Raw genomic sequence first — 71809 nt, 5'->3', positions numbered from 1 at the left:
CAGCATGTGAAGAACCCCCTGAGCAAGCAAGATGTTTTTTTCAGACAGGAAGCAGCAGTTGCATCTCAACAAAAAAAAGGCTGGCAGGATTGCACCTGCTATTTAAAGCCTCCACCGTTCCAGTTTTATAATGTGATCACAGAAACTGTGACGTTTAATCCTAGCAGTACAATTCCTCATTGCAGAAGAGCCCTGTTTGAAATTGCAAATGCAACACATACTAGAGGAATGACAAATCTAATGTGCTTATGTAGGTGATTGGAATGACCGGACTTTTTCTCCATTCCCTTGGAAGCAAGGGATACTCCTGATAGGCTGGGAATAGTGTGAAAGAGAACCTACCTTTGCCTAAAGATCTCCAGAATACAACTGCAGAGTATAAACCGATTTAAGAAAAGAATTGTCTTGGGCGAATTTCGCTTTTCATGTTCCTAGTCTTCACACCATATATGTGAGTTTCTGGAGACCAGGGACTTCCAAAAGGAGAATGGCAATCCACAGAAATCCATATTCATCAACAGTATTGATATCCCTAATCACTAGATTTAGCAAACTACCCAAGAGAATAATTATTTTGTGAATGTATGTATTGCCAAAGAGAAAACCCCAATATACAATCATTAAGTAAAAGGAGTTTCTGCTAGGGAAGCAACAAAGCGTCATTGCTGTTTGAGGATGTAAGAGCATAAAGTGAGATCTGTAGGGAAAAGACATCTGATTATCCAACTAGATCATCTGACCTAAAATAAGCAAGTTTGTGTGTTCCTAAGACAGGTTTGTGTGGCCTTTCAAAAAAAAAAAAAAAAAAAGGACAAAAAATTTTAAAAATTTAAAAAAACAAGCAAACAAAAAAAACACACAAAAAAACCCAGAACACAAAAAGCCAACCACACACACACACACAACCCCCAAACAAACACATGAACCCAAAGCAAACAAAACAAAACCTTTTTGTCTAACGCTGTCAGCTGGTCCAATTTAAAACTTCATTTCTGCCTACAAATTATGCATGGGCAAGAAAGAGCAGAAGGTAGGCATAAAGAACAGGCAGGATTCTTCCTAAGCAGGCACAAACAGCAAGCAGTAACACTGCACCGTAACAAGCTGCAGACCTGGTCAACCTCTAGAAAAAGGGACATCTTGCTAACAGTTTTTAGAGCTTGTAACTATGCTATATACAAGTGTGCTTGACACTGTCCATAGTATTTTCCATGTGCACTAGTTCCTTGCTACTGATTAGTTACAATTCAGAGAGGGGAATTTTATCTACAGATTTAAGACACTAAATTCATCTGTAGCAGAAACACCACCACAAACCTGGTTTGGACTTTTCAAGTGCTTGAAAGAGAGCATCTTTCAAGACAAAGCATCTCTTTTCTTTTTTTTTTTTAATAATTTTAGTCTCAAAATTATATTTAGTATTGTGCAGTCTTCTGTTATTATACCTTAACTTGGAAATTATTACTGACATAATGGTCAGTCAACACTTGGGATAGGTGTAGGCATGAACTACGAAATACACTACATAGATCAGTTTTTGTTTGGTATAAAACCCAAGTATTCTTTAACACCCATTTCATTTAGACATAAAGGCTGATGTTTGCAAACACATCAGGCCTACTTATGGCTCCTTTGGAAAAGTTAGAAACATGATCTAGGGAAACGCATCTTCAGGAACAGTAATGACAAAGTAGGTGGACAAAGCCAGGCTGCTTCACTTTAAGGAGCGTAAGTTACCTGTATTACTTTTTAAAGCAAACACTTTGAACCTATTTTTATTGTGCATGTGCTTTAAAGCTTTACAACACTACCTGCACAATGTAATTCAGGATTGCATAATTCTGAAACAAGTAAGAAAGCAGCAAGCTAATATGAAGTCCATAAATGTGCCACTTGGTAACATTATAAATGCTGTATACTTACAGACACTGACTGAAATTATATATGCATGTATAACAAATGGATACATATCTATATATAGAACTACCTCTTTACTTCACTACATAATCAGGAGCTTTGAAGACACTGACAGCATACTATCACATTTTCCATCTTATTTATAACAAATTTTCACTGCTTGTAGGAGGATTCTGATTAAGTATTTAAACTTCAGTGATGATTAAGTTGAACAAACTATTAGTCACTATGGAACGGCCAAACATTTATGTCTGGAAAAAGTTCCATTAAACATTAAGAAATCTTTCTAACCCAAACAGAATGGTGTGCATTACCTCCAGCATGTTAAAAGCTGGAAGAAAACCAACTAAATAAAACCCCAGAACACTGATTTTCGATAGTCTTTTGAAGGGTCAGTTCCTTATGTCATACTTGCTGGTGTACACCTAAAGGCAACTGAACATTTAACTACTAGGATTCATTGTTCCTTTGTTTCCCCTTTGGCAAAACAGGGAAATTCAGTATCAAAAGAACACAGGACAAGTCAGAGGGAAGGAACCTCAGAAGTCCTCTCAAATAGAAGTTTAACCTCCTGCTCAAAGTCATTAGGTCAAAGCTGGTTTCTCATGAGTTTAACCAGTTTTATTTTGAAAACCTTCAAGGACAGAGACTGCACAATACTAAGGTTATGCAAAGCTCACATTCTTCTACTGCACTGGTAAGAAAACAGCTTAAAAACAAAAAACAATCCCAAGCAAACAAAAAAGCAAAGCAAACACCAAAACCAAATGAAAATCAAAAACAAAACTCGAACATCTCCCCCCCCCCCCCCCCCCCATGGCATTTTAAATGTGTTTCCCGCTGAACTAAACAAAAACATTTTCCTTTTTAGCACTTTTAACTTTACTATACTAGTTATATTTCTAATGGCAACATACCTGGAACATCAAATGAGTCTGAACTCAAACTTCTGGGGACTCCCATTAGACTTGAACTTAAGTGGCGAATTACTTACCTGTGAGTACCATTTACACATCAATTTGTGCTATGTATCTCCAAATGTAAAAAAAATAATGAAAATTCTCTGGTCAAAGAAAAATGTTCTACTTTCATCTAAAAATCTCTGCCCCATCCCAGGTCAAGTTTCTCCCACGGAAAGTTGAGGGTGGCTGAGGGGGAATCAGTTCTTCATTGAATTTAAAGAAGGTACTCAGATTTTTCTAAACCTTAAGTGTACTAATTATTTATGAAGCCAGGAAGAACCTAAACCACTGATGAAGAATACTTCTCAAGTAGCATTCAGGCTTGTTTTAAGCAAGGAAGGGTGTTAGTCTTGCAATGCAAATTCTTAATGTCAAGATGGCAAATATTTATCAGAGGCACTCCTTCCTTAAATCTTAGCACTTACAGACAAATAAAGCGGCACAGGATATATCCTGGAGAAGACAGAAAGAAGGCAGCTCTGGAGATAAGTTAAAATGTAAAAGTCTGTATAAATATTTAGACTTTTTTTCCCCCTAATCATATATAATAATAGTAATAATTGGCTGGATCTTGAGCTACATATTTTCATCAAATAATTCAACTTGTTTAAGAGTTAGAATAGCTACAGTTAAGCTACTAATTGTTACAACTCTTTGGAAGTATTTTTAAAGTGATGGAAGGTTAAAAACTAAGGTTTTAAGATAACATTTAGAATATTTTCATGCTACATCATTCTAAATGAAAAGGCAAAGAAAATAAAGCTATTGCACATATGCTAGAATATGCATCTGCCAGCACACACCAGGAAGCTGGGTTTGCTTTTTACTAACTGGTATTATTCTTACCAATTTTAAGCAGTCGAGGGAACACATTCCTCAGCTCTTTTGAATGGAAATTCTAAGTTTACCCTCTGAGATCTTGGGGACTTGGTAGAAGCACCTATTCTAGCCCTGTTACAGTGAACTTTCTGTTTCTCAGGCAAGGCTCGTATCTAAATGGCCATTGTAAGTTCTTCTAAAAGCTTATTCTGATGAGTTAAAAAGTCCACACACATTTTCTATTAATGGTCAAAACCAGCGATAGCTAACTTTGTCTTCAAAGACAATATATGAAAGATATTTGCAATCCTTGCCTTGTCTATACCAGAAAATGATAATGTAGTGTCACAAGCGCATCTTTTTGTGCCTATAGTTATATCTGGAACAGCGCTACCTATGTATCTTATCTGGAGCAAAATCAATTTATACACAATATGACAACTACTGGAATTTTTAAAAAAAGATACATAACTAACCTGTGCTTTAAATTGTTCAGCAAAAGCCAGAACTTTACATACTCTGCAATGTCTCAAACAAATGTTTTGCAGAAACAGAAATACCAGATGCTTCCACTGACATAACAAACAGTAATCCAAACTGTCTGCAATGGAAGAAATATCAAACTTATTAAACTGGGAAATGTTTTTAAGATAAAAATATTTGGAAAAGTCATCCTTTTCTCCTATATACTACCCGTAGTTCTGATGCTTACAGTTGTGCTTCTTTGAAGCCATGACATTTAACAGCCCAATCATTTTTTAATTCTCATATTTTACAGAGGTCAGCATTTTACAAGGTCTTTTTTAATTTATAAAACTTCCAAGATAGTTACTTTACCTACAATGCACACATGTACTTTCAGCAGTAACAATAAAAATGTCTTCCCTTGAAAAGTGTTGTATTCCACAAAAAGCCTTTATCTGTAAGTAGCAAAATTAAATGACAGTTCGTATTTTCACTGTGAAATAAGTATCAGTCACTTGGAAAGTTCTGGCACTGTACTTGGATAACATGTTTGCACGCTTAATATAGTCACCCACTTTTTCCAGAGGCATATAGCATGTTATATTCCTTGATTATACTCTCAACTGAAGCAACCCAGAGTTAGCATTAGGTCTGAAGAGTAACTATCAGTTATTGCTACAGCAACTGAGCTTGCCCTGATTAATCTCCACAATGCTAGGGCATAACTTTGGTTAGATTCCACCACCTAATTCTCATCTCCTTGTTCACGCTGCCAATATCTTTTCTCAATCCTTGTACAAGCTGTTTATTTATTAAGTTGGAGGTTTTTCATACTGACACAGACTCCACACTTTCCATCTCTTTGCTGTCCTTCTTCCAGCTACTTTTCACCCAGGTTTGTTTTTTTTCCACAATTCTTATTTATCCCTTTCTCATGGTTTGCTATACAATCCCATTCAGCAGTTTCAATTTTGACTCAAAGTGTCTTCCTGAAAACACGTGATGAGCAGGACTAGGTTTCTCATTAGAATGTAAGGCCAGGCAGGTATAGAAACATGAAAAAAACTCCCCCTCTATTTTAGGGAAGATATTTGCAAGCTATCTCCTCATCTCCCTGTTCTGGGTTATTTAAGTATGAGAACTGCAATGTTATTCATATGATAAAATGATGCAAAGTGCCTCACTACTAAAACAGGAATATCACTCACAAGCTAAATGTACTATAATAGGAAATAATTGGATCATATGGAATTGAAATTATGCAAAAGAAAATATCAAATGCTTCACAAACTATCCATGCTTACTTCAATCCACAAAAGCTTTTAGTACAGTAACTAGAGGATATGAAGCAAAAAAAGGGAGCAGGGATGGGGGAAGTGGTCCATTTAATCCACACGCAAAAGAAAAATGGAGTCAAACAGCCTGCAAGGTAAGTTTCTAAGGACTGACACGCATTATTTTCACCAGGGAAAAACCTTACTGCAGTAGTTGCAGTCTATTAGGAAATAGTATGTCAGATGAAAGATTCCATAAAACACAATGTCCAATTCTGTCCACGTATGATATTATCAAAGTAGATGAATTACTAACATAACTTGCATAAAGAATAACTCCAGATGATTTTGTTTCTGTTGAGAACTTCTGATATGACAAATACTGGTGAGTAGGATACCAAGAGGTCACCACCCCTAACGCACACAACCTGCATCGTTTTCCAGATTACACTTGTGCCAAGAAAGGAAGACCAGTGCCACCTTATAGTCAGTATTTAAATGCCCCTGCAGCTCAGGATTTCCTTCATCAAGTACCAACCTCATGAAAAAGTGCCTTGCTTTCTCAGTAAGAACGCAGGGTTTGAGAAGAAAGCTCAGTGCTGCATCAGTGGTGCTGTCAGTGAATCCTGACCACTATGTATTGTGCTATATTATGTTTACTTCTATATGTAGTTATAACAGATGACAGTTAAGCTCTCACCACAGAAGTATTTACACTAGTAAGCCATAAAAAAGGTTTCAAAGTTCAGCATGTATACCAGAATGGTATGGTCTGGAAGGGACCTCAAAGCTCATCTAGTTCCACACCTTCCACTAGCTCAGGTTGCTCAAAGCCCCATCTAACCTGGCCTTGAACACTGACAGGGATGGAGCAGCCATACAATTATTCTTTCCTCAAAAGGAAGTAGATGCAAGGAATCCTAATGATGCAGTCATACAACTTCTGAAAGAAGTATCATGTATTTCAGCAGCACTAAGTGCTGGATGCCCTGTGAAACACTAGGGGTTTTTAACATTCCTCCAAGCTTAACAAAATATTTACTACAAATATTAGTCTTTTTAGCATAAATTTGCCCTTGGACTCAAAGTGGGAGATCCGTGATTCAGCTTCAGGACAATTTTCAGGGAAGAAAAGATTTCAGAACTGAATCTAAAATAATCTCACTCTCACACAGTGCCTCTTCATTCCTGTCTCACAAAATGTGTGTAAAGAAGAGTTTGGTATAACTTTCTTATAGCATGGTGTTGTGGTCATCTCTCATGATTTCTTTTACTCATTGAGAATTATGTATCTTCTTACTTATCAACTCTTCAGGATTGTTAAAACACTAGATTCTAGTTGAAAAACAGACCTCAGACTTATTATGCTGTATTTTAATGATATTCAGAACTGAACTTCATTATAAACCTTAAGGCATGGCTTATCAGATGCAATCACCTACTGAAGAAGTCTTCAATACCCTCTAATTCTTGTGGCATTATTTAGAGAGCAGAGCAAAGCTATCATGAAACTAACTCCTAATCACTATATTTAATCGCAGAAATCAAGGAACTCAATTATAGTTGAGCAAAATAAAATTTGTCCTATCTAGAAAACACCACAAATAGGAACCTGATGTAAGTCACCATAGCAGGAAGTTTCTCAACTTTCAGATGGTTTTTACATTTCACACAACTATAGTCAGAGATTTTAAACACAGTCTACCTCTAATAAAGCTTTCTATACAGAGAAAACGAAGATGCTGCAGCCTTGAAAGACAGTCAGAGATAGAACTGAGCTGCAAGTTAACACTTGTACACTTTTTGTAGCCTCAGGCAAGAAAAGATTAGGTTCTTCTCATCTAATGTAGGTTACACCCACCATTCTAACAAGCAGCAGTAAATTCATTTTACGAGCTCAGGAAGTTGTACATGTGTTCACACTTTAAGTCCTTAGTGTTACTTTGGGAAAAGTGTAGCAAAAAATGCTATATTTTGCATTATAACATCCATTTATGAAGCTGGGAATTGCATACAATATTTCTCAGTCTCGTTTCCTAACAAGATGAAGAAGTGAGTAAGACTGTGTAGAGAGGCCCCTATGCAACCCCAAAGAAGCAGCATCAGAGCTGGCACAACACATACAGCATAATTAAAAGGCTCCTGCATCACTGATTGTGCAGCTAATTTGAACTGTTTGTAAAGAAAAAACCTCTCAGTCACTATCAACGTCCCACTAAGTGAGTTCCCTACCATTTCTTGCGCCTAAAACGCATAAAAATCTTGATTCACACCAACTTAAGAGTACAACTGTAGCTCAAAAGACTTGGCTGCAACTTATCGCTCTCCCCCACCCCAAAATTTGTTGTGGCAATGAAGATTCATGAAGATCAGAGACCTGCAAGATAAGCTGGCATACTAAAACCCACCAACAAAGAGGAGATTTAACTGATTCAATACTAGCATCTTGAAACAGCTCATCTTCTTTAAATTCAAAAATTCAAGGACTTTCCTTCTCAAGATTGATATTGTTGGTGCCAATATCAGCGAGGTCTCATCTCACCCTGAGCTTGGTTTTGAGGGAAAAGTCCTAATATTTATTCTTGTAGGGATGCTTCTGTGGACTAAAAGCATATCAGACAGACTTTAAACCCTAACAGCACAAAGTAACAAGGCCCCACAAATAAACCTGAAGGTTTAAACACTAAATCTCGTTACAAGAAACACAGTATCAACACACACGCACACACTCTGTAAACTTGCTGAGTTTACCCTCCCTACTGAGACAAGGAAAACAAAAGAAAAACCTCACATAAAGGTAAGAAAGATGGAAACAGCAACATCAGGACGTTTTTTTCCCTTTTGAATTATCTAATGTAGAGTTCAACTACATCCCAGGAAAAGGTAAATTTTAGAAGCTACCTGATTCAAAGACTAAGAGCTAGCTACTGATTTACACTTAAAAGTGAGGGAACAAAATGAAGATGTAATTTTGGTTAGTTCTGGCTCTCAGATTCCTTTTAACTACTGAACACACCATCTCTAAAATTTAAAGACAGGATTTGCTATTTGACTGAGGAAGTGCATGTCAAAGTCTAAAGACACCCTTCACTTTCAGGCAGGAAGTTCAGAGTATAGAAACCATGCCACAGATTTAAACCACAAAAGACATTTTATGGTATTTTATTTGCTGATGAAGATCCAGAAACAGAAGGGATGAAGGAAAAAAGGAATAAACCAAAAATACTCTAGTTATTTCAGTACGACTAGCTGTGGAGATGCTTCTTCAGAACTTGTAGCAGATGAAAACTAAGTTTACTGTAACTGCTTTGACTTCTACATGTATATACACATACACGTCATTTTGTACGTGATGCAGTTTTGCACTGGTGTTATGCCCAAATGGAAAATTCCAGGCAAAACAATGTTATTAAAGACAGACAAAGCCTTTCCTTAGAGTGAATCACATACCAGTAAGAAATTACATCTTGTTACAAACACCAAATACTAAATCCAGATAGAATGTAAAGGAATGACGCCTGCTTTTTATTATTCAAACGAGGATATGAAAAACCTTTTGCCAAATCTACCATGCTGGCTGGAGGATTATTTAGTGTATACTACATCCAGAAAATAGGAAAAACTGATGTACAAAATATCAGATCTTGGGTTGGCATCTCTTAGAAAGCTGGGTAGTCACCCTCACCAAAAGACAAGGGCAGACAACCTTTGAAATCCTGGGAACATAATGCTCATCTAGACTTCAGACTGAAAACTTTACAATACTCCCAAGCACACTTTTCTACTGGATTTCGTACATGTGACTGTGAAAGGAAGAAGGAAGGAAGGATGGATGGACAAGGGAACCAACAACACTGAAATGTGTTTGTAGCCTCCTAACCCATCATGTCAAGCTGAGAGTAATTAAGAAATGATGTGTTTAATAATGATCTACCCAAAGTGTTCTCAGGGACACATGAGTACAGACTCAGTACCCAGCCACTAGTCAAATCACCATTAATTTCTGAACAGAAAAAAAGGGATGACATCAAGCTTTAACTTGATGTTTTTAGCATTATAAAAAGTTTGATGTTTTTAGCATTATTAAAAGCCATCAGTGTGTATGTTTTTACAGAAACGGGGACTGTTTACGTGAGTCCTGACATTAACTTTAGTGTGCAAATGCAAAACTGAAAACCTGACAGTGTTTTGTTCCAAGTGCCGTTATTGGAAATGCCTTGCAGAGCAACAGATTGACATGAAAACAACATATTGCTATGCTATAGCCTCTTTTCCATGTCTTGTTTTTTAAAAAAAATCATTTTTATTTTAACATCAGTTATTTTCCTACCAGTGTATTTTAGCAAATGCAAACTGTACTTCCTATGATCATCAAGATGGCAACACATCAGACGTTAACACAGGCGAAGAATACCGGTGCAGAATTAAGAGCACAGCACCTTTACTTCAGGAGAAAAAACAGACAGTAATTGGGTTGAGGGGAAGCAAGCAGGTCAGTAACTAGGTCACTCAATGCCATTTCCTTCATCTTCAAGCTCTTTGAAGGTAATTCACTTTAAGATGAATTACTCAAAGACGGTTCCCCAAAAACCTCATGCAAAATCTATTCATGGGTTCAACTACCCCCAAAATTGTGTAGCCTAATATACACATCTGGAAGAACTACAGCAAAACCTTAATAAGTCCCATGTAATTTACAGGTTCCAATTTGATTTTCTAATGCTCTTTGGAAGGTAAGACTAGAATTGATGTTTCAGACCAGTTTTAAGGGGAAAATTTAATCATATAATAAATTGCATTAGTTCATTTCAGTGCAAACAAAAGTACGTGTCACAAGTCTACAGAATTTTGTCCTTTCCATGTATCAGTTTACCCCAGTATCTTTAATACTTTTTATAATTTACTTTAAAAGCATTCCTTAGCATTAAAATCCTCAAACCTGTTTTGGTTTTAAATATTTTTTAAATATATTTTTAAATATATGAAAATATCTGTAGGAATAACTATATACTGACACAGCAACCCTGCATTCTAAACTTATGAATACACGAGTGTAAATTGATAATTACATTTGATTTTTATTATTCTGTGTGATAACCTGAAGAATCCCTTACCATACTAAGTGAAGTTTTGGATCTAAACTACACTGTAAAATGCCTTCCATTTCAAAGCACCAATAATAATCAGGACACCGGAAGCATGATTTGTGAAAGCAGGAAAGAACATTCCTTAACCTGGTATTTGATGCAAACACTTTTTGTACATAATGAAACGTGTTTCTAATGGAGTGCCACCAGAATTTTAATTTGGAGATTATCAACATTGGAACGGCAATGGCATGTGTATTTACATCATCTGAAGGCTGTACTAAGCAAAAGTATTAGAGGTCACACTCCTAAATAAGTAAAAGCAGGATGTATGTGGTGAAGCGAAAAGGTGAGGTCGAGTTTCCTAAAATTCCAAACAACAAACTGAAAGCTAATATCTTCACCAAGAAAGCAAACGAAGCATTACCCTTACAGCTCTTTCAAATAAGTCTTCTGATCCTATTTCCCAGCAGTGCTTAGGGACCAAAACTAGATTAAACTTGCACGCGTTGCAGAGACATCCTCCCAGTCCCAATACTCAGGGGTTTGGTATTATTTTTGTTCTGTTTTGGGGAAGTTTTTTGGTGGGGGTGTTTGGGTTGCTTTGCTTTTCTGATTGTTTTTATTATCTGACAGCAAAAACAAGGAATAATCTGTCCTGTCCAATTTTATCCAGAGACACAAATTTTCAATATTCTATGTAAGTCAGAAATATTTTGAAGTGTATTGTGGGTAAATAAACAGATATGTTCTTTATAGAGCTATTTTGCAAACTAAAAATTATATACTGAGATGTATAAGGTAAGAAATTAAAGCATAATTTTATTTGCGATCTAGTCATAATTGTAATGTTGAAGTAAGCAAGGTAACAGAAAGAAATGTATTACAAGTTCTGTTCTCTATGGCCCAAATTAAACATTTTACTCCCATTTGTGCAGAAGGTCGTAAGAATATAGAAGAATTGGAGGGATTTTCATAATCTTAAAGACTCTGCATGAAGGAAATCTCCGTTTCCTCTACACAGTTTAAATGAATAGTTAGTACAAAGCTGGAGGAGAGTACAGAATGTGTTTAGTGCAGAATGATTTCTCTTTTAAAGCATCAAGCAAAACTGTTTGGGTCCTTCCAGAACAGCAGGTGTAAATGATATAGCCCAGCAACCTGCTTGCCACCTCCTGCAAAGAATACTTCTACTTTCATGCCTATGCACAGATTGTTAGAATATCATCACTGCAAGATCGCTGGAGCTCAGTGTCTTCTCAAAGTAGTGGTGTTTAAAAGTAATGCATTAGTAAAACAAGAGACCTTAAGAGTCAAGAGAAACAGGGAGAGATCTAGTTCATAAAATACATAACGCAGGTCCAAGTTGGAAGCATGATTTAAGAAATAAAAACAAAAAAATCCACCTTAGTTTAGGAAAGCACTTAAAAAGCTCCCCCCTAAAACTGAAATTCCGTGGTTTTACTGTATACCCTCTTTGCCGTGTATCTGCATGTCTACAACCCCCAATCTCATAGCACTCTTTAATATATTCTATTATGTTCCTTTGACATCTTCTGCAAGAAAGGAATGGTTGTCATAAACGGTTTTTATCAGTCAGTAAGATTGTGACAACAGAAGAAGAAAGCTCGAGGCCAGCGGAAAGGCACCAGAAGTTAGCAGACACAGATGCGGGACAAAGAACTACTGAACTGAAGCTAGGATCATCCACATGTGCTATGCATGATGTGACTAAAGTCACTTGTTTTCTCTACCTAACTGCTCTCCTCCTCTTAAGGACTGAGAAATAGTAACTATCTTGCCTCTGAAGAAATTATAATGGAAGGCACTCCCATGAAAAGAATGGAGTCCTCTGCATGAAGATGTGTGTTCTGAACTGAAAGTGGTCAGAAAGATTAAGTTTTGCAGAAAGATAAATGTATTCCTGATGCAGAAACAGCTGTTTCTACTAACATTAGCAATAGGAAAATGTCTTTATATTCACCTCCATTGGTTAGAGCCTAAGTGGACAGTAAACAGAGTAAAGCCATTGTGAACTGCAGCCTATCAAATATTATAAAGCACCTATAGCAGCAGCCAAACAAAATCTTGTTTGGAGGATTCAAGACAAGGATGTAATACAAAACTTGTAGACAAGATGATACTTCTGTATTGTGAACACCTAGTTAAAAAAAGGTTTTACCCCTCTTGAAATACCCCAATCAGTACTTTTAGTACACATACCTCGAAGAATTCTCTCCTCATGGCAACGTAGAAAGTCCCAGATTCTAACAGTGCCGTCGTCAGAGCATGTAGCAAATTTATTATCCGTGGGTGAGAAACTGTTACATGAAGACACACAGCAGGGGAAAGAAGTCAGCATTTAACAGATTATCTATGCTTCTCAGACAGGGCAAAATAATACTTAATGTGTTATACACCGAAGGATGCATTGGAACATAGGGGCTTTAAAGTGAATACAGTGCCTGTCAAATGACACTTCATTACAAGACATGAATTAAGCATAGGATTACTATTGCATTGCAGTCCCGTCAAAAGAGGAAAAATATTCCACAATTTATTCTTAGCACCTTCTTATCTATAACTGCACACTGTAGCACTTGATCTGCAGGATGAGAAGCAACATCAGTATGATTTGGGAACTGACACCCTAGATTTGCATGTTGGGTAATACCATAAGTGACACTGCATAGAAGCACAAGAGAACAGTTCTTAGGGGGAAAAAAAACACCCTCCTCTTCATCCACAGGTGCTTTGCAGCAGAGAAGCAAAAATAAGGGAAAGCTGGTCACAGGAAAATGCTAGCTGGATTAACTGTTGGGAAAAAATGTACATAAAGTAAGTGTACCGCTTATTGCAAAAGTAATTTGGAAAAAATCCTCTCATTACACCCCATCAACACCATGAAAAGAATCCTATAGACACCGAAGCAGCTTCCAGATTGAACAGTCAGTATTGCTTGATGAAAGTCACTGGAAAAGCAAGAGGTTATTTAGCGATGTGATTAGGGCCAGAACATCTCCAGCAACTGAGGCACTCTCTTTCTCGTGCAGTGAAAGACCAGGATGGAGCCCTTGCAAAACCCTGTATCTTTATAATCAGGAAAGGGCTTAAAATAGCAGAGAAATTCAGTGTATGGGCCATGATAGTCAGACTGAATCCAATGTAAGCACTTCTCAAAACCAAACTCTGGCAGAAAATGCTGCACCCTAAAGAAAAATGGTGACTTTAATGGGTTTGTGGCAGTGAACCTTTACAACCAAGGGCCAGCACCTAAACCCGAAGAAACACTGCTTTAACTTCATTTTGGATCTGCAGCTTCTCTTCAGGCTTACTTTAAAAACACTTCCGTATCTTACTAAAGATTATATGCAGGTCTGCTTTAGAAACATCGTTCTTTTACATCTTACTGATAGTATCACTTTAGATTCCATTTTTTTTTATATAGACATTTGCACAACTGAGGCATCAACACTGAACCAAGAGAATACCCTACAGTCTTCTTTTCAATGGCTTGCTTACAGTTTCAAGCTTGAAGAACCCATTCAATATTAACATTAGACTTCTGTATGTGGCAGTCTGCGTGGGTATTTAGTATTACTGGAAGTCTTGGCTTCACCAAGCCAAGCAGTTCTTCACTTTATTTAGTATTTTATTATTTTGTGAGAACTATGCAGGTGTTTTATTTCTGAAGGCTTTATATTTTATTCAGTTAGATTATTAAAGACTGAATTCTTTATTTGGAATGAAATTGTAGTCTTACACAGTGCGTATAAAAAGGAATAACTGATACACATTGTCACCATATTAAAATGAAAAGAATACCAGTGCAAAATGCGGCAGACAAATACATCTCTAACATATTGCAGAGGCGGATACTGGGACAATACTAAGTCAGAAAGGTGCCAGCAAAACGGTGAGAATGTGGAAACAAAAGAAAATATTGTGTTTATGTGGTGCAGGAAGTTTCCCAGAATCTGACAGAACCCATGCATTTCTGCACCCAGAATACACTTAGAGAACAGTCTAATCATGGCAATAGGTACTACAGAAAATGGTATATTGTGTATAAACCTGGCCTCTCTAATCGCCTCCTTATGTGCCTGGAACATCTTGACGTTGTTCATGTTGGACTGCCAGTATTTCACATATCCCCCGTGGTCTGCTGTCAGCATCCACATATCATTGTGTGACCAAGTCATAGCCCTTACAGGGCTGTCATGAGCCTGTAAATTCAGAAAAGAAACTTCTAGCAAACATGTTCAAATACTATCTGACCCACACAAACACAAAAGTTAGTAAAGCTCCCACTTAACAGCTGCAACAAAGAAATGAACACCACGATGATGATCTACTTAGATTCATGCTGTTACTGCAGCAAAAAATATCCCATACTCTCTATACAATGGTCTCTTGAACAATATATGAAGAGTATTTGTATTGTGTTTCCAAAATGGCTCTGTTTTATTTACAAATACTGAGAGTATGCTTTTGAGAACAGTTAGTATAGCATATGAAGATGGAATGAGAAGCATTAAACGAACTGCCTTTAGCCATGGTCTGACATGGAATCAGAGCAGAATACAAACATAAAAGACTTATAAGGCTCCAATTACCACACTTAGACTAGATGAACATGATGAGCAGGGTGAAGATGCTTTCCTAAAACATGCTCCCGAGACCTCAGGGAATACACAGAAATCTTGATAGATGAATTTACCTGCAATATCGTTTCAAAATTGAAAGTCAGTCCATTCCATAAAGTGAACTCTCCACTAGATGCACCAGTGACCAAACGTCTCCCCTCAGGAGTCCACTGCAAAAGAAAAGTATAACTAAACTGTGCAAATACAACATTCAAATATTTCTCCACAATTCTACAAATAAATCATGAGCTTTTTTCAGGGAAACTGCAGAACTGCAATTTTCCTAATGACTTTCTAGACGATGTGAGACAAACAAAAATACAGAACTGTGCCAGAAGGCTTTTGACTTTAATAACAAGAGGACAAAGCCCACTGTAAAAGCAATGAAAAAAAAATGTTGCTGTAAAGAAACAACTTATGGGCACCAGTGCATTTCCAGCACAATATCCATACTAAACAATATTGCTGACATCATGGAAAAGTTAAAAGATGCCATAAGAGTCAAAGAGCAGAGACCAAACTGCCTTTTCTTCTGAGAATCAAGATGTATTAGCCCCTCAAAATGGGGAGAAACAAAACTAAGCAGGAAGAGCACCTCAAACTCAAGTGAGGTATTTATTTTGTACTCAGACCTTCTAACTTTCTAAAACCATCCACAGAAAGACTAGACACAGAAGTAGTCAATATATTCCACATGCTGGTTTTATTTGGAATCGCTATCTTGGAATATCTGGAATATATTGGAATATATTTGGAATTATCTTTTTTCTTGATTCAGTTAAGAATATCACTCTAATGTAAATGAAGACAATACAACTAAGTGAATCCAACACTATACTCACCCTAACAACAAACACTGGGCATTTTACTTTATTAGTAGATGTCCGAACAAATTTTGTTGTTACAGCATTCATAGGGTTGTTCAGCATTCCTATAGGAGGGACCAACTGTGAGAGAACAAACCGAAGATTTAGTAATAACATTTCTAACCAGAAACTGCAAGAAAAGCGTATCTACTGAACACCCATTTTTGGAAAATCAAGTTTTTCATTTGCAGGGATATTATCAAAAGTGTTCAAAAGTCTGCATGATTTACCACCTCAAACATCCAGAACTAGCATCTTTGCAAGCTTAGTGCCTTACAAGTATTCTTTTTTTCCCAAAAATTAAAGCCTAACCAATTTCAGATTCTCTTCTGCCCTAGTTTCAGCTGGGATAGAATTAGTTTTCTTCCCAGTAGCTGGTACAGCGCTGTATTTTGGCTTTAGTCTGAAAACAGTGCTGATAACACACCGATGTTTTAGCTATTGCTCAGTAGCACTTACCCTGATCAAGGACTTCCCAGTCTCTCATACTCTGCCAGTGAGGAGAGACAAGAAGCCAGGAAGAAGCAGTCAGGACATCCAACCCAAACTAGCCAAAGGGATATTCCACACCACAGCACATGATGCTCAGTGTAGAAACAGGGGAGTTACCCAGGAGGCACAGGGGCTTGTTGGGCATCAGTCACCAGGTGGTATTTTTTCGCTTGTTAGTTTCTTGTGTTTTATTTATACTTCCTTCTCCTTTTCATTAAAATTATTATTATGGTTATTACTATATTTTACTTTTTTCCCCAGTTATTAAACTGCTCTTATCTCAATCCACTGTTTTACCTTTTTCTGATTCTCCTCCCTGTACCACAGGGGCAGCCTGGGAGAAGTGAGCAAACAGCTCACTGGCACTTATTTGCCAACCAGGCAACATGTGGGACATGAATACCAACAGAAAAGATAATGCAGAATCAGGATAACCTTCAAGTCTTTAGGGCCTCTTGTGAGCAAGAAAGATAACTTCAGCTGATAGACAGAATCTTTCAAATTTCCTGGAAAAATTTTATGCACAGATAATCATGAAACAGAAACATTTTACTTACATCATTATAATACCCTGCATCAGGCTGTATTGCTCGCATATCTCGCTGGTCTCTCTGCCATACTCTATTCTGGAAGAAGAAAAAAAATCCTAGTTCATACCACCACTACACTTCACTGTTAAACAACAGAAAATAAAGGAACACACTGACAGCTTAATTAGGAAATTCCAAAGCACTCCAAGGATTTTAAATTAACTCAGTTATAAGACTTTGGTCTCAGTACACCTGTAGAATTTGTACAGCATAAACAACAGATTCAAGAATGCTTTAAGTCTTCATTTCATCAGACTAAAGCAGCTCTTCTAAAATTACAGCTTAACAATATGAAAAGAGCAGTCCCATGTAATAAGGCACACAACTGTAACAAAGATGACTGGTTCTTTGCTGCCCAGGCTAATAGGTACTCTAAAAGCTACCAAACTTATTCGAAAACACTTTACATGAACTAAACCTGAAATTATTTCAGCTTTGTGCTGTGCATTTTAACAGTTTGGATCTGTGTACATATTAGAAACAAAAGCTAAAATTCTAGGTAAAACACTTCCAGTAGACACTACTACAGTTTGCTAGAATTTCATAAGCCAAAAGCAAGTTACGTTTTTAATAGTACCACATCAAGTTAACTCAGTCAAATTGAAGCTGGGACCAAACTGGGATTCTGGTGTATCCTAATTTTGTGTAAGGCAAAACACACAGATCTGATTTTTGGTTGTTTTTCCACAAACAGAAGTTTGTGGGTGCTTATTTCTGCCAAAAAAAAAAAAAACACCAAAAAAAATACAAAAAAAAACCACAAAAGGTCCTGAACTACTAATTCTTTGGCGGGGGGGGGGGGCATTTCTAAAACGTAAGAGTATGTTTCAAATGTTTAGTGTCTAAACAGATCTTAGTAGGTATTTTATTATTAAGAAAACCTTCAAACTGTCAACATCTACAAGCTATAATCATGCACATGCCACATAAAATCAATTTCATCATGATCTTGCAATGTTGCCGCTGAGATTCCAACAATCCCTGTATGTATGGATGTGATTCTATTTCTTCTGAGCTAATATCCAGAAAATATTGATCGTATAATTGTACAGTAAATCTTGATCATATTTTTATATTTAAAAAATTAATACTAACCCATCAGGAACATTAAATAAGCATTTTTACAGAAACATTTATTCAACAAAACTTAATTTGAAGTTGTTCTTTAGCTATTAACTGTACAGAAAGGGATCTTCAGAGAACACAGTGCAAGTTACAATGCTATTTAGTAGAATGATGAGAAAACATTTTTATGGTGCCCTGGTTTTGGAGGGGAACGGGGTAACAGTTTATTTCCCATTTTAGGAAATTTCCATGTCAAAAATGGAAATAAGAACAATTACGTTATAGAATGAATTTTTATGTTCACTGAGAAGTCAGAACATCACACAAAACACTCAAGTGCGCTCCAAGTTGAAATTCCAAGACAGAATGTAAAAACTGGTGGATACACACACAACAAATTCAGCTGTGTGCATGTGCAGTTTTATTACCAAGGACCAACCCCTTTTTATTCATACTCTACCAAATTTACAAGCATTTGTCATTTAGTTTGAAACTGCAGCAGTAGATCTTCCAGAATTCTACACTGCTCTTTGGACACTGAAAAGCACAATTACAAATGTCAGGCAAGAAAAGCTTTCCAAACAAAACCAGAAAATTAACTAACCTCCAAATATTTAATTACAGAGGGATTGTAGTCTATGGTCTTCCGGTTCACAGCTTTTCTCATCCGCTTTCCATCAAAAGTAAGCTGTTGCATTGCTTGCTGCTGTGCAAAATCAGGTCTTTTGTAGAACAACTGCCGAGGTGCCTGATGCTGGAACCTCGGCATGTGGAAAAATCGGGGCGGAGAGCCAATTTCTGTGGCCATGGCTGTCTTGTTTCTGGAAGTCTGCAAAAAGTAAAACACTTGTTTACTTAATAACAATGATAAAAACCCCACACTAGTATCCCCACTACATTTACAAGAATGAATGACAACTTCATGAAGAATTGTTTATTGGGAAGAAATATCTGCAGGCTCCTTGAATTATTCTTCCCCTGTGTCACATAACAGTGACAATTAAAGTGGTTAAGCACTTTGCTCTCTAGCAAGAAGAACTCTGTTTTGAAACAGATCACTGTAGTTTGCATCACCACCCCTAAGCTAGAATTGTGTGGGTAAAGAACTCTTCAGTAAAATAAGCATACGTAAATGCAAGAGATGGTAAGAGCATTCAACAGAAGATATTTCACATTCAATACACACCAGGAAAAACCACATTAGTTACAAATCCATTTAAATATTAACAAGGAAAAAAGTTTTAAATGGCTGCCTCAAAACCTTTTTCTAGGACCTGAAAATAAAATTACATTCCCTTTACATAATTCATGGTAAGCACAGCATGGATCACATTCCACCTCCACGTATACTTTCAATTCCTTTACTGCAAAATAAATGGATTATGTATTTATCAAGGTTTGGTGAATTTGTCAAAGTTTGGTAACATCAAACATCACTTTCTCCCAACAAAACCCACTGAGTATGTTCAGATAACATGGGGGGGGGATATTAAACTTTTTCCTGACAGAGGGAATTGAGGCTAAATTAATTTTTCACCCTGTAAAATCCTTTAATGAGATTATAGCAACCTCTTCACAACTGAAAACTATAACATACACTGTCTTTGAAGTACATACTAACTTCATACTAAGCAGTGTTACACTCTGAAGCAATGAAAAGCTCAACCTTGATTTTTGACTTTTACCCCCTATTTTGGAAATAATTTTCAATTAAAACCTGCCATGGTCACTAAGGGAATGCAGAAGTCCAAGCAACCCTCCTTTGTATGAAGGCTAAAGTGTTTATACAAAGTACATTTAATAAAGATTAGAACTAAAACTGGTGGTTTGTTGGTTTGGTTTTTTTTTTAGGTTGAAATGGTCTGTTTCATTCATTACTGGACTTCCCTATTTCCTTCTAGCCTCAATTTGAAAGAGCTGGAAAGCTGGTTCAACTGCCAGTCTTAAATTTGATCTCTTCTTTTTTGACCCAAATAACTAAAAAACATGCCATTTTTTTTAAACAGCAAAATAAAGCCAAGATAAAAGTACTAGACATAAAGGGGTTTTGAAAGTAATGAATGCACAGTTTGATTCTTACTAGGAGGTTCTTTGTAACTACAAGGAGCAGTTTGCATTTTAAATACAGGTCAGATTTCTGGCACAGGGAAGATCACAGGCTTTGCAAACTTGGAAGTCACACACTCCTTTCCACTGGTAACTGAAAGTGTGGCAGGCCAGCTACAAAAGCTATGACACCTGCCTGTTAGCTACACAAACAACTCTGATGTACAAGGGAAAAACCAAACTAATGACATTACAACTGTTCTCCATTCAAGACAAGTCCAAACTAAAACAGCATGTTTCCTTAAATAAGGTAAGGAAATTTAAGACCTTTGGCAGGAGTTTCATCTTTTATTAGACAAATTCTTGCTAACTGGAAAGAGACCAGCTTTCAAACCAACCAATGTTCATCTTGGGGCTGAAAGGCTCACTTGCCTGAAAGCTGCTTAATACCAGGTGGTCTATTAAGACACAACATCTTCCTCCCAGTACCACCACATCCGTAATAGCACTGTAACTCCACAATTACTACAATATTAAGCTCATCTGAAACAAGAAAAAGACATCAAAACTTTCTCACGCAGGAAGTATGTCAAGCACCCCTAACACTATTATAAGATTCTCTTGCAACTTGTCAGAAGGTAGCTAACTTGTACAGAAAGTTTCAGGTGTTAAATCTCAAAAGGTAAATTCTAAAAGATAGTGCTTTTATATCAGAAGATAAAGCAGCTTCTTCAAATGAGCAAAACAAGCTGGCATCAAACATGGAAGGCCATTAATGGCCTTTTTAATGTAGTTTAAAAGCTATTAATTACTCAGGGTGAAAAAAAAGGGGTGGGGGGATTTCCATTACTACTCTCTCTTAAGTCTAAAGATATACACTCCTACACTAACCAGTCCTTTAAACCAGAGGGAAAAAGATATTTTTTCAAAGCCACACATCTGTACTTTCTTACAGGCAACGCAAATACATTTCAAGAACCCAGGCCAAGAATGCAAAGGTAACTGCTGGAGCCTCCACAACCACTTTGATCAGCAGTATTTGCAAGAAAACAAACAAACAAACAAACAACAAACAAAAATGCCTTTTTAGAGAAATACTTCAAAGCAGTAATTTAATTCATTCTCATTTTTCAGAAAATTAAGTCTGCTGAAGAAAATTTTTCAACTACTAACACAGGTGAATAAAGCATTAGCTATGATAAGGATAAATTTATCACAAGCAGTGTCTATCTTTGATTCCCATAAACAATATTAACTTTACATACAATCAACAGCAGCAAAATCTATTGTTTAAAAGGTGACCAAAGGCATAAATACATTAATTACACCTCTTTATGCCTCCAGCCCCTTCCAAGTTCATGATTATCACAGGACAGTATGTGGCATCAGAGCTTCAACAGCCTGACAAGGGAGACGACACAGGATTAGGAAAATGAAGGGTTTATGTTCCAAACTGTTTCTCCAACTTTTTAGATCACTGCCTCTACCACAAAAAGCTTCCTACTTACAGCTATAAATGCCCAAGTCAATTTGCATACATCATATATATATATACATATGAACAGATACATTAAAAAAAGTATATACACACAGATTGAAGTTTCCAAACAAGTAAGCTTTAGAAATGAAGGTCGGGGGGGAGGGTGGTGGTGGGTTTGTTCAGATTAATTTATCAGATGAACCTGGAACATTTATTTCCAAAGGTCTCTACTCCAGTCAAACAAATATACCCATTTAACACTTTAATTACCAGTATCCTGCTTCACCTTTTGTTGCACTAAATCAATGCCTCAACATGCTCTCCTGATACACCTCATACCAACTTAAAAAAGTACTTGATTCAATGTGTCTACAGCTAAAGCTCCCGTTGTACTGGGAACATGAGTAGAAACATGCAAACAAATACCAGAGGACAATGTATAATCCAGAGTAGTAACATCCAATTTCTTTTTTTTTAAGCAAAGTACCGAAGTTATATTTTATTTGGAGTCCATCAACAAGGTTTCAAATGGAAGACTGTGTTTTCCTTAGCACACAATCAGAAAGAACAGCAAGATTTTTCCAAGACCAGTTACAGGTCAGCTCTGCCACAAATATTGCTTTCAAAGCTGACTAGATTTCATACAGCTGGGGGGTGGGGGGGGGGGGGGGGGGGGATGTGTGTGTGTAAATAAAAGTATTTGGGATATACAGAGAGTATGTAATTAATTCACTGAGCAAAAATAGAGCCATCCAGTAACACTAGAAGTAACTGGGCCTAGTTTTCAGTTCAAATGACAAAAGACAGACTTGTGAAATGCAATCAAATTGTGGAATAAATGAAAGCGTATCTAACGTGAAACTGAAGGCAGGATTAGGACCAGATGGACAAAAAAAGCCCAAAGACAAGTCAGAATAAATTCAGTAGGAGTGGGAGCAATTACAGAAGCAAAAACACAATTACAAAAGCAAAAACACTGAGAAGCAAGATCAGTCAACAAAGAGAGAGTAAATGAGAAACCTGAAAAATAGACACAGGTTAAAAAACATGACAAATAAAAAAGAAATTAGTTGAGAGAGAATACGACAGAAGAAACTACACAACGTATGTCAAGGAGCTTGTGATAGTACCAAAGATGTCCACTGCTGTTCCTTAACCATCAAACACACACATACCCAAGGGCAGCATAGTATCACGGAATAGGTGGATTGGTGGATAGAAAATGAATGGGATAATGCATTTAGTAACACTATTATTTTATCACCTTATTTGGGTATAGCTGTTTCTTTGATATCAAAATGAATACCTTGGAAAGTTATGAAAATTTACAGATTTGGGCTTTGTTGCCTGAAATCATACAACCAAAGCAATTCCCATATAACTTGACTAAATAGAGCAAATTAGGCTACTCAAACCAAAATAAAACCACCAAAGTATCCTGCTACACTGTTTTAATCAGGTAAAGCTTGAAGAATTAGAATGCCATGGCTGCTATTGAATGCATCACTTCTTACAGATAGTTCACTACTAAAGGAAAATACAAAACCTGATTTATTTATAATATTGAAAAACTTTATATGGTTTATCAAAAAAAGTAACAATCACCACTAATGATGTGCACCAATAAGAAACTAAAACACACTTGCCAATTAAACTGAGGTGAAGTGACTTGGGTGCAACACAGTAATAACCTGAATACATCAAAAGAAAAGTATGTTTCCAAATGCTAGAACAGAAGGCTGCTCTCTTGGGGAGTACAAGCAGCCAGTGACTTTGCAAACCCTATATTGCCCTTTAAACAGAACAATCTGCAGCTTAAAAGACATTTCCCTGAAATGGCTACAGCAGCAAAGGAAAACAAACAACACCTGAACAAGTGCTAAAACTATCCTGAATCTGTATACTACTCCTTCAAGTACATATCAGATAGTTAAAGCACACATAGGCTTTAAAGCAAGGACTTTTACAGTGTAAAATTAACAGCAAGTATTTACACTGAATAGCACATAGGAGTCTAAAACATCTCAGATATTCAGTAAAAAACTACAACACAATGAAAACCACGACCTCAGCTTTCTGAGCCAGAAGTATAAGAGAAGAACACCACCACGCAGAGTTAGCATAACAAGTTTACTGCTCAATACATCACTAGAAAACACTTTCTTTGATTAGACAAGCACAGTTACATCTACACGGCATAGATACCACTTCAGTAAATACTAATCTCTGAAAAGCTTCACCTCTGCATTTTTTTAGTTGTAATTAAGAAATCTGTAAGCACATCTGAAAAAACCAAACCAACCAATCAGACCAAACATACTAAATTTCTTCTCTTCCCTCTTTTAGACTATAAACAGTGAGTTCCAGAAAATTCTCCTTTCTTTCTTCCTTGGGAAGAATGTGCATCTCTGCTCTGGAGACCAGCAGTGGATCCTTCCATGGTTTCCCCATCTTGAAACATTCTCAGTATTTTCAAGAAAGCTCTTCCTTGGTCTCATCACCCAGTCTTTTTCCTTACCCGAGACTCTTACCTCTTCCCAGTGCAAGAGAATTACATGAAAGGATATATTCCAGACATAAATGTTGTATTTTTGCCATCTTTGGAAAAAGAACTGAACAACAAAAAAAAACACATGCATGTACACACATTTCTCAATTACACAGGAATAGAGCCACCCATCCTGGTCAAGGGGTGAAGAGAGCGACAGGCCATTAAGCATTTCTTGAAAGCATAAAATCATCAGGTTGAGGGTTACATAGAGAAAGGGTTCTTCATTTCTGCAAACCAAGCAATCTCAAGGAAACAGTCTTCCAAATATTTTAAACTGCCTAAATTAGGTATTTCCAAAATAATCCCTCTCTTAGGAAATTAACCTGAGTGAAAGATTAGCTTTGAAACAGTGTTTCTGCATCTCCTTTGCTTCATTCACTGAAACAAATGTGCTTACAATCCACAAGGATCAGAAACTCACATTACTAACACTGTAAAAAGAGAGTAGCAGCAGCAAGCTTCAACCGCATGGTTCTGAAGATACAGCTGAAATCTGCTGAAACTAATTTGTGTGTATGCCAATGAATTAATCTCTCACAGTAGAAGTGACTTGGTTTCTGTTCTATCCATATGTTATCCTTTTTCTGAAAAGATCAATCATAAGTTTCCTTCAAAGCACATTAGAAGATTCCACTCTGAAAACACAGAAGCATTATGGAAAAGGAAAAACTATGCCAATCGGCAGATCCTGTGAATATATTAATTTGACCAATTCCTCAAATTGCCTTGTGCTTGTTTCCTATTGTATTTGAGAAATATTTAATCATATCACCTAAATTATGAAAATTGCACATCTGTGAGGCACTCAAAAATCTTCACAAGTACTTTTCATAAAGTCTTTTTTTTTGGGGGGTGGGGGTGGTGAGGGGTTGTTGGAGTATTTTTTGAACATAGAACAAACTCAATCCAAAGAGAATGCTATGGACTTTCACTGATTTACAGTTCTGTAACTGCATTCTATCTTAGTTATGAAAGATAATGGCAGTATTAAGCAGGAAAATAAAGGAAATTTTTATTAAAAATCCATTCTCATTTTCAAAGCTACTCTGTGACTAATCTTCACTCACTGAAGATCACTTTCTGTAAAAACAGCATATGCTCCAGCAGGAAGGAAAGTTTCCATCAGGCAACGGGATGCAACAATGAAATGCCAAGATGCCCTATAGTGATGAAATGATCTACTTTTGTCAAAAGCAGGAAAAAAAAAAAAACAACAAAACACCAAAACCAACAAACCCCACAACTTCTAAGAGTAAAAAGAGACTCGATAAGGTTCTTGTCCTTTTAAGTATTTAAAAATCCTATTCCCACTCTTGAATTACAAAGGGCATGGCAACAGCATGTACTTTTCAGCATTTTTGTATGTAGATCTTAAGATTTTCTAGAGGACGTGCAAACACGTAAATTTAAGCCTAAGAAACATAAGACCATTCTCACAATCTGAGAACAGATTCAATTATTCACAGGTGCTGGAGGTCTGTAACAATCCAAATCACAAAACTCAAGACAAAAATACAGAACTGTATTGTACAGGACTGCAGTTAAGCAATATTACTGATCTCTGCAGCTCGCAGATTTCCCCAGAGTTCTACCCTGTACTCCCCATATACATTAGAATCCATTCACTATTGCGTTCTACTTATGAACAAGATTTTCCTAGAAATGAGGTTTATGTTCTGACCATGCAAAGAGGGGCGGAAAGGATCTGGCAGCTTTCCCCATTCCAGTCATTCTATTCCAATACAAAAAAAAATAAAATAAAGTTACCATCTCCTGTGTCTTCATTAAAAACACTGAAAGATACTTAAGTTAATCATTCATTAAGTCAAAAAAAACTAATCTCCCCAAAAGGTTCAGTGACCTTTTCTTATTTAGAGATACTCCAAAGATTTTTGTTTCACACACAGCCCAGAATCTACCACACAAACATGATCAAGGACCTAAAAATGCAGTACTATTCCTCCCCCCCCCCCCCCCCCCCTTAATGTCATACACAGACACAGGAGTTTGAAAGGATAGAAGATACAATACAACTAACATATCAAGAAAACAACCATCTTTCTTTTACCACTATGGCCACAATACAGTCTAGAATGATTCCCTCTCTGCACCTCACAAATGCAATCTGTACAGCAATTTACCTTAGGTGTACTTCAAAACATGCACTGAAGTAATCAACTGCAATATGAGGATGTTCAGCAGACTGCAACTAAAACTCAGTTATCATATTAGATGCACAGGATTTAGTCTGCTGTCATGATTTCAGTATTACAAATTTGATAGTTTTGCTTCAAGTTAAAGTTTACTCACAGTAGTTCAATAATAATATTCTTCCTCTGTGTAAACTACCAATGTATTCATTTATCTTGACTCCTGTTAGGAGCTGTCAAGACCTGCATTAAGATTATAATCCAAACTTTTACTACTGTGAATATCTATGATCACAGCAATTCATTGTAACAAGCTGAAATATATCAAGATTGATTTTCATGCTGAAGTGATTTAGGATGCTACCTTACCTTAGAGCTACCTGTTTGGAAACAAAATTTGAAAGCTAGCTTTAAATCACGTAACACAGCATGACAAATACTAGAATACAACAAAGGAAAAGTAGATGAAAGGCAAAAAAGGCTTCTCATCCTTCCTGATCCTAAATATCAAGATATTCTTCAGCTGGTTATTGTATCAAGACCTGCTGAACCAGCATTAATCTTGAAAAAAAACAAAAAAAACCTGAAACCAATAACTGAGTCTGCTTGCAGCGTTCCTCCTAATTTGTAAGGAGGACATACTGTTGGTTCATATTCAACTTTGCATTCACTGGAACTGTCAGGTCCTATCAACTGTTATTTAGACAGTCACTCTGTAGCTTGTACAAATCTGTAAGGCTATGCGTGCACATGGAAAACTGTACGTCTCCTTGCCAATCCTCAGAACATTTCTGCTGAGCCATTCCTCAAGCATATTAAGGTCCCTCTTGACTTAAGTGTTACTGTTTAAGTACACAACCCCCCCAAATCACAATACTATCATCTTTCCTCCTCAGCTTGAGATTGAACTGGCACTTTACTGGATTCTAGAGACAATTATTTAGGTCCCATATGGAAAAAATACAGACACACTGCTTTCACTTGTCTATACTTGGCTCCTGGGAGGAAATAACACATTATAAGACTCAAGTTCTCATTTGCATAAAACACACCAACAGCAGAGAAGGGAGGACTAGGAAGACTACAGCAGTCAGCAGGGCAACAAGTAGGGAAATGCAGTAAGTACTTTGGTTTCAGAAATAACCTACTGAAATTCCGATGATAAAGAGAACAAAGTCCATAGAATCTAACAACAGTTTGATTTGTTTTACACTGTGGAACAAAAACATACATATCAGTATATTAAATAAATTTCATATATTGAGTATCTGAGTCCCTAAGAGTTGCAAATTCAGTGCTACCAAGAAGATACCAAAGCTCTTTTTACTAAGACTTGGGAATTATTAAGAGTTGTATTTTTTTAATAAAGAACTCACCTTTCATAACCTTTATTTACTGAATGCTTAACAAACCCATCCAGAACTCTTACAGCTTTTAAATAAATGTTAAAAGCATCAAAAGAAAATAATTAAGAAAATTTCTAATTTGTGACTCAAAGAATGTTTCTGGGGTTTTTGTATTTTGTTTCGGCTGTTTGGTTTGCCTCTATCCCCTTAAACATCACTTAGGGCAGTCTTTTGACAAAGCAATGCTTTGCCATACCAAGTTTTCAGTTAAATAAAGGTAGAAGAATAGTGTTTTAAGGTTCCATAACGAAGAAAACTGCAGTCCAGAAAGGGGAGGAGGAGGAAGGAAAACACTGATATCATGTATGATCATGTAAAAAAAATGTTTCTTTATATGGTGAGAAGTGTAAGAAGGTAAAAAACAAAACCCACTGCGAAAAAGCAATGTTTTTCAGTAGTTACTAACAATACTTTGAAGATTGTTTTTTTACTTCTCTCTTCAAAAAGAGATTTTATACTACATTAGAACACTTAAAAAGAACTTATTTTTATTTAATTGCACATTTAATGTTAAAAGCCATTCACCACCCATGTCTACAGCCTAATTCGCATGCAAAACCAGAGGCTTTGTGTGACAAAGTGTCCTGGGCTCAGCAGTAGCAGTCATGTTTTTTCCTTTGTGGTAGCTGGTGCAGTGCTGTGTTTTGACTTCCAGCCTGAGAACAGTGTTGGTGAAGCCGATGTTTTCAGTTGTTGCTAAGTGATGTTTACCCTGACCAAGGACTTTGCGAGGCTCATGCTCTGCCAGGGAGGAGGGGAAGCCAGGAGGAAGCAGAGATGGGGCGCCTGACCCGGGCTAGCCAGGGAGGTATTCCATACCACAGCACGTCATGCCCAGGATGTAACTGCGAGTTAGGCGGAAGGGCTGGTAGACTGCAGGGTTGGAGGAGGTATGGGTCGGTGCTTGGTCGGGCTTGGGGGGCGAGTTATCGGTTGGCTGGTGGTGAGATGTTGTATTCTCTTCCCTTGTTATTTCCTTTATCATTGTTATTATTGGTGGTAGCAGTAGTGATCTGTGTTATACCTTAGTTACTAAAACTGTTCTTATCTCAACCCGTGGGAGTTGCATTCTTTTCGATTCTCCTCTCCGTCCCTCCGGGAGTAGGGGGAGGGAAAGAAGGGGGGAAGTGAGTGAACGAGTTACCTGATTGGGTTTAAACCACGACACAAAGCCCCTCCATCTTCTGGACACATCAAGGTCATATACATACTTCATGTACTCAAGATAAGAAGACACCAAACACTTTTACAGATACACTGCAGAATAAGTGCCCTATAACATACTACCCCACAGTATTTTCCTATCAATATCCAAGGAGATAGTTTCCCTCTCCCAAGGGTTTTTGATTCAATGATGGAACAGATGCACACTTCAAGATTTACCTAAGACAGATTTGTTATCCCCCCCTCAAACCAAAACTTAAGGTTTTCAAGCAGTTAAATTAGCATGTATTTACAGCAAAATATGCAAATTAATACCTACAGTTGCTATGCCCAGGCATAGCTAAAACAGACACCATTAAGCAAGAGAAGCAGAACTGGAAAGAACAATTCAAACTTGACCAAATCACACAATGCTACTAAACAAGCCTTATGAACTCTGCTAGAGAAATTCAGACCATACTTAAATTAGCAATGCTTCCCATTACTGGCTTACTGGTCAGAGAAGTTTAAATAAAACCCAAATACCATCAAACACCCCCCCCCAAAATTATTCAAGTAGTGAAAGAAAACAGCACTTGCAGCTTACTTTGTCAAGTAAATTCTGACTGTACATTATTTACATGGATAAAGAGAAATTCAAAAGTGTAGCTCTCCAGTACCTGCTCCACTTAAGACTGAAAGTCTAATGTATACGTAAACTACTCTTTTGAGACAGTTTGGTGTGGAAGATCAATGCATAATCCCTGTTTGCTAGTGGTTATGCTAGAAACCTGTTAATCCAATAAGAAACAAACTTACAACAGGAAAAAATAAACTGTTAGCTCTTCTAATTTTCAGCTTTCAGTGTCTACTTACGGAATTCTAAAAGTTTTGTCAGAAACACACTTATTTTAAAATAGTCAACGTAGAGATTCTTCTATATAAAGGAACTTCTAATACTAGAATACTTTCTAAATTGATGGCTGATGTATACACCACTTGCTCACACAACTGAAAATGAGTAAGAAATACACTTGCTTTTAACTGCAAGCTTTTCTGGCAAAAGCAGCACTTCAGTCAACAGTTACAGGTCAGTATTTCATCTTACTGTATAAAAAGCTTGGCAGCTGTGGCTTATTACATTAGTCAAGAGTCTACAAAAGATATTATTAGAAATAGTTTATCTGGCTTAAATTTGCTGAGAAGACCAATATTTGCATTCACCAGTAGATGACTGCAAAACATAGTTTGATGACTGACTCAAGCAGGAATTTAAATCCAAACTCTGTAATTTAGGAACAGTGCAAATACTGCAGAATTAACATACTCTATTAATACTTGTTCAGTCTGCAATCCTCCTACTTGCAAGTTGGAGTAATTTTTCTTGTGATACAATCATAAAATTTCACAAGCCTCTGCAAAATGTAATGATTTGTTTACAAACATGTCCCAGTAGGAAGAATGGCATTTTCAAAGTGGCAATTTTTATAGGGGTTGGGGGAAGGAGGACAATAGTAGGGAGTGTGACTTGCTCACTGTGATCACACAGTGTAACTGTGGCAATAGTTACTGAATGAGCTTCAGCATTGTGGTTAGAGAATAGAGAACTCCTGAAATCAAGTTCCACAACAACCTATACCCAACCTAAAACTGCTGACATCAAAAAAAGCAGTTCTGGCTAGACCCAAATTGTATGCTCCTGTCCTACATAAACCCTTTTTAGAGCCAATACGAACATCTGGTGACCATACTGACCCATCTCCCCAAGTAACAGTTCTGTGTTGAGACCATTTTCTGTAGTGTTAGACAAAACCTAGAGCCCCTTCTAAACCAACTGACCAGAAACAGACAAAGTTACTACTTTGGGTTGCAATGGCAGTACTGCAAATTGTACACTGGACACTGCAGAGCTACACTGGTATGCAGTACTCAGGCTGCACTCGAGCACCTGCTTCAGCTGGAGCTGTGGCACTACTTATCAAATTCAAAGTGCAGCTCCTACTAGACTCAAATTTGAAGATTTGCATACACCTACAATAAAATACAAATCATTGTATTGCCAAAACTTCAGAGTGAACACAAAAACTACACCAGACCCGTAAAACACTACAGACTCCTTGTTAACCGGCTTCTGACATCCTCTTAAAGGACACATTCTTTTATATCATGTTTCTTTTGGATTTGGGAATATTATTTAAAGGAACACTCAAATGTTTAAACACTGATTATTTCAAGGGTCTGTGTGCTCACCTTGAAGTGTACAAAACACTAACATACAGAACTGATCAGTGTCAATGTACCTCCACTTAGCTGCAAAACTGCTCTTGGCCTATCCTGCCACACTGTTCGACTCGGTGTACTCACTTTTGTGTAAGGATACAAGTGAGCAAGTAATTCCAAGCTTCACGACCAACCACCTTTCATTAAAACTCAGTACTAAGCAGACATGATGTTAAACATTCAGAGATGTATTTTATAAAGAGCTGATATAGCTGTCATACTAAGAGTAGTGCATACAGCCTCTCAACACATGGTTACAGCTACTCATGAGTGCAGCAGAAAACAATGTTATGGCAGAAACAGGTATTTCCATCATCTCCCCTTTTTCTAGCACCTCACCAGTCCCAGAACCAGTAATATAAGGCCAAAACAGAAAACTGAGCCAGATTAAAACCAACCAACCAACATACCTCTGCTCACAGAAAAGGTACCCCTGTACAGCTGCCTGCACCACTGTATGAACTCTAGTACCAAGAGAAAAAAAAAAAAACATAATATTCTGCTGCCTGTTAATTACCTAAAAGAACTAAAAATTCTAGTTCATGTAAAATATACAACTCCACTGCTGACATTTTCAAAACTTGAAAAGTTAATAGCTTTTTTGGGGTGGCTTTCTTTTTTTTTAAATGAGCACATTTCATTTTACTGAAGACAAATTAAATAGCAGCAATGAGCTCATGACAAGCATATCAGCATTTTTAATAAAAAAAATTAACCAAGAAAAAGCAAACAGAAAGGGAGAAGTGCTCAGTGTATTAGAAAAAAATCCTTAGAATGAAAAATTCAAGATAAGTTTCTAATGCCTTATTGACAGAAAAGTAAGTACCGGGGTTACTTGATGAAGTGTGTAAGGGCCCAGAGAGGAAGAGAGGTTTTCATCTGTGTCTGAAGAACATGAAAATTGCTTGTATTTTTTTTTTTACATTCAATACATGTCTAAGAACACTTCCATGTAATTGTTTGAAACACCACTTGGGTACAACAAAGAAGTTTTATCACGGTTAGTAATGCAAAGTTTAATACTGTAGGGCAAGCCTTTCCTCCAACAACTGAGAGAAGTTGCAATAAAAGCAATGACCAGTGAAATTGTTCAGAACAGAACCCCCAATTCCTGATAAGAGCTCACAGCAACTTACTCAGCACAATCCATTGTTTTTAGACATGATACACTCTTCAGCCCTTAAAGTAAATGGATTTTCTTTAGTATCCTTAGTCCTTTTTATTTACATGGATTTTCAGCATATCCCATATTACAGAAGTTGGCACTTACTCTTCCTGTTCAACAAGGTATCTTAATGAACAGGGTTTGTTTTCCCTCAAGTGAAAAACAGGTACATAGCTTCCTAAATAAACAGGGGTTTGTTTCTTACCACACAGAACCATACTTGACTTTACAATTTGGTGCAGAGATAAAACAGCAATAATACCAGTTAGCCGAGTTTCAAATGATAAAATATTTTGGTCTCCAGTATCCCTCTGCATCCAGAGAAAGCCTTACAAATTGTAACTGTGATCACTTAAATCATAACTGTGATCACTTAATGCAAATAAGGAACTGTGCCAAAAAGAGTATAAAGGCTCAAAGGACAGTATCAAGTCAGTAGTAGATCTAAACACATAAGTTCTGATAGTACTTAAGTTATTTAAGAAGTATTACAGTTCCTGGGTTAGTTTTTTGTTTGGTTTTAGGTTTGTTAGTTTGTATTATTTTTTTTTTAAAGCGAGTCCTCTTTAGTAAAGGGAAAGAAACCTGAAATAAAACCCTTTAAAATAAGCAAACAATAATGGCCTGGAATACTTAGACACCTTTCTAATTACAACTTTCACAAAATGCAGGCTTCTACTGTGCTGTAACACACTCAGGCCGTACCTTTTCCCACCACCAACTTTAATCTGCATTATCAGAAACCGAAGAACAATTTTAACTGGTATTTCATATTGCTGTGCATGAACTGCCTTTATACTAAAGATGCGATCAAAAGTAATACTGCACAACAAAAGAGAAAATAACTTGCTTGCTTCTCCTGGTAAATATATACTTCCTATCACATTTCAAGTTTCACAACAGAATGACTGGTACACCCAGACTGAATGTGGAAAGCTGGTTGAACCAGAAATTACATTCTATTACGTGCTGCGTAGTTTTTATAAACACTAGTTAAGTTTAGCACCATTTAAAAAATACGGAATCAGAGGTGCTCTCAACAAAACACAAAGAACTATTTAGCTATCAGTCTACTTCTCTGCTCTTACTTTCAGAGATTTCTCTGTAAGAGACAAAAACTAAAGTTCTTTTAGGGTTTTAATATTTTGAAATATCTTTACTACATCTTCTCCCAACCATTAAGCTCTAACAGTGTTCAGTTTAACTGAGATTTACTTCCTAATGACATTTGTTTGTTAACTATACCAGCCAAACCTGCACATCTGTATTTCTACTTTGTACAGAACTTTCAGTAACAAAAAGTATATATCAGGAAATAACAAATTTTGTAAAATTCACAAACATACTACAGATGAAAGTTTTGAGCTTGTTCTTACAACTTCCCTGCACAAAGATATGAGCAGTTCTCTGAATTATAAACTAGAGTACCATCTGGGCAAAGCTAAAATTATTTTCCTTTCCAGTGTTAGCGAGACAACCATAGAAATTCTCTGGATATTAACCCTATGGGGAGCAGATGCAAAAAGTGAAATATTTCACACGGAATCCTCTCAGTAAAAAGTTAAGCAGTATTCTTTTATTCCTACTCAACCAGAAGTCTTCCCTGCAATATTTTTTTCAGGCGAGCAAGAAGACCAGGACATCTGCCAGGGATGGAAACAAAACAGAAGATTTCTCATCCCCTCCTCAGATCAAGGCCTCCATTTCCTGCAGCAAAAGAATGCATTTCTAGTATCTCTATCTCAAGAGCTATCTAGGAACACTATGTTATTACTTGTGCTAACCCCTGCTAATAGCAGGAATATGGAACAGATAAACAATTTTCAATGCCAATGGTTCAAAAAGTTTGCTGCTGCAAAGATTCAAAGGAGGACCAACACTTCAGGAAACTAGGAAAGGTTTGAACAGTTTTTAGTAACTGACATTCAAGTTAAAAGGTTTTAGCAGCTCTAGGAGCAGAGTACTAAGTTAAACATATACTAGTTACTAGTATTTAGCAGCTCAGGGATTTGATTTTTAACTTGCATCTCAACATTTATTCCTCAAAACTGATGCCCTTCAAATCTGGTAGTTCCATCCACTTCTGAAACAGTCAAATGCAGGAAGGCTTTGGAAAGCTTATCTTCTCAACTGTAGGGGAGTTGGGCAGAGAACTCAAAACAAACAAAAAAAAAAGCTACTTTAACTACATTTTCGGATCTTAAGATTAAAAATGTCACAGCACAACTGAATGAGATGTAAAAAAACAGATTTTGCAATATATTTTATGATACCTGTTATTACATTAATGATTATGGCAGAATATGGCAGCAAACTGTTGAGAAGCAAAGTCAATTTAGCTGATAAACAGTTCAGGAGGAGAGAATCCCAAACTACTTTGACATAATATTGTTTGTATACTATAAGCTCTCCAACAAATATGTATGGAGTGCTGCCCTTCCTAAAGGAAGGAGAGAACACTTCTAATTCACAAAAGCAAAAAAGAGTAAACATCTGTTGCAAGGAGAGAGTTGAGGGACAAATGTCTACACAGGAAAACAGAGTCCCAAATACTAATCACAAATTGCAATTAAGGATATAACCGCTTACCTATGACAGCTTGTGTAGGACAAACAGATGTGCTCAAATGAGTAACGTTTCAAAACACTGTATCTGAAACCATGCATCTATCTACTCATAACCAAGAAGATAACAACAGGAGAGAAGTTACAACAATCTTCAAGAGTGCACAAGGTTTAATGAGCTCTCCCTAACAGAAAAAAGCTGGTTTGGTGGTTTTGCCTTTTTTAATTAATTTAACACATCCCCTAGGTTTCCTATCCATGTGATAATCATAGACTGGTGAGTCTCAACCAATGGAATGTGCCACCATATCATCATTAAAACCATCCACCCTTCCAGAATAAGCAGATGCCTGCTGCACATGGCTGCATCTACCCATAATGGCTAGGACTTCCCAAACCAGATCTTCAAGCAGTCATAACCCAATCTCCACTCAAATCAAAGGCGGACAGAAGAAAAGCAATATACACATAAAATAATAACAATTTCAATAACAGAAAAAGGCAGGATTGAGAGAGACCTCGGGAGAAGGCACAACCAGACAGCTACACAGGAAGCAGGCAAGAAACCTCCCAGCCCCAGCTTTCGCCGCGACCTGAACCCTCCTGCACACCCCACGCCGTGGGCCCGTCGCCGCAGAGCTGGGCTCTGCGTGGACAAGGTCCCGTACTCCCAAGGGTGCCCCCAGTCCGAGCAACACCCGTACCCTCACTACTGCACCTATGCCGCCCCGCTGCCGGGACGCGCCAGGGCTCGGCCGCTTCGCGAACCTAGCCGCTGTGCTTCTGGGCCGCGGCCTAAAAATGGCGGAGGCAGCCGCGCTTCCCACACCGCTCCCCGCCGCACCCGCGGAGCAGCACCGAGCCGCACTCACCGCCCAGCCGCTCTCTCGCACCCCAGCTCCGCGCCCTGCCGCCTCGCCAGTCGCCTCGTCCCTCCGGGCCCCGGAAGCCGCCACCGCGCCGCCACCTCACGAACCCCCACCACGGCCGACCGCCATCTTCCTTCCCCACCAGCGGCCGGGCGGTGCACGCACGCTTACGTCACCACGCTCGGCGGCAGTGAAAGGCGGTGCTCACGGTAACGCGGCCGGAAGAAAGGCAGGTGGCGGCGCGAATCGCCCCGCGCATGCGCACGGGGTATGGTCTCTGTGTTAGTCCCGCCCTCTGTGAGGGACGCTCAAGCTGTGAGGCGCGCAGGGCCAGCGGGCAGAGGGGTTTCTGCGGCGGTGTCTGTCTGCGGCTGCAGGCGCTGCAGAGCCGGTAGTACCGCTTCCTGAGCGCATCGGCCTCGCCTGGCTATGTCTAGCCTAGCTCCTAGCCGCGCATAGCTGTGTCCCTGTATTGCTGCATGCTCATGCTCCGCAGGTTTACCAAACAGGCAGGTGCTATGCGGAGCTGTAACTCCCGTGGATATCTTCCCCTTTAACCCCTCCGGGGTTTCAAAGCACAGCAATTAAGAACAACTAATGCCAAGGCTCATAATTATCTACTTGAAGGGAATGGTGCAAATCCCCTGAGATCACTTTCGGATCACTAAGTCTGTTACACTCCTTATTGGGAGACTAGTGATAGATTTCAGAGGTACCAATAAGAACTAACACTCCCAATTGCATTTATTACATCCTTTTCCCCAGAAGTGTAGACAAAGAGGTGGAGAATCAGAATCACAGAACGGTTGGAAAGCAGCTTAAAGCTCATCCAGCTCCAACCCCTGCCACAGACAGGGACACCTTCCACGAGAGCAGGCTGCTCCAAGCCCCTGTGTCCAACCTGGCCTTGAACACAGCCAGGGATGGGGCAGCCACAGCTCCTCTGGGCACCCTGTGCCAGCATCTCAGCACTCTCACAGGGAACAGCTTCTGCCTAAGAGCTCATCTCAATCTCCCCTCTGTCAGGTTAAAGCCATTCCCCTTGTCCTGTCCCTACAGGCCCTTGCCAAAGGTCCCACTCCAGATTTCTTACTGGCCCCTTGAGGCACTGGAACTGCTCTAAGGTCTCCCCTCAAGGAGCCTTCTCTTCTCCAGGCTGACCCAGGCCAGTTCTCTCAGCCTGGCTCCAGAGCAGAGCTGCTCCAGCCATCACAGCATCTCCATAGGATCCTCTGGATTAGCTCCAACAGCTCCACGTCCTTCTCGCATTAGGACATCATCCATATCCTTCTCCTCTCCATGACACTCAGTGCCACACCACACACAGTATTTGTGAGCATTCCACCATGTCAATATTAAAATGGAAGGCCCTCTAAAGAACATCTAGGGGACTGTGCTGTTTCAAGGCTAAACAATATTGCAATGTGATCATCTGAACCATTTGTACCTGAAACTGCTCAGTTTGTTCTCCCAGATCATCCAGGTTAATGTAAAATGGTTCATTGTCCATACACAGCACTCCCTCCATCCACTGTTGTACCTCTACAGGCACAGCAGCCTCCTCTCTGTGTTGTGGTTGTTCTCTGGGAGGTGGAGACAGACCTATTGTTTTTCATGAAACATAAATTGTAAAAGTTTAACACTATTGTATTGTGTTCTGACTACTGTTAAAATATTTAACTTTGTAATTAAAAGGTTAATGTTGTTAAAATTCTAAATAAAAGTATCTAAAGTTTTGCTTGTAATAGGATGCACCGTGTCGTTAATGAGCTGGGGAAGGGGACGCTGCACAAAGCAAACACCATCCCTGTATTATGGAGGTTACAGTTTGGCCAGCGTGGAACTGGGAAGAGAGGGGAGGTGGGGGGCATCAGTGGGAATGGGCAAACAGTGCCCTGCATGATGTGTGCTGCTGCTGAGGGGTGGGCAGGAGCAGCGTGGGGTCGCACTGACCGTGAGCACTCCTGAACCAGTGTGCCTGCACTGCATAAAGCTCCCGCCTGTGCTTGCACAGAAACGGGGCTGTAAACTAAAGCAGTCCTAACAACCGGCGCTAGACAGGGCGCACTTCTGGAGGTGCAGTAGCACACAGAACACATCTGTGCTGCAGGTGTTTAAACTGGCAAGGTGAAAACCGAAACTACCGGTGTTCATGCAGCCACCTACAGGCTTACCTGAAGTGGCGCTGACATTTCATTAAGAACCATTCTTCTCTCTGAACACCTCAGTTAAAACCTCAGTGTGATACTGGAGGAGCTACACTCATTTCACATGAGATGCACAACCCAGTCATAGCAAATTACTGCCACGGGACTTAGTAGACATTATCAATTTCAGTGTCAAAACTACCTTTTGCAAAGCAAAATCCTTCATTATCGCAGCTGAATAAACTGCTCTTCAGGTTGTAGAATGCCACTGTGCATGCTGGTCAACAGTCACCCTCATCCCTACAGAGCCAAAGGCTCTCTAGATTCATCTGCTAAAACTGTAAACTGAGAAGAATGGAACAGAAAAGAGAATGTTTTAGGTTAGCAAAAACCAATGGAATGAGATGCTGATGTGTTCTGTTATAGTCATGACTCTCATTGCTTGAATTCTTCCAGTTTGTTTTTATCACTACAATGGAAGGGAAAAAAAATGGAAGGGGAAAGAAGACCACCACATTAAGGGAAATTCACTTATACTTTACCTTCTGTTTATCATCACTCACAGATTACTCCCCCCCCCCCTTTATTAAATGAATACAGTATATTTGAACGTATTTTTCTTGTTTGAGAAACAAACACAATCAGCAGAAGGAAATGAGGGGAAACTACAAAAATGAATAGACAAAGTGCTCAAAGGCAGAAAACGAGCACTTTTCCACCTACAAATCCTATTCTAGTAACTGTATGTGCTGCAGTATTAAGTAAAACAGTTCAGAAATGAGTTGATGATTAATCTGAAGCTGGCTAAAGTTTCTCAATCTAAATTCTGTCTAAACCCCATGTGTACCATGTTCTTTCTTGTAGCTTCAGAAGAGGAGGACCCTCAAGACATGAGGGCCGGGGACCCAGGGGGAGAGATGGCTTTCCTGGACCTGAAGATTTTGGGCCAGATGATGCTTTTGACTCTCCAGATGAAAACTCAAGAGGAAGGGACCATGGTGTTCGGGGGCGAGGTCGTGGTGCTGTGAGAGGTGAGTGGAACATTCTTCCATACTGAAATGCTAGGATAAGGAAGCAAAGACACTTCCTGGGCAAATTACAGTATTGTCATGAATCCAACGTCTCCTGTCCACTGCATCTCTTACTGCGCAGGAGGCCGGAAGGGTTTACTTCCCACTCCAGATGAATTTCCACGCTTTGAAGGAGGGCGGAAACCAGAATCCTGGGATGGAAACAGAGAACCAGGTAAAAACTGGAGAGGTTTGTTTAGATAACTGCAGACTTCTGTAATATAACCAACCAATGATGCCTCTTATTTCTGAATGCCATCTCTGATTGCATCAAAGTCCCATGAGACCAAACCTATGCCTCTTATTTCTGAATGCCATCTCTGATTGCATCAAAGTCTGCGATTTCCAACCTGAACTAGCTCTTCTCCAAGTCGCAGCTCTGATCCGTATCATTTACTCCCCTTATTACTCTGTATATATTATTTTCAATTTATCCTTTTGTAAATTAAACAGGGTAACTAGCAGTTGCACACACTATTTAAGATATGATTTATCATCCGTTTCTGTACTCCACTTGGTTTTGTTCTCCTTTGCTTCCTAATAGCTTCTGATGTCCTATTTATTTCCCTTTTTAACTACTGAACAGTCACACGGCACCCTCATGCACCTAGCTACTGTAACCAACAAAATAACTTTCTTCTGGAATTAGCAGCTGGTTCAGACCCTATTGCTGTGTGTGTCGTTTCCACAATCATCCGGTTAGTCTTGTACCAGTTCTTGATCCTTGTTCTTATAAATCTCAGGATTGATGATGTCTTTTCTTAATGTTGTCTTTGGGGCTTTTTTAATGTCCTCATATTGACAACCCACTATTAGTAGTCAGTGACAGAGGTTCTTCTCAGTTGCTTCCAGATGCTGAGAGCCTGTTGTTTTCTGTTGTTAGACCTCTACTGTGCAGCTTTGTCTTTGAGGCCACCAAATGTCACTCCACTTCTCTTACTGTTGTCCTGAAGCTTGTTTAGTGTTAAGTGCACTGACAGTAGGTTATGCCCTTCATTCACAGAGGTTTTTCATGAAACCTTGCTGGTGAGCTCCCTCTGTATCAGTATTTTTCCTTTCAAAAGGCTGTGTTTCTCATTTAGCCAGCTTCTTATCGAATCTGTGAGGATTCCTTCTCCAGCTTCAATAGTAATTTGTGATAACTCCATCAGATGCCTTATTGAAGTCAAAACAGTTGTTAACTACCACGCTTCTTTGGGTGACATGTTTTGGTGTGAGGTGTCCCTGCCCATGGCACGGGGGTTGGAACTAGATAATCTTAAGGTCCCTTCCAACCCTAACTATGCTATGATTCTATGACTCTACGATTCTTGTGCCTAGACAACTCACTATGTACCAAAGACAGTTTAGAACAATGGCAAGAAAGCCTGATACCAAAACATCGACAATACTATCTCGGGTATGGGCTGTGTCACTTTGAGTTGATTGGTAAAGTCATGTGAAGGTTAAAACTTCATGAATTATACGCTCTGTGGAACAATTTGGTCTTTATTTTACATACAACCAAGCAGTCAACAAAAAATCCTTCTTGCTAAAGTGAGGAAAAATGTCCTCATTTAGCTGTAGCACTTTGCTGTATCCACAAAGCACTGTCAACATTACTACTTTGGGTTCCCCCCAGATACTATTTGTTATTTTGAGCTTATGACTTTGGGGGTTTTAATATTAATTTAAGTCTCAGTACTAAGACCTGTGAGAAGCCGAAAATCCCATTTCTGGCAGTAAGAGCTGATGTAGTTTATGTTCCTGGTTAGTGATTAAAATAGAGCATTTTTCCATTATTTCTAGCAAAAAATGGAACAAAACCGGTAATGTTACTCATTGTCTTCACCACCAACCTCAACCCATCCATCAGTGCAATGTCCTTTTTTAGGAAAAAAAGTGTTTTTCAACAAAAATGTATAGAGAACCACGGATGGTGTTAAAGCACAAGACTTGGGTACACCTGGCAGTTCTGAGAACACCATGACTATCACTGCTCTAATTTACTGAAGTGATTGCTGACTGTATCAGCTATAAACTCCCTTAATTCCCACGGAATTGTCTGATTGCTGTCCATCTTCTGGACTGTAATGGAGACACTAAACCTATGTAAGAAAAATCTTGCAGAAGGGGGAGAAGGCAGAAAATTACAGGTCTCAACTATGCTTGGTCTGCAAATGAGTATCCCATAGTTCCTTCCACAAAGGAACCAGCTAAATATATGGTATGGCTGAGAAGAGGCATTGCTTAGACTCGAACACCAGTAACTGACTGTGCTTCTTTTTTAGGACGAGGAAGTTCGCAGAGAGCGTCAAAATCTGGGAGATCCAGTTCTTTAGATGGAGACCATCACGATGGATTCCACAGAGATGAAGCTTTCGGTGGAGGCCCTGCAGGAGGCAATAACCCTTCTCGAGGAGGAAGGAGTGGAAGTAACTGGGGAAGAGGACATAACATGAACTCTGCTCAATCAAGAAGAGGATCATCCAGGGGTGGTGGAAGGGGCCGATAGAAGAGGCTTTGACTGGGTCACACCCAGTCCTGCCTGGACAATATTTAAATGGATTGCTACTCTGGACTCATAAAGTAACCTGCAACAAACCTGGATTCTTTAACTGGGATAACTGAATGTGCATTAGCTCCTAACAAGACAGGGGTCTTTTCCTAGATCAGTCAACTTCTGCTAGCTGCAACACTGTAGCTGGCTTTCTGGTTTGTCCTCTCCACCCTTGTTTTCCTCACCTTCTTTTACCTGCTTGGTTTTGTGAAGAGCTGGAATTTTTTTAAGTGATATGAGGCATGGAGCACCTCCACAGATTTCAGTTCACCTCCAGACAGAAACCTGTTCCTATGTGTACAGTTTGTCAGAAGAGTTACGTTGGTTTTGTATGAATACAGAATGTAATTTGTGCAAAAATTAACATAAAATCAACCCAGCGTGTGATTCTTTACTCACCTATCACTATAAAGAGGGCTGTCTTTAGGCAGACTTGTGTATCAGATGGAGCAACAGAACTGCCTCCTGAAACCTCAGCTGTCTGAAATACTCATAGCTGCATGATTCCTAGGTTTTTTGTTTATGATGCACAGAGAGCTTTCATTTTCACCTTTAGCCACAGCTGTCTACTGATTATAAGTGGTGCTGACGTTAACATTCCAAACCATGGGAAACCACCGCTGCTTGCTAGTCTGCCATCCTGAAAGAGAAAAACGTGGAACACTGCTTAGAAAAAGCTGTCATAGACATAGTGTGAGTTACATCCTGGACTACCAGCAAGACAGACATCATGACAGACGTTGTCATTCTGTGCTTCAGCTGGGCAAGTCAAATATCTTTGTTCAAAACAGCATCGGGTTATAGAAGCTGAGGAAGAAAGTTTAGCAGATTGATTAATATGGATGCACACGCTTTACAATGGCTGTAGGAGGCACTGCTTAAAGATAGCTGGTTTCAGTAGGGTCTGGTATGTTCAAACCTCAACAGCTGATCGCTTTCTAATCGCTTTTTAAATATAGTTTTCTTTAGGATATAGCTTCCCAGTTTTATGAGCAGAGGGAAATGATGAGGAAGGGTTATTCCCATTTCCCACATTTCACAATAAAGCTGTTTACGCCCATGAATTTGTTTCCCCATAAATCATTCATATTAATCATCTCCAGTCACCAAGTTATCAAAAGGCTCCTTTAATACCTAAAGCCTCAATGAAAATTTCACCACAGAAGTATGTATTCTAAAGCCAGGAAGGTCCCACATTAAAAGCATGGGATATAATGTATAATGAACAATACTACCAGGCATCCATCCCCCCTGCCCTGACTTTTATGTTTTAATATTCAGGATAATATGGTTTTGTACTTCTATAGCTGTCAAGGCTACTGCAACAACATAGTGAAACACGGCAGCTATTTTATCTGACGTCTCAGTCAGATTTACCAAAGACCTGATGACCTCTCTTATTGGAAGAGATCAAAACACGGGTTAACACTTATCTGCTCTTCTCTTGCTTCAATCAGTCACAGACAGCATTTTCTTTCTTAGTTTTGTAGTATATAAAATGGCATTTGAAAGTTACAGTATTTAACTGATCATTAGCCTATAAAATCCTTGTCATGTGGCTCTAGAGACAACGATTTTAAAGGAATTAACTGGGGAACAGCTGATAGAACACAGTTTCTTCTTTGAGGGCTAAAAATGGAACTGCTTTTTAACCTGTACTTGAAGAAAGGCTTTGGTCACTTTTGGTATACATCAGTGAGTTAGGATCTATTCTGAAGTTTTGATGATAAATATCAGTATTTTGATAGCAAAGTGGAAAGCGTGCCCTCTCTTTAACAAGCCCTATATATTTTTAAGGGGCTGAAAGTTATTTTTATGTAATAGTTAGAGTATGATTTAGAGGATGAGCTTTAGTCCTCAATTAAACTACAGTCCTCTACCAAAACAAGAGTGCACCCAACAGCAAACCCAGCTGTTTCTGTCTAGACAAAAGGGAGTATGCTTGGGTTTCCTCTGATGTTTCCTGAACTCTTTAAACCACTGTGGTACTTGGTGTTGAGTGAAATTCCTTATCAAGGGGCAGCTTTTTTAATTAAATTTTGAAATATTCCACTAGCATGGAATATGCACAAAATGTTTAAGAAAAATGGAAAATGAGCTAGCTTTTGTGTAAAATCTTAGAAGGTGACAGCATGGCAGGAGAGACACAAGTGTCCCAGTCCATGGTCCTGTGACCACTGTTGCTGGGAAATGGGTAAGATTACTTAATGGGAATATACTGCTGTACTCTTTGGGTCAAGTCCTTTTACCAGAATGTGGAATCCTTATCCTCTACCTGCTAGTTTACAGCTCCGCCTTCTCTTGGATTGGTTTAGTATGTTAGTGCTGTTAGGAATAAACTAATTCTCTATACTATAGAAGTTGTAAAAATGAGAGAACCAATTTAACTCTGTTCAGATAGCTCTGATCTACGTTTTTATGGGAAAAGAGTGACCATTAGTGGAATGTCTGTATTGAAATCTGGTACACAATTGGTTTTATTGAAGTAATCTCTGTACATTTAGGTACCCCCATTTAACAGTTTCAGCTTAATTCAGAGTATTAACTGAATACACTAAAGTCTAAGTAGTGATATCAGGTAAATATTACATTGTTTAGCTTTATTTTGTGTATAAGGCACAAGTAGTGAGATACTCGGGCTCTGAGCAGGTTAGGCCTGGTATTCCCCTTTACGTGCAGTAGTACAGTACACAGCCCAGCTGAAGCACCAGGCTCCCAGCAGGGACTGTCAGCCCAAATTCAGCACCTTCCTAAGGCTGCTTAGCTTCTGCATTGAAACTGAGCTGTGCTGGCTGACAAAAGCCCTCATTACCAGCAAGTCTTATTTCTCAAGGTCACGCTGTGGCAAGTAAGCAATTCCTGCCTAAATTGAGAAATCGAAATACATATATATATATATATGTGTATTAAGTTCTAAGAGCTGAAGCTACCCTTGTAAAGCCCAACTGTTACAGCAGCTGTAAGGCAGCAGCAACACCTTCAAAGACTTAAGGCTCTTACCTAAGATTAGCACCTGCCATCCTATCACTGTCATGCACCAAGACCTTAAGGTTATGGCAGTCTTTGTGACCCATAGCCCCAGGAAGGTTTGTTCCACTGACTGGATGGTATTTTAAAGAGTGGGGTTTTAGAAAGGAAAGCAGTTCAGTAGAAATTGTATTCGTATTTACCACTGGTCTGATGTGGCCGATGCCTGTACCACTCAGCAACTGAACCACGTTCAGAGTGTAGGGGTCAGCACAGTAATGAGTTAATAGCAGTTAACTGTTTTGAACGTTGACCCTGACACTTGACCAGATTTCACTAAGCTGTCCCCACATTTCAACACCAGGCAGCCCTGCAGCCTCAGCTGTAAGACACTTGCTTTTCATGTCATGGGCAGGTCAATCCTTATGTTTCACTGGCTCCGTAATCTCACTCACGTTTTGAAGTAGGCTGCAGCAGCCACATGGTCCTAGACTGGAGGCAGGGAAGTGGGATGCTGGCAGCTCCTACCCGAACCGGAGAGGCTCCAGACCACGGCTATGGAGCTGCCTTTGCAGTAAGGCAGAATCCTGTGCTCAGCTGGCACCAAGCCCGTCCCACCTGAGCACAGACAACGCGTTCAGAGTCCCCGGTGCCGCTCGCGGGTGCCAGCCCCTGTTCTTCTGGGTCAAGAACTGGCGAGGAAAGCCCAGCAGCAAAGCCAAGGAGGTGAAGGAAGCGGCGTGCAGACGGCGCCATCCTCATCCCCGTCTCGGAGAGGCGCCTCCGTGCTCCGCCGAGCGCGAGTCTCTCAGTTCCTCCGTCCGAGTCCCGGCGGGCTGCGGCGCGGGGCTCACACCGGCAGCGCTTTGCCCCCGCGCCGCACCGCAGCGAACAGGAGGCCGCCGAGGCGGCCGAGGCCGGCGGCGCCCCCGGGCAGCGCGGCCAGGAGCGCGGCGGCGGCGGCGCCCAGCTGGGCCGCGGCGCCCAGCGCCGTCAGGAGGGTGCTGCGCAGCGCCAGCGCCGCGTAGAGGGTGCCGCCGAGGGCGCCCAGGTAGAGCAGGGAGCCGCGGCTAGGCTCCCGCAGCAGGCGGGCGGGCCCGCGCAGGAGGGCGGCGGCGCCCAGGGCGCAGAGCGAGCCGAGCGACCAGAGCAGCGCGAACTTGCGGGCGCGGAGAAGCAGCAGCGGCACGTACAGCGCGGCCAGCCCGAAGCAGAGCGCGGCCAGCAGCAGGCACAGCCCGCTCCCCGCCAGCCGCTGCCAGCGCGACAGCCCCGGCAGGCAGGGGTCCGCCTCGGCGGCCCATGGCCAGCCCGAGCCCGGCCCGGCCGCCGCAGGTGGGGCGCCGCGGCCCGGCGAGAAGGGGTTCACCGGGCCCAGCCAGGCCCCCAGGCCGCCACTCCCCACTGCCTCCTCCTGCGAGCAGCCGGCGGGAGGCGGCGCAGGGCCCGCGTTGGCCGTGGCCTTTGACTGCGCCAGGTACTCCTGCAGCTGCCGGCCCAGGTCCGCCATGGCGAGGCCCGGCACCGCTCCACGGCGCTACGGCGACCAGCCTAACCGCCCCGCGGCCATCTTGCGGAGCAGCTGCATCCGGGTTACCGGGGCGGCGCGCGTGCGCGGAAGGCTGAGGCGGCGGGGGCGCGCCCTCGGGTCCCTCAGTGCCGGCGGCGCGGGGCTGGGCTGGGCTGCGGGAGGTGGCCGCTGCTTTTGGGCAGGTGCGGCCGGTGAAGGAGGTGTCCTTTAAAAGAGACGTCTGAGAGAAGGAGTGGTGGGGTTCGCCGGGCAGGGGGTGCTGGGACTGGGGCGGGTACGTACATACATGCATACATACATGCATACATACATACAGGTAGAGCCCTCAGCCGCTCCGCATGGAGCCACTGGAAGAGCTTGGCAGCTGTGACCTGCAGCACCTCATGGTCTCTTCAGCAGGGAAGAAGATGGCGTCACGTTCAAAACGTAGATGGGTAAGAGGAAGGTGGTATCTGAGGTTGATGGAGCCCACAGGCTGCTCCGTGGGACACAGCAGTCCCGGAGGCCGAGCACTGCCCAGCGCCGTGTTCCCCCAAGGTTGGCACCTGCAGTCTTCTCACGTCTAACCCTAGGTCTCTGCCTCTCTGAAGGAGAGCTGCAAGAGCAGAGACATTACATGTAGGAACCATCCCAGTGGGGCTGGAGACTTCGAGAATGACCAAGAGCTTGTCTTGTACCCCTGTGTGCTCAGCCAAACCTGTTAACTCATTGGCTGTTCATTAATAACACTAACTACTATTCTGTCCTCAACCAACTGTTACACCAAAATAAGAACGTCCAATTCTTCACCCTGGTTTAAAAAAGTAATAAATAAAAACATCAAATGCTAATTTAACCTTTATGATTCTAAATGTTCACTGCAGGGCTGAAAAAAATGAGTTGTTTGGACAGCAGGAAACAGCCAGCACAGTTTCCATCATCAGTGTGCAGCACTATCCATAGCAATGGTGAGTCACAGTGTATTCGGCTGCCTCACAAGATGCAGATAAAGTCTGAAATCGCTGTTGGCCACGAGCTGCCTGCCCCATTTGGGGGATCAATTTAGCATTGGTACATTGATACAAGTCAGAGGGCATAGCACTCTCTACGTGCTCAGGACAAAGTTTAATGGTTGGCAAGACTGGATTGGATCATAGAATGGTTTGGGTTAGAAGGAATCTTAACGCTCATCCAGTTCCAACCCCCTGCCACGGACAGGGACACCTTTCACTAGAGCGGGTTGTTCCAAGCCCCTGTGTCCAACTTGGCCTTGAACACTGCCAGGGATGGGGCAGCCACAGCTTCTCTAGGCACCCTGTGCCAGTGCCTCAGCACCCTTGCAGGGAAGAGCTTCTGCCTAATTTGGGGTGTGGGGTGTTGTGTCATAAAAATGACTTCTCATGAAGACAGACTGTGTATTTAAAAGATGAAAATGTCTTAAAGCTGCTATAACAGCAACATTTTACAGGGTAAACTGAGTTACAATTAAGCAGCTACTGGAAAGACCATGAAAAGGGGCCACTGGAGTTTATAAAATAAAGATTTGCCATGCCTCCTTGCTTTTGTATTTAATTAGATCTGTGTTCTTTAGTTATAATTATTCTGATCCAGTTAAATTACTGTGGTTAATTAGAAAAGTATACCTGTTTTTTTGGCTTGCAGGAGAGGTAATGCCAGTAAAGCACAGAAATAAATGCTATTTTGAGGTAAAGTACTTCAGCTGAAGTAACCCATCCAGCTGTCATGAAATGAATGAACCAGCGTGGCCTTCCAACATAGCAGCAACATTAAGTTTGTAGCAAGAGCTGAAATAATCCCATCTTTCTGTCCCTTTTGCCACGTTTTCTGTCCCCTTTTGCTTATCACCGTAAGTAGTGCCTTGACGTAACACACCCATCTTCCTTTCTGTCCCAGCTTTCCTGCAAAAGTGTCCTTCTTCCAGGTGTGGTGGTACAATTGCTAAAGATTTGAGGGGGCTGAGTAAGAATTTTATCCTAACTAAAAGCTAACAGTCTGTGATGGTTGCCAACTCCCACTTCTGAACTAAGGTAAGGCTGAGTGCCACTCCCACAGGCTCCACCACCAAGAGCCATCAGTCCACAGTCTCATGTCATTTACTGTTTGATTCTTAGGATTGTGGCCATTAGAAGCTACTGAAGGAGTCCAGCCCTGCCAGGGTGGAGACCTGACTTTCTTAGTATCAAAATTATTGCTTTTCCTCACCTTTTTCTTTTCTGAAACAGAATATATGTTGGGTCCCTACCATCAACTTGGCAGAGAACAGGAAAGCAAACAGGGAGATGCTGCCCAAATGTTCTCTCACTATGATCATAGTTACTAATGCCTCTTATACACCTGGAGTCCTCAGATCTCCAACACAGATTAGTAATCACAGGATATGTTTAACAAAAAGGGTCCTCATTAATAAAATTGTAATATGCACCCAGTGTTTATGAACCACATCGCCTTGATTAGAAATATCTTTTAATTTACACTAAACAATAATAGGAAATTACTGAAGCTGTAAAAATCCAGTGCACTGATCAAACAATAAAAAAAGAAACCATCACAGAAATTGATGCCACCCATCACCAAGCCTTCTGAGAGTCGAGGACAAGTTTCTCCATCTCCATCTCTTCACCAAAAAAAGCATTCACATCTACATTTCTGCTGAAGAAAACAGAATCACATGGAAAATTTCCAAATCAGGCAGAGGGATTTGGAAGAAACAAATAACTTGAGCCACTGGGAAAAGGCTTTTCAGGTTCTTTGGCTCTCACAATACAGGCACCCTTGCCAACACACGTGAAACAAACCAAAAGGATGACACTGATCTCCAGTCTGAATGCACCTATGGGTGACACAGCACTGGAATACCCTGTATCCACAACTCCCCTCACTCAGCCAGGAGCAAGACTGGTCCAGAGGGCTAAGACACAGTACAAGTTCCCAGGTTTTCCTGTTCAGATAAAGGGGTTGAGTGTTAACCTTAATACTGGAAGCTGCGTTTAGTCTGAATGTCGTCAAGGATCTGCTGTAATTCCTCATCTTCAAACCGGCCCTCCAGGCTGCAAGATAAGAACAATGAGGATATATTAAAGCTTTCAGAAATAATCTCATCCACTAGATTAATTTCAGACAGCCATAATTCTGTCCCATCAGTCTCAACACCATCATCACCCACCTGTATGGTACCACCAGAACCCACCTACAATGTTACTGTACAACTACCACTCTAACCCCTATGCAGTGCCTCCACTCTAAGTGACAGAACTCCATCCTGCCAAGAACCTTCTCCTGAATGATTTCAAAACATTTCATCAAAAAGGCAAGGCAGGTGCAGGTTTAAACAGACTCTAAATGAAGTTGTTGTAGCCACATGCTCATAAATCCGATTTCGCTATGAAATCTACAGTGTGTGAGGAAGAAACTGTAGTTCAGCTGAATGTTCTCTTCCCTCCTCTATCTCAGGCCATGAGGCAGTAAATCAAATACGAAGAAATTACTGCTTGTACATCATCCACAAAGTTCATAGGAGCACTGTCATTTGCTCCAATGGAAGAAAAAGAACCCCACAGAACAAAACCCCAACAAACACAACCACAGCTGGGTGGGCTAAGACCCTCAATTTAACCTGTTTACACTTAATCTGGTAAAAATTGTCTGAAGTGCATTAGGGACACTTACAAACAGTGCCTCATGGTCATATCAATGGGCAGGTGAAGAAAGACCAAGACCAGAAGTGTTTCCATCAACAGAGCTGGACTGCAGGGAGGACATCTGCCCATAGCTGGCTTTAGGTCATGGAAAAAGTACCAAGCAGTCTTTTTATGATACATAAACGCTTACCTAGGAATCAAAGCTTTTGCCTCCTCAGCTGTCTCTGGACACAGGTTAGCCAAACATGCCAATTCAAATTTATGGAGCTTTTTCTGGAGCAGCAAACTGTAAGGAAAGACAACAACTTGGTGAAATTAAAGGAAAGAAAGAAATACAAAAGGGCATAAACTAAACCAGATAGAACTATTTTCTTCATTCTGCTTTTGGCACTGAAGCCAATGATTTTTTCAGGAGGAAAGACTCATTACATAATTGCATAGATTAAAAAAACAGTCACATCTGTTCACTTCCCCTCTATCACTCCACAAAGTCCACAAAATCCTCCTGTTTAATGCAACCAGCTGTCATATAAATATTGGAAACAAAGCCATTCAGGAGGCTTGGCCTAGACAAAGCACAGTGCTCCATGAAGAACTACAATTTCTGTCCTCTTCAGAAAGACAAGATTCAGAATTATAGTACAAATCAAGAAACACCACTGAACTGTACTTACCTAAAGCAGCATCAGTAATATACAGCAAATTCTCCAGTATACTCCTACACCCTAACTCTTCCACTCACCTACGCACGCTGGCAATGGTTTCCCGGTTTTTGAAGCGGCTGAAGCGCGCTGTGTAGTTCAGGGTCTTCATGAAGACTTCTGAAAGCTCCTGCTCATCTTCTGCACTCTCATTCTGTTGCTTACGATGCTCAAGCAGCATATGTACTTCTGAATTTAGAAGAGTTTCCGCAGTTTCAAATTCTACATTTGAATGAGTGAACACCAGCAAGAAAGGAAAAGGCAAAGCATGGATGAAAAAGTCCATTTACAGAGGTTTTATGTGTAAGTTTAGCTTTGGGCAATAAAGAAATGAATAGTGTGTTTCAGGGTTAATTGTGCAAGCCCTTTCACCTGTGATTGGGCAGCAATACTGAAAATGCTGGTAAAAATTACACCACTTTGAGTAACAATCCAATGTGTTTGTCTTTTTGACCATTTTACATTTGCAGCCAGAACCTTCTGATTTGTCACATTTTTGCAATGCTTTTTTCTTTCACCTGCTTTTGGCAGAACTTAAGTGAAATATGACTTGTTTTAGAGAAAAGTAGTTACAACTGTAGTACCCCAAAAATTCAGAAGTGATGACTGCAACCTTTGGAAGCCTCTGAATTCTTAAAGTAAATGTGGATGCTGCTGAATGTATTAAAAAAGGGCTTCGTTTACCTCAAATGTTAACTGACCTGCTGAAATTCTATCATCAGAAAAAAAGTTGTAACCAATCTTAACAGATTCCCCCTTTTTAGCTCTCTTTTGTTCATTATTACTGTATTTATTGCAATAACAAGGTCTTTCAACACCAGCAGTATGAGCTGTTCAGAGACTGCATCCCGAGATGCCCTTCAGCACTGTTTTATAAAAGCAGTCAGATACAGGGCACAGTCAGATACTGGGGACCTTTCTTTCATACAGAGTGGTACAGTATCTTGGGCTGCACATGGGTAAGCTATAGATTTTAATGTAAAACATCCACAAAACCTGTCTTTCAGGGCTATGTTTTTGTTCATAACTAAAAACCAATGCAGCACGATGCCATTTTCTTTTTCCTTCTCCTCATCCAGAACTGCTCTGAGGTGTAAACACAGCTCTGGAATTTATACTAAGAAGTTTTCTGAAAAGCATACACAGCCTGTTAGTGCCCTCAGTTACAACACACGATCTGGGCAGCTGGTATCCTAAGATACTGCACTGTTCTTATGTCGGGAAACATCGATGAAAAAGTAATGGTTATATAAAAAAAAAAACAAGAGTCTTTTTGTTATACCCTGGTAGGGTTTTTGTTTTAATTTCTGTATGCATGCACAGCAGTCCACATGAGAACAGCCGTATCTTAGCAGATCACAGGGTTCTTCTTAATCCTAGAATAGTTTGGGTTGGAAGGGACCTTAAAGCTCATCCAGTTCCAACCTCTGCCACAGGCAGGGACACCTTCCACTAGAACAAGTTGCTCCAAGCCCCTGTGTCCAACCTGGCCTTGAACACTGCCAGGGATGGGGCAGCCACAGCTTCTCTGGGCACCCTGTGCCAGCGCCTAGGCACCCTCACAGGGAAGAACTTTGCCTAAGAGCTCATCTCAGTCTCTCCTCTGTCACTTTAAAGCCATTCCCCTTGTCCTGTCCCTACAGGCCCTTGTCCAAAGCCCCCCTACATGTTTCTTGTAGCCCCTGACGCACCGGAAGATGCTCTAAGGGCGGCGCGGCGGGGAGGGGAGCGCTCCTCCCCTCAGGGAAGCGAAGCGCGGGCTCCGCACGCCGCCCGCCCTCAGCCCTTCGCCAGCCCGCGGCGCGTACCTTTGGGGAAGACGAGCTGCGAGGCATCCTCCTCCACGTCCGCCGACCGCGGGTCGCCGCCGCCCGCCGCCATCGCCTCCGCCGCACCGGAAGCCCCGCCGCCCGCCAGAGGGAGCCGCTGCCCCGGAGCCACCCGGCGCTGACAGGAGGCGGGGCGGGCCTGGGCCGGGCTAGGCGGGAGGGAGGAGCGGTGCTGGGGGGGGGCGCAAGCCACGGTCTGAGGGCGCAGACTGTGTGTGTGGGAACCGCCCGACACCGGCTTTCACACGAGCAAACACGGAGAAGGCTCCTTCTGCTCGGTTCATCAGGAGATAGATGAAGAGTTCAAAACTGTGCCGGTCCCCTTCATGAGACTGTGCAGCAGCAGATGGGTCTTCACCGGGCTGGCTTCACACCACTAGTGAATCACAGAGATAGAGCCTGCTCCGTTCGGCTACCAGGGCATCCTCCAGCCACACAGCAAACTGTGACCTGAGGAAGTGTTAACTGTGTACCAGGCTTTCTGTCTAGCTCCCTGTGGTTAATATACCTCAGTCTGTATGGATATCATAAATCACGCACTTTGAAAAGCTGCTTTTACAGGCTATCCAGGAGCAATTTCCAGACCCCGGAAAGTCACAGGCAAGCTGAATATGGTAACAGCTCTCCCAACACTATGTCATCGAAACTGTGCAGGCAGAATAACTTACGAAGTAGTATTTTCCCTGGAGAGCTCACATGTAAGTGCCAAACCAGCCTAAGACTCCTCAAGTAATCATCTTATCAGACCTTACCATGTCATCCTGCACCCTTAAAGAAAGGTAAAAATAGACTGTTGGGGGATTTATGATGAAACCACCCCTGTTATCGTCAACTTGCATATGTGCCTAGGTGAATTGTTTCCTGCATGCTGGGAAAAGGAATGCATTAAACATAAACTGTAAGAACATAAAAGAATCAAGTAACAGATCTTTAACATTTGTTACCTGGATTAATAAGCATGGCAGGAAAACTGACTGAAAACTGGTTCGCCAAGTGCTACAAGCAGAAAGACATTCAGGAACATGGAATGAAAATATCTCAGGGAACATCTGGCAAGTTAAACGAATTCAATTTGGTTTACAGGAAAGCAAGGAAATTCGTGCCAGACTGATGAGAGTAGCATTTGAAATCACTTGGAATCCTCATGGCTTCTCATTCTATCTACTGAGAACCTCATGATTCTCAGAACAGCAGGTAGTTTGCAGAAGTTACTAATTTCCTCTTTCTTGTTTTGTGGGTGTGTCGTCTCCCCCCCCCCCCCCCCCCCCCCGGATTTGTTCTACGTAACTATACAAAACCAAACACAATTAAGAGAAAGGCAGATACTTGCAAGAGTTTGTAAGTACAGCTAAAGAAGCTATCATGAAAGGTAAAGGTTCATTATCACCAATAGGTTTGGTTAAGGTCTCAAGTGTCAAACAAGAAATAAATAAGAGCATTCCAACTTTAATAATAGCCCCCCCGAACCTAAAAAACACAGTAAATATTGTTCAGCTACTGCAACAAGCTAAGCTTAACAGAGTGTTTGATTTTTCTGTGTTATTTTTAAAATGCACTGGCTTCCTCCTCACTAATAATGACTGCTCCAGCATTTATCAATTCGATTGCAAAATGTGCATAAAGAAGGAAGATGAGCTAGGTTAAAATAAAGTGAATGACTATACGAAGATGCAGACATATTTACAGGTTGTATCCTAAAATGAACTGACTAAAAAAAGACTTGGCCAAATGTAATTTATCATGGAACAGAGCCTCTAGTATTCCATATTCCAGGACAAAAAGTACTGACTTGCTGGAGCCGCATTATTAGGTAGTGGATTGTTAGATACACCTACTATGGTAATTTCTACATTGCCATAGTGTCAAAACAACCCAGTAACAACTAAATGCTCCAGCACGGTTGTTAAAAAAATAGCATGGATTAAAATTGATGAGATTAGGATATTGAAACCTTAATCTCTTTTCATTGTCATCAACATCTCTAGCATGTGATAGGAGTAGATTCTTGGGGAGGTAACATCACCAGCTCAGACCACAGCGTGCCATAATAGCACATGATGCATGCTTTTTCACCTGTGTTCTCAAACTGTAACTCTTCAGGTTTAGTTTTTCATACCATTTTACCTGTGTTTATTTTTACTGCTTTTAAAAGTATCTAGCCAAAACTTTAATGGACACATATAAGCAATATTAATCATATTAATACCAGTAATAAAGCGATAATAAGCCTCTGAATGCAAAACTGGCTCCTGCACAATCTGTTAAGTTTTAAAGTACATATATAATGACATCTAAACACACTATCAGCTGGTTGCGCAATATATAATTAATGTCAGAATTCATCTAGGAGTAGTCTAGCTGACTATAAAGAAGATAAAAAACCATGGTTCAATAATCTGGATATCGGTCAACTAGTAGAGTTACACACTTGTTTTAAGGAACGTGGTAACAATAGTCTTTTCGGCTTTCCGAGTTTTAGGAGTGATCATCAAATATATTTGCAGGTCATCTTTTCCCAGACTGTAGCAAAAGTTTAGAAACTTTCCAGTCCTACTTCTCTATCCCACTACTACAACTCAGTTCGAGAGCAATCCTCAAAATACATAGGTCAGTATAAATATTAATTTATTGAGTCACGGGGGTGTTAGTTTTAATCTTCTAGAAGTGGCATTTCTCACTCAGAATAGGGTAGCTTATAATATAAACAAAAAAAAGTATTTTTTTGTGTGTTTAGAATAAAAATCCTCAAGTATTCTTCATTTGAAGTTATCTTGTAGAAATTTCTAACCTTCCTGTAATTTGTTTTTAGAAGGGAGTGAGTGCTAAATGGCCAATCCATGCTTCTTACTTCAAACAGAAGTGAAAACAGAAGCAAGAGTTTTCTGGAGAATTATCCTGGTTTACATTTAGTCTGGACTGAACTATTTCAGTGTGCAGTCATATATACGCCCTTTTACCTGGCCTCATTGTCACTGTGAGCTGCTGAGTGTTACTGCTGTCACAGAAAGCAACAAGCATGAAGGAACTTCTGATGAGACACTGCACAAAGACTTTATGTCTGACCAAATCTGGTTTATGTGAAACTAAAACAATCAAGTAAGGAAAAACCATATGCCATAAAAATACATGAGTAAGTCACCGTATTCTAGCCAGCAACAAATCTGAGAGAATATACTTGATAAATTGCCTGGGCACATGACAACAGTGCAAGCTGATTGTAAAGTTAACTTCAGAATTTACAATAAGTCACTTGGAAACCAGTTGAGCCCCAGAGCCCTCCTCAGCCCACTCCTCATATTACATAGGGGATTTACTTCCTAGCTGTACTAGTACCAGAAATGTATTTTCTGAAAATATGGTTTTGCTTTGTAGTTGCACTGAAGTCAATGAGCCTCTCGGATATACTTAGGTCAAAACTATGCCCCCCTCCTTGGTTTGGTTGGGGGCTTTGATGGGTGTACCTGTTGTTGATCGATATCCAGGGCTGCCCTTCCCAAGAACCCACACAGGAAATGTAGGATCTTTATATATCTGCCATAGATAAAAAATGAACAATGACCTGAAGACGTATGAAGAAACAACCCCAAACATTACACAAATCAATAGATCTTTTCCCTAACATGAAAAGATCTAGCAAGAATCTAGAGAGATGGACATTGCTTTTTCCTGAAATCAAATGTTGAAGTCATCTGAAGACTATGACCTGTGAAGTGCAGATAATCTATTTGCATTAGTTCATTTTAAAATAGCAAAGAACAAAGAACAAATAACAATTCTGGAAGTTTAAGCCAGGTTTCTGAATTCAAGGTTTTCAGTACAATACAGAATTCTGTATGTATGTGCTTTATTTATTTTCCCATCATGACAACTAACAGTTATTGTCAAGCAAACATCATTTCAGGATACAAAGATACTTTGCTATGCCATTATTAATAAAACATATTTAATCTTCGTTTCTACATTTCCCTACTATTTTTCCTCAGTTTCTTCCAGTGAGCCTGTCTTTTGACTGTTTTATGCTTCCAGATAGCTGTCATCCCATTCCATCAACCCTCCTGGCTCTGAACATTTAATCTAATGTACAGGTCGGGTATTCATATATGAAGTGTATTGTTCATCTTTTTAGATGAGAAAGATTTCACCTTATTCCCCATGAAGGCTCTGAGAAAACATATAAAGAGGACAGTACAAACAGTCTTTATCCATTATGATTTATTCTCTACAATACTTCATTAGAGGATAGAGTTCAATTATTTACACTCAGAAGTTATAATATAGGTAGGAGGCAACCAAGTGTAATACAAAGAATTGGTCTGACATCTCTGCACTGAAGGTCAAAAGAGGTCTCCTGCTTTAAGGAAATAAATTAACCAAAAAAAAACCCAAGAAAACAACATGTAGTTTCCAGAATACAAACAGAAAACAGCACTAATAGTGAAGATTGCAGATGTTTGTTAATGTACTATGAAAACAAATCATTCTGTGCAAACGTTAAAATGAACTCCTAGATTCTCTTACAGATTTTTTTCTCTGATAAATTGTAGATATGTGATATTTTGATTATAAAACATTGCCAAACTGAAATGGCATCAGCTGAGATTGACTGTTGAACATTATGGAAAAAGGTAAAGAACCTCACAGTGGCAACATTCCAACACTGACAGACTCCAGTGATCAAAGACATTCTCCTGCAGTTGCTGTAAAACAAAGACAATTCATAATTGCAGTGAGATTATTTCTCAGTTGTGGTTGTCATGAGAATAAGCCCTTCTAGACCAAAAGGCACTTGCTCCTAAGGATGAGTTAAGTCCAGATCAAACCAGGTAGCAGTTGCTTTGAGAAGGCGCAGTTCTAACCTGCAGTCCCAGCCAAATTACCGTTGAGAAATTCTTACATCAGCTGGTCACTGATCTTGGTCACCTCTGTCTCAAGACAACTCAAAGCAAGTTTTGTTTCTAGTTCACCTCTTCCATCCTTATGCATAGCTGCCATGTAATGATCTAGAAATGGGATTATTTCCTGAGACCACATGTCCTTGTCATGCATTTTTCTTCTGAGCTAACTTAACTATTGACACACCTTTTGACTAGTTTTACAGCTGGACCCTTATGGGACTAAAGCTGCGAGGGCCTGTTTCTTAGGCAGACCAATGTTTCTGATTTGCCAACTTCTTTTCTCACTGCAACAAGACAAGAACACAGTACATATTTAGAGGCATTTTTGTTTTTGTTTTCTTGAACAGGCTGAGTGGGGAAATGGAAGTGGGAGAGGATAACACTTCCCCAGTCCCAGACCACCTGCCCACTTCAGGCTTCAACCAACCAAGTCACTCGATCCTAAAATCCTGTTCTTAAAAATGACAGCTAACCCTCCCCACCCCACCCCTTAGATATCCCCTATTCAAATAAAATGAAATCAGGAAACACCATACACTGTTGAAGACACAGAACAGGGCAAACATTGGAAAAAGAAACAATACTGTTGAAAAGCCTGGCACTATATGCCTGCATGACCAGTCTCACTGAGCGTGCTCAGGGGTGAAGTTTTAGCACCATTTTTTTGCTTGTTTTGTTTTAAACTTCTTAGAAATTAAATTCTAACATAGAACACTTGAACAGTAATGAGTGTAGCCCTATGTATCATACTGTTTGACAGCTGAAAGGTGAATGGCATGTCCAGAGCTGACCCCACCCTCGCCCATCACTACATGGCACCTGGGAGAGTAATTACAAACCACTCGAGTTTGTAACAAGACCGATTTATTCTCAGCAGCAGGAAACGAAGAAACAATCCCTTAATCTTCAACTGCTTTTCAACAACATCACAAGGGAAAAGTGGCAATTTATAAGGACGACCCAGTACAGGAGGAAAGCTGGGTCAATATTGCACCGTTATCCAGAATAGGACCCCCTCCTTTCCCTCACGTATCTGTCCTCCAGCAGGAGGATATTACACCAATATGAAGCAAAACTGCACAATTCTGTGTGCTTCTCTAGGACCAGAAGGAGCAGCAGCATGCAGTTCTGAGCTTTCTACCAGCCCTATTCCCTGCCATGCCAGGAGAGAATTTCAGGCTTCAAACACCAGTCAGTTTTAAAAGTCATCATTACCACACACATGAAAGCTTTAAAGATATATGCAACCAAGCAGCCATTACTCTTGCTATGCACTTGTTTTTTCTTTCCCGATCATTGTTGACCATACAGAAACTTGGAAAACAAAGCAAGCCCCCACAAATTACATTTGGACATCCATCACTGAGTTCACGACATACCTCAATGACACTGCAGAATAACAACGGGATAACTTCACTCTTCCTTTTAGGAGAAAGTATTTCTTGTAATCATCAACGATGGGAGAAGAAACAAGGGATGCATACGAGTTTTACACACTCTGGGTAATACGGGTTTCCCCACTCATTGCCTTAATGTGGTAATGACTAAACTGTGTAAGATAATAATTTCCCAGTTAAACTACACAGCTCTTCTCTATAGGCCTGCTATAAACTGGAATACTCACAGTTCTCAAAGGTCAGTAGTCACACCAGAGAAAGTGGCTGTCCTGTCAAAAGGAAGGTCCCCGAGACTTTAGCTTAAGCTAAACAGATTTCAGTCACTAGTCTCACTTGTATGACTACAGCCAATGCCCTCCCCACCCCTCGTGCAATCAGGCTCTGCTACAAATGTTTAGGCAAAACACTTGGTTGCAACAGAGCAGACTGTCCATGGACACTCAAGTAACTCATCCTATGCACACACAGCATGTGCCATGCTGCTCTCTTACAGGCCTAATAGCATTCTGTTTCATAGCAGGCTGCATTACAAAGCACTGTCTGAAAAAAACCCAGAAAACTGTAAAGGAAGAGGATTTCTAGAAACCCATCCCTCAGTGGGATCTGATAATTAAAGCCTTCTTATTTAAATAATAAATTCATCTGCAATACCATCCAAAGGCTTTTCACATCTTTAAGTGTTTTCTGTCTGTGAGGATGGGGTGCTATCCAGATGTTCAACCCTCCCCAGTATCATAATGTCCATCTGTGATGTGTGGGGACTGCAATCAGCTCTCAGTACACAACAGATACAAGAGATTAAAAAAAAAAACAACTTAAAAAGAACCTAAAAAATGTTTTGTTGGACTCCGTTGCCCAGACCGCCAGGGGAATGATCCTACTTGATCTGGGGGGCTTCCATAACAAACAACTCAAGATTCCAGAGTGTCGGTAATACACAAGAATGCATCAGTCCGAAGTGGCACTTTCACTCCTAGAGGTCTTCTGCACCTCACGACAGTTCATAGGCATGGAGCCCCAATCCAACTGAACCCTCGTTCAGAGGGAAGGCTGAGATAAGGCTTGGGCCCCTGAAGTTCTGTCATGCTCTCATCGTCCCCCCAGGTCAGCTGGAAGGCAGACTTGGCAACGGAAGCTAGCATCATAAAATGGTGCAGTAATAGAAATAACTGGACCAGGAAGAGGAGGCATCTGCCCCAATGATGTCATAGCTGTTGGCAGCAACTGGGGAGTGGGACTGGTCATGCAGCCGTGTGTCAGGAGTAATGATTGTAAAGGGGGGGGGCATGAAGAGTGCCATTCTGGAAACAATGCTGACGCGAGGCCATGTATTCTGCATAACTGATTGTCACCTTCTCACTGCGGTACCTATGGGAACAGCGCAAGAAAAAATAATGTAAACAGACTATGCAACATGAAGGGACTAGGCAACATGAAAGGACTAGGCATAAAAACATTCATCCCAGATCACCTTTTAGCTCATGACCAGTAGTGACCAAGAGGAATCCTACTAACTTCATAAATTACTTGATTTTGTTTTATATTGCCTCATACAGCAGTCTGAATAAGTCTGAATTAGCTTCACTGTCCCAAAAGTTGAGCCCTATTCAAGGCAATCATAATTAAGGAGACTCCTGAAGCAGTACACAGGAAACAAATGATCCATTTGTATTCCTTTTATCCACTTGCTGTGGAAAAAAAGGGACACAAAAAGTTGTCTGGGAACAGGCTCAGTTTCAGCGACTAAACAACCAGTATTTCACTATTACTTACTTTTGTGATTATCTTCACATTTGAAAAGCCAGTAACGAAAATGATGGAGTTGGGTAAAGGGGAGCCACATGTATGTGACTTGGTCCATGCTGTACAGTCAGAATTACAAAACCTGAAGTCCCTTTTGAGAGACCAGAGGTTTCCAAGTGCTTCTAAAGCATGGAACTTCAGAGTGGTTGTGAACTGCACCAAGTCCATGTTACACCAGATTTGAATGGAAACCTTCATCCTGTCCTCTCCTGTTAAAAAAACTCCAAACCCTGCATAACCACTTCATTTCTCCAGAGGTAAGGAATGACCTGATAAATTAACGGTTTTATACAAAATCAGAATGTCCCAATTTTTACTAACATAAAGGGAGCTGAAACCAATAGGACAGCTGCAGGGTATAGAAAAGCGAGCAAATTCTGAAAACTAGCCAAATATGAGTGTGGCTGGCTTTCAAGACAGCTGTCACCTCCAAACAGCTACAACATCCACACATGAGCACGCTGAGAAAGGGAAGCCCATTGTAAAGACAGATAAAAATCAACCTTTTTCACTTTCAAAGGTTCTTTTGATCTTTCATGTGGATGATAACATTAAAACCAGTGGCATTTCTCTTAGAAAATGCCAAGTTCAATCTGGACAGACTGAACATACCACACTTCATTCCATATAGATTTTGTGACTAACACGTGACATTTACGATTTTGTCTTTCAGACCACATCCCTCAGCTGAAAAAGGCATGAAGACTTCCATCAAGCACAAATGATTTAAATTACACACAAAACACTCTGAAGCAAAATTAAAAGCCAACAAATATATTGACTTACCTGGTGAGTTTAATCGTTTTCCTAAAATCATTGGTAATCGGAGCCTTAAAGCCACCTTTCCTGAGTAAGGAGTCTATGGTCTGGATCTGATCCCAGTCTATTAAAAAGTAGAAGCAAGGGAAATGTTTCAATATGTAAGTGATTTTTCAACAAGGTTAGAGATGCATTAAAAGGCTTCTAGAAAAGCACGCAATTAAACAGCAAATTTTGAGCTGTTAAGACATTCGTGGTCTTATGCATGCACACTATCTGCACATGCCAACAATGCCTTTAACTCATATTGGAACTGGTCTATAAAACAGTAATTCCATTTTCCATATGACCTCTCATCTTACAAAGGTCTGTGCCTTGCTTCCGTTGCAGGGACCCCAACCTGTTTTATTATGTGCCACTCAAGGTTAGCTTCTTAAGCCTTAAAATAAGGTAACACTTAGCTCTTTACATAGAGAAATTGGGATCAACCTGATGCTCTAGTGATAGCACAGTGCACTGCTATGTGAGAGATCAGAGTTAAAATTCCTACCTTCGTCTTTTGCCCCAGAGCCGGGAGGATGCGATCACTCCACTCTGCTAGGTGGAGGAAAGGAGGCAATATTTTGAGCAGTTACCATGGTGACCGCTACTATATTTGAGTGGGAAGCGTGCTCCAGAGGGGCCCTGTTTTCTGCCCTCATCTGGAGGATGCTACTTTAGCAAGAATGAGGAGGAAAGGGACTCTCCTGTTGGTGCTGTGCAGCCTGCAGTTATCCTAGTTGGTGGGAGAAACATAGAAGAGGAAAGATGCAACGCTGAATGAAGCTAGAAGATCCATACTTTGAGATCCTCTATTTCTTAAGCCCTAAAGCATTTTTATGCTAAGATACAGCTGCACACAGATGTGGGATGAGAGAAAGGCCAGATGGAAACCCAGCAGCAAACAGCTGTATCAGGTGTCAGTTATCCAGATTAAGCCTGGTGGTTCCATGGCACTACTGTGAGGATAGCATGGCAATCCAAAAACAAAATCCGTACGTTTCTGTTACCCAATCCTGTGACACAATGTGTTGACATTTTTGGCTGCCATCTCAAACCCACCTTGTTCCTTAGCAACCTCAGGTAAATACGTGGCTGTGCGTTTGACACCTTTCTCATTGATGAACTCTATTCTGATCCCATGGATCCCAACCTATAGATGGAAATGAATAGCCAAATAAGAGGTGTTTGCTAGCACTGAGTCCATGACCAAGATGTCATTCCCAAAACACTCTGTGTATCTCTCTCTATGGCCAGTTTGGCTTTTGCCTGGATAAAGACATTCTCTTCCTCACTATCCTTACCAGGCAGGTGCTACTAATAGCTCTCTTAGCAGCATAAAGGGTCTCTAACACCTCTCCTAGATAAGCCTAACCAGTCTCCTTGCTACTTCTCCTGAAGTAAGTCTCGTCAGAAGTCTGACAGCTTTCCATCTCTTATGTTGGGCAAGAAAGACAGGATCTCTACAACAGTCATGCCTAAAAGAGCCCAACCAGAAAGTCTGTTTAATCCTTCTTGAACTAAAAACACTTCCATGGACAAGGTCCTAAAAAAGAATACCTTTGCTCTTAACTACTTTTTCTACCCAATATCAAAATACTTCCCATTTTTTTAATATATGTATTTACACCCATCTCCTATTGGGCCAAATCCATAGAACACTTTCATGTCTCTCTTATTCCTGTTCAGACTCCCTCCAACCAAAAGCATATTGCTAGCTCATTCTCTTCCTCCCTCCTAGTTTTCTAGCCCTATTTCTTCTGTTCCCAGTTCCTTCTATCCCCATACACTTCTGTAACGAAGGAGACACATCACCATGTACTAACTGGAACCCGAACGGAATGAAAGTGATGCAGAGCTCCAAATGCACCTGGTTCTCACCTCCCAGTCCAGGTAGTCACTGGCATCTTCAAAGTTAGTGAGGAGGGAGACAGAGCAGAAGAGTTTGGGCAGCTCCTCGCGGGTCAGGGGTGGAAATCGGCTGTCCTTAAGTGCACTAAAGGAAAGAGAATATATATTGCCTAATACAAGCACCACATTAAAGCGTCAGATGCTGAGTTATTCCCTTTTTGATTATGCCACTGTGAAACCATTTCTTTTTGCTACTGCAGAGACAGTTATTTGCACCACCTCCTAATGTGATGAACTGTAATGATGAATGCACACACTAGTGCAAGCTTTCTGGTGCTTGTCTCCAACTTTCTGCAGCTGGAGACAAATTATGTGCTACATAAGATGTCAAAAGCATTAGTATGCAGGATAGGTTCCATATTAGCCCTAAAACATCAACCAAAATTCACCAGTTGGAAAGACGTTCCACTAAATCCTGATGTATTACCTCACCCTAACTATCATACATTTCTCAGGTTTCTTTTATTGTGAAGCATATAAAACTGAATCATGGCAATCCAGCATCTTAACCTTGAATCCTTACAGATCTTCGGATAATTAATTTCAGATTACCTGGTTAATGTGTATTCCCTGAGTCCTGAGTGAAGATTCATGGCTGAAAAGGTCCCAATGCAGCCACGAAGCCGCTTGTCTCGCCCCGTCTTCCACGTCACAAAGAGTGGACTGGAAAGGCAAAAAAGAGAAATACTCCAGCCTCTGGAGACACCCGGTTGCTAAGGGGAGACCAACAAGGTGTAAAAGGGCATGCATGCATGCACTTGCTTTCTCTGCCTCTAATAAACCCCAATAGGCATGTTTTCTCACCTGCTATCTAGCAATAATAAAACCCTACAGATCCTCAAATTCAAAACCCCAACATCTTCCCCAAACTTGCCCTCCACTGACACTTTCCTCGCCAGATTCTGCACTGTCTTCTGACAAATGATATGGTTATTTGACCCCACTGATTACCTCTGTGAGTAACGGCCTCACTTAGTAGCATCCACTCGTTTACATGACAACCCAGATAAAAATTCCTACAGGTGAAGCAACAGATTACTTATTTATAGTACCACTGAACCTGACAGATCCCCAAGTGTTCTGCAAATTATCTACAATTCAGGTTTGTGCTATGCTTTTCTTTTTAAGGGATAAAAAGCCAGTCTAGGTTGTTGGGTTGTGTTTTTGTTTTGTTTTTTTCACTGATATTTCCAGGACTTTATCCGACTTCTGAGTCCATCCCTAGTGCTCAGTTTATGTTATCATCTTTTGCTTACATTACATTTGATCTATATTACACACACTCCCTCCTGCTGAACACATATCTAAATCACAATATTACGACTACTCAAACATCACATGGATTTCTATTTTCTCATCCATTATCATGAGTTTACAGGCATAACAGTAGATTCTCATTTCAATCTGTTAATGTAGAAGCCATGGTTAAGCCTCAGAGAACAAACAGTTCAGGAAAACAGCATTCAGTAAACAGGTAAAGATGACTGATCATATTAAAAGCAAAAAAATGACTTTTACAGATGAGTGAAATTGCAAACAGCTGTAGAGAGACACAGTAAAGAAAGGACAATGCACCTCTACAAGAGCATCTGGAAAACGCTGCAAGGCAACTGATGCTGCTGATCTAACTATAAAACCAGGATGAGTGTTCTTACATTTTTCAGATTACGGAGTACTGAATACAAGATGTGGTCGCTTCAAACACAAGCATAAATGAGAAAGTCATTAGTGATTCCAAACATCAGTCTGTGGGTATCTATTGCACTTTAAAGGCAAGTCATTTGACAGAAGACATGCAGTGTTAGTAACTTCTCTGAGATGAGACAAACGTTGACAGGAGTTCTAGAACATAAAGACAGATTAACTGATTCTACAGCAGAGATCTGACACTTTCCTCAAACTCTTGAGGCTCTTGTAAGCAATGCATCTGTAGCAAACATTACACAAAACAGTAAGATATTCTATTCGGACAATAAAACCAGCATGGATTGTGGATGATTTCTCAAACACAGGCAACAGAGCTTCTTATGTCTAAGTATTTAGAACATAACTTAAACTGTAGTCGTAGAGCAATGCCCAGTGATGCTCCTCAGAGCAACAATAGAATTAAAAAACACTATCACAACATAAATCCATCATTCAGGATCTAGTTACCAGCTACGACCAAAAACAACTACCCAAAATAGCAAACTGCCCTTAAGTGATAATTGTGAAGTACTCTGCCCACAGAGGAAGCAGAAACATTCTTCCACAATCATCAGCCACCTTATATATACTTGACCAAGACAGAGGAGTTACTGTTCTAGTTTTCCAGCACCCCCTCAAGGCACTGGCAGGGTATCTTTCCGCTAGACTTTCATCTAGCTACCATGTATTGAAACAGAAAACAGCAACAGCTTAAGGAAATACAATAGAAAGATAAAAGATACTAAACTTACATAGGAGATTTCTGAGCAGCTGTCATAAGCTCAGTGGAAATTTAGCTTAATCTTAATGAAGTTTTGCAACCATTACTTAGCCCACATGAAACTCACCCTAAACAGAAAAGGGAAGGGAGAAAACAAAAAGCATCGCTGACACAATACAACTCTAAGTAAGCTCATTCTCTTCTTCAATTCAAATTACAGGTTTGCATTTTCAATTCACCTCTTTCCCATTCCAAAGAAAGAAAAAGAAAAAGGGGGAAGGGAGAAGGATGTTTCCACTGAGCTGTGACACAGCTTTCTGCATCTGTAATAGATCGTATCAGAAAGGACAGGATAATTGCATTCAGAAGGCCATCATGTTTTAAAATACGTTAAAGCACACTTGGAACAATTTTTCACTGCAGTTGTAACAACTGAGGCATAAAAACCCCCACAGATATATGATTTTGTACAAGTATATAAAATTTCACTATTAGGAAGATTTTCACTGTAGAAAAGATGTTGTTTCTGTATCTGAAGAATAAATGCACTTAGCAAATTGCAGGTGTGGCTGACACTAAGTCAATTGTTCTATAGCCCCTCCTTGAGAAGCGTATTTCCCAGATGTACTGAGAAAAGCCACAACCATTCTTTACCCATGTTGACCCAAAAGCACGCACTGGTACTTCGCAGACTTATCCTCAGCTGATTGTGGCAACTGTTTCTCCCCCAGCCACAACATCCTACCTAGTTGTGTTTGAGGAGGGTTTGCTAGGCTGAGGGGAATTCCAGCAACTTAAAAAATAGCTTCTCCAATTGCAACTGCAAAGGGAATTTTGAAGGAGCAAAATATAGTTTGTTCAAATCAGAATTTAGCTTGTACCAGGGAAAAACCTGTTACAGTACAGATTTTATGATGCGAGTAGCTTATTATTTGCCTTGTAAGGCAATTAGAAACTTGCATGGTGTAGTTTTAGTACCAGTTTGTAATACCTACTATTAAAAAAACTCAAAGAGCAAAGTACAGAAGTGGAAGAAGCAACCAATTAACTATTTGCGTGCCATACAGGTTCAAAACTGTATTTTTTTCTAGTAATCTGAATAGCAGAAGGGATATTACCAAGTTAATTCAGACTTAACTATAAATCTGCCAATGCCACCTTCTCTATAGTGGTTTGTGAACATCACTGCTCACACGTATGTACGGTTCCCTCACTCCATAGATATTTACCAGCTCCATCATGCCCATCAGAATTATAGTCCAATCTCTCAAGCTGGTAACTGCAATTCACTATGGTTTTCAAGTCATAACCCTTTAACTTTTGTTATTGCACTGTTTATGCAGAATCCTTACCTTTATGACTACTTCTATTTTGACTTTAGGGTTCAGCATCAATCTAAAAGATCTGTTATGCAAGAAATAGGTCGGGACAAACCTGTGCATCTTTCTATTCCTTCCATCCACAAGGCTCTCTTCTGTCTGTCCAGACAGACTGCTGGTATATATCTCTGTTTTGTTCAAAGATCTCTTACATAGACATAAATTATGCTATGAAGGACAACAATCCAAATTATTTCTGTGTCTCACTTTGCTTACTCTTGTATTTGACAACATTTGGCTTGAAGTTCATTACATTACTGTCTCAAGTGTGACAGATCATCCCTGTGTGCTGCTTTCCAAGAGAGCAAACCCCATGCTTTTCTCTGGGGTACACAGAACTATTTGCTAGAAGCCACAGCATAAATGCTGAAACACAGGAAAATTCAGGTAAATGCTGACATTTGCCCAGAGGGGAAATAAAAAGAAAAGCTGGTTTTTGCTCTGGAGTGCTGATATACAAGACTTGCAAATTGTCAGCACAGAAATGCCCAATGAATGATTTCGAACTTTTCAAATCTAGGCATCAAATTCAGACAGCCAATATTCCTGAAAGAACACCCTTTGTGGAACTAGTCAACAGGAAGAGCCACAAAATCCAGCTAGGAATCTCCTTTAACACCAAAATAACAGAGCTGTATAAAGCCATCTTTCTTACTGACTACAGAACAGAACAATAAAAAAAACCCTTTGCATTTCAAGTGTCAAAATAATCAGCAAACTAACACATCATTTTCTAAAAGGAGCCTACTTAGCTTAGGTATGAGAAACAACAGCAGAAATACTTCAGTCTGGGGAGTCCCTGGAATTATTCTGTATTCCAGTCCAGTGTATTTCTCCATTCACTTGTATTTGCAATATTAAACAGCTTAGTCTGCAGTAGCATTCAGAACATGTATCCATAATCCTGCTTGGATAATAACTGCATGGAAGCACAACCTACATCTACACTGACAGACAGTGAGGTGGGGAGACATTCAATACCCGGAAAAAGTCCTTGACCTGTTTAAGCCATTGTTCCTTTACATCAATTTAAAATTCATTAACTTAAATTAAGGATGTCAACAACTTTTTATTTTATCTGTTGTTCTGGAGGTGGCCCCTGGAAGAGTGTCAGAAGGTGTCTCTGTCATTGATTCTTCCAACAAACACTTTAACAACATTTCCACACCCATGCACTCAACCTTCAGATAAACATTAACTAAACCTCACCAAAGCAAAATACCTTCTTAAATCCTTCCCCTCACACATACCTCCTTTCCTATTAACCTTGGTATCACCCTTGAAAGTTAACTCTCCATTTCTCCCCATATTGCCCAACTAGCACTATCTCCATAACACAGGTTTTGAGTTCTACAGCTAGTAAGTATTCCTTTCCCTGTTAAACCCATTAACTTGGACAGCTGAGCACCCTGGTGAGGGTCCTCATCCAGTTCTCACCAGCTCAGCGTTTGCTTCAGGATGAGCAGGGAACTTGTTTCAACTTCTTTATTTCCTTTCCATCTGCTTCGCAGAAGGAAGTCTCTCCCCTGCCCCTTCACCAGTGCAGTGTCTGACAATAAAACCAAGATCCTCTTCAAATTAATGACATTATTTTACTGTTTTGTGGAAGTTCTGAGTTCAGTTTCGCTCATTCCTTTAGTACACTTTTAAGGGAGGCACAGCCCAGTTAACCTTTTCAGAGCAATCTGTTTACAAAGAAGGGAGCAAACTTTAACAGAGCGTTATCACCAAGTGGGCTTGCACTCTTCGATAAAGTATGCAATGTCTAACGCAACACAGCAGACTGGGAGCTGAAGAAGCACCACTCTTCCTCCTATTTTGCCTAGCTCTCGTTCTGTCAAGCTGGGCATGTTCTCTTTTGAAGACCACTCCTCAAAGCTCCACTCATCCCCAATGACAAACACAACAGAGTATTTTGTACTCTTTCATACACTTACAGCACATCACTTTTTGTTTCCAATAGACAAAGCAAGCAGCAGAACAATCCCCTTCCTCCCTCACACCAGTTTTCCCATCCACCAGAGGAAACCCTTCATGCCTCCCCAGCCAAACCACAGCTCTGGATGCTGGTTTCCAAGATATCCTCCCACACATGGATTTACTCACTAGGGGTCATTGGTAAATCGAGGAAGTCGTGGCTGAGGGAAACCATAAAGATGACAGTAGAGTACATCAAAGCAGTAGCAGCACATCTCTGCTGTCACCACCAGGTTCTTGGTGCTGTTGGCAGTTCCATTGGGCCGAGTAAGTGGGCTCAGAGCTCCTGAAGTGGGATTCATTCGAGTAACTGGGGAATTTCCTGGGCCCAAAGTCAAGTCAGATACATTCTCCCTTCCATTATTCCCGTCTGTGTGCTGGTGGTTCTGAAGAGGACCTGAACTGGAGCCTGGTACAGTTGTGGCCTGATTCCCATGACTGTGCGTTCCACTCCCAGATAACTTGGGCTTCTTCACCCCACAACAGCCAGCTGCCAGCTTGGGCTCAAGTGGAGGAACACAGCGTCTTTTTCCCATCCTGCTTCACAACTTGCTGCCTGGAGCACTGCAGAACCCTGGCAAGGAGGGAGGGAGAAAAAAAGCAATGAACAGTTACAGGTGAAAAGCCAACAACAGCTTCCTTGCTTCTGCTCAGATGTCAGAGAGGTTTGCTTCTGCAACAAAAAGAGGAAGAAAACCCTCACAATGTGCAACCAAGTACAGACCTAAAGCCAGTTCAGCAAGTAGAGTGGTTTTACACATAGATTGGAAGAGTGTGTACACAACATGCATGAAATCACACTTGTGAAGTCATTGCTGAGGTGTACTGAACACTTCAATAGGTGGCTCATCACCCCCCCAATAAACAAATGAACATAACCAGCTTTCCCATAAAGGGAATTAAACTGTTGGGAGAGCAGAACAAAAAAAAGACAAAAGGACTTCAGACCAGATATACCCCGTCCACTGCTTTTCCAGATCACTCTCCAACCCCTGGTCAGTCCCTGCACAGATGGCAAACAAGCTACTGAACAACCACAGGTGCATTCCCCTTCCCCATTCTCAACAGAAGAGTGACAACTCCGATTGACACCTGCAGGGGTTGGAGTCCTAGGGTTTCTGCCCTTGATTTAGCTCTATCCTAAGCAAGACACACAGAGAAGCTACAAGCACTGAACCTCCATTTTCTAAACAGCAGACTGTTTTCCAGACCCAGTGAACTCATGAATCTGCATTTACTTTCTACGATTAAGTAAATCAATAGCACTCATAAATAAACACGTGCAGTCAGGATATGCAGGAGAGGAAGAGCTGAAGACTGCACACAGTCTGAACAGAGGGAAGTGATGATGGCAGGAAACAGATACAGTATTTAAGAAAACCAAACAAACCAACCCCAGTATTTTGCTTGCAAAGAAGGTAATGCTAGCTCCTGCATCACAAGAAGGGGTGGAACAAATACAAGGAGGAAGGCCTATGCAGACAAAAATGATAGGCAAGGAACATATGTCAATGGTAACATCTTAATGAGTGTAATACCATCACCATGATATCTAAACACACAAACCAGTCCCCCATCTGTCAAATGGGGCTAAAGCATGGGCATGTTAATCACAGAGAACACAGTGAGGAACTGGAAGTCACACTCTGGCCCTTGCTGCTTCTTTAACCCCAGCACATCCCTCCAACTCTTCCAAGTACTTAACTGATGGCTGAACTGACAGCACATACAGAACGGAGGTAGGTGACAGGCACTGAAATCCACGGCATGACAACTCCCTTCCTTCTCTGTGCCTGTGGCTAATGCAAACTTGATCCATGAAGCTTCACCAGCCATCATTAGGAGTCCTATGATCCAGAATCCATATTCCAGAGAGATGCACACCCTAACACAAAACACTAGCACTCGGAGTGCTTGCTCTGCCCCTCACATTCCAGAAGGATAATCTCTATCAGGAACAATTTACAAGGCCTAGCGAAAATTACCATTTTTACTTTGAACTCTGCCTTTGTAAAAAAAAAAAAGTATAACTTTGACAGTGAACACACCATTTTCTCCAGTGCCTAGTGGAAGTTACCTGCTGTGTCCCAGCGACGCTGCTGGGGCAGAGGAGCCTTTCCAAGTTACTCCTGAAGGCTCAGCCACATTTCAGGGTGAAAAACTATTTAAAGCTATAGCTCTTCATTTCACACCGGAGACGTGGCAGGGGACAGAAGAGAGACTGCCTCCATTTACCACCCCCTGCAGCAAGCAGAAGGGGCCTCACAAAACCGGCGGTACCGCTCCCTGACCGGCTTCAGCGAAGGGCACCGCTTCCCGCCGCGGGAGGCCCCTACTGCCCTGCCCGGGGCCGCCGCTGCACGGTGGCCCGAAGCGGTGCTGGCTGCAGAAGGCCCAGCCTGCCGCTCCGCCACCGGATCCGGGCATGGGGTTGTCCCGCTCCCGAACCGGCCTCACTGCACCGGGGCAGCACCGCGCTGCCCGGACCCGCGGGACGAGCCCCTTGCGCTCGGAAACAAACTTTGCGGCAGCGTCGCCGGGGTGGCGGCAGCACGGCCCGGGCAGAGCCCGCAGCGTACCTCGCACCCCGCAGGGCACAGCCGCCACCCCGTGGTGGGGCAGAACACCCGCCGGTAGGGGGCGCCAGGGAGCGGGATTCCCCCTCCCTTCCCCCGCCGCCATTAACCCCTTCCCCGCCGCCGGGCGGGCGGATACCGGCGCCTTCCCCCCGCCTCTTCCCCACCCTCCCCGGGCTCGCCCACCTCCTGCACCCGTCCCGGGCCGGACGCGGCTTCTCCTCCGCCTCAGCCCAGCCGCCGCCGCTGCTACCCCGCCGCCTCCTTCTCCCGCCTCATGGAGCCATGGGCCTGAACGAGGCTCCCCAGAGAAGCGGGCCCGGCGGGCGGGGGGAGGCAGGGCCCGCCGCGGCCGGGCCGGGAGCCGGGCTTCCCGGGGCCGCCGGGTAGCGCGGGGACCTGGAGGA

At 40.8% G+C, this 71809-nt stretch overlaps 4 protein-coding genes across 6 annotated transcripts in view; all 4 read right to left on the bottom strand.

Annotated features, from left to right (window-relative positions):
• WDR33 (WD repeat domain 33) overlaps positions 1–36027 on the bottom strand; it is a 62964-nt gene extending 26937 nt beyond the window's left edge. The window contains exons 1-8 of one of the 3 annotated variants that reach the window (XM_062636578.1): positions 35841–36018; positions 18788–19012; positions 17086–17154; positions 16013–16117; positions 15245–15340; positions 14599–14750; positions 12748–12845; positions 2344–2577 (exon numbers count right to left, since the gene is read on the bottom strand). In XM_062636578.1, coding sequence (XP_062492562.1) covers positions 2507–2577; positions 12748–12845; positions 14599–14750; positions 15245–15340; positions 16013–16117; positions 17086–17154; positions 18788–18991 — 795 coding nt within the window. In that variant the 5' untranslated portion in view covers positions 18992–19012; positions 35841–36018 and the 3' untranslated portion in view covers positions 2344–2506. Of the gene's footprint in view, positions 1–2343; positions 2578–2730; positions 4619–12747; positions 12846–14598; positions 14751–15244; positions 15341–16012; positions 16118–17085; positions 17155–18787; positions 19013–35840 lie in introns of those variants that run through there. The other 2 variants (XM_062636579.1, XM_062636580.1) reach the window with 2 other exon arrangements.
• Positions 36028–40526: 4499 nt separating this feature from the next.
• LOC134172942 (vesicle transport protein SFT2C-like) lies at positions 40527–46138 on the bottom strand. The gene is made up of 2 exons (XM_062636577.1): positions 45016–46138; positions 40527–42233 (listed from the first exon to the last, which is right to left on the bottom strand). The coding sequence occupies exon 1, from the start codon at positions 46068–46070 to the stop codon at positions 45411–45413; it is 660 nt and encodes a 219-aa protein (XP_062492561.1). The 5' UTR covers positions 46071–46138; the 3' UTR covers positions 40527–42233; positions 45016–45410.
• A 2399-nt stretch (positions 46139–48537) lies between these two features.
• On the bottom strand, positions 48538–52397 carry POLR2D (RNA polymerase II subunit D). Its single transcript, XM_062636576.1, has 4 exons — positions 52239–52397; positions 50472–50652; positions 49920–50015; positions 48538–49138 (listed from the first exon to the last, which is right to left on the bottom strand). The coding sequence occupies exons 1-4, from the start codon at positions 52309–52311 to the stop codon at positions 49060–49062; spliced, it is 429 nt and encodes a 142-aa protein (XP_062492560.1). The 5' UTR covers positions 52312–52397; the 3' UTR covers positions 48538–49059.
• Positions 52398–56454: 4057 nt separating this feature from the next.
• AMMECR1L (AMMECR1 like) lies at positions 56455–71803 on the bottom strand. Its single transcript, XM_062636575.1, has 7 exons — positions 71589–71803; positions 68956–69400; positions 63616–63726; positions 63034–63148; positions 62215–62305; positions 61141–61237; positions 56455–59919 (listed from the first exon to the last, which is right to left on the bottom strand). The coding sequence occupies exons 2-7, from the start codon at positions 69360–69362 to the stop codon at positions 59808–59810; spliced, it is 933 nt and encodes a 310-aa protein (XP_062492559.1). The 5' UTR covers positions 69363–69400; positions 71589–71803; the 3' UTR covers positions 56455–59807.
• Between the last annotated feature and the right edge of the window lie 6 nt (positions 71804–71809).

This window comes from Pezoporus occidentalis, unplaced genomic scaffold, assembly GCF_034315485.1.
Source record: "Pezoporus occidentalis ecotype Australia unplaced genomic scaffold, CSIRO_AGI_Poc_V1 ctg482, whole genome shotgun sequence".
In the NCBI taxonomy this organism is placed as follows: domain Eukaryota; kingdom Metazoa; phylum Chordata; class Aves; order Psittaciformes; family Psittacidae; genus Pezoporus; species Pezoporus occidentalis.
The sequence above is the reverse complement of the archived record's forward strand: the minus strand, read 5'-3'. Positions and strand labels throughout refer to the sequence as shown.

What these genes read in the sequence shown, in the direction of transcription:
- LOC134172942 (XM_062636577.1), bottom strand. Translation starts at nt 46,070, where the DNA reads ATGGCGGACCTGGGCCGGCAGCTGCAGGAGTACCTGGCGCAGTCAAAG.
- AMMECR1L (XM_062636575.1), bottom strand. Translation starts at nt 69,362, where the DNA reads ATGGGAAAAAGACGCTGTGTTCCTCCACTTGAGCCCAAGCTGGCAGCT. An exon ending in CGATTTACCAATGACCCCTA is followed by an intron (nt 63,727 to 68,955) that starts GTGAGTAAATCC and finishes TTGCCTTTCCAG; the next exon opens with TCCACTCTTTGTGACGTGGA. An exon ending in GTGACTACCTGGACTGGGAG is followed by an intron (nt 62,306 to 63,033) that starts GTGAGAACCAGG and finishes TTCCATCTATAG; the next exon opens with GTTGGGATCCATGGGATCAG.
- POLR2D (XM_062636576.1), bottom strand. Translation starts at nt 52,311, where the DNA reads ATGGCGGCGGGCGGCGGCGACCCGCGGTCGGCGGACGTGGAGGAGGAT. An exon ending in GCAGCTCGTCTTCCCCAAAG is followed by an intron (nt 50,653 to 52,238) that starts GTACGCGCCGCG and finishes ATTCAAATGTAG; the next exon opens with AATTTGAAACTGCGGAAACT. An exon ending in GCAAAAGCTTTGATTCCTAG is followed by an intron (nt 49,139 to 49,919) that starts GTAAGCGTTTAT and finishes CTTATCTTGCAG; the next exon opens with CCTGGAGGGCCGGTTTGAAG.